The sequence below is a fragment of the Megalobrama amblycephala genome, linkage group LG13 (genome assembly GCF_018812025.1).
Source record: "Megalobrama amblycephala isolate DHTTF-2021 linkage group LG13, ASM1881202v1, whole genome shotgun sequence".
In the NCBI taxonomy this organism is placed as follows: Eukaryota; Metazoa; Chordata; class Actinopteri; order Cypriniformes; family Xenocyprididae; genus Megalobrama; species Megalobrama amblycephala.
Window position 1 is genome coordinate 30,196,338 of NC_063056.1, and position 61,513 is coordinate 30,257,850.

General features: G+C 36.7%; 1 protein-coding gene and 1 long non-coding RNA gene across 5 annotated transcripts; both read right to left on the bottom strand.

Annotated features, from left to right (window-relative positions):
• Positions 1-6,649: 6,649 nt before the first annotated feature.
• Positions 6,650-15,494, bottom strand: spaca6 (sperm acrosome associated 6). Its single transcript, XM_048153882.1, has 9 exons — positions 15,169-15,494; positions 13,274-13,360; positions 12,492-12,563; positions 12,169-12,192; positions 9,806-9,883; positions 9,165-9,265; positions 8,281-8,437; positions 8,004-8,184; positions 6,650-7,156 (listed from the first exon to the last, which is right to left on the bottom strand). Exons 1-9 carry the CDS (start codon positions 15,380-15,382, stop codon positions 7,057-7,059), a joined length of 1,014 nt encoding a protein of 337 aa, XP_048009839.1. The 5' UTR covers positions 15,383-15,494; the 3' UTR covers positions 6,650-7,056.
• Positions 15,495-17,680: 2,186 nt separating this feature from the next.
• On the bottom strand, positions 17,681-49,402 carry LOC125243980. 4 transcript variants are annotated; one of them, XR_007179198.1, is made up of 6 exons: positions 49,093-49,402; positions 48,304-48,611; positions 38,422-38,548; positions 36,215-36,428; positions 32,514-32,621; positions 17,681-19,431 (listed from the first exon to the last, which is right to left on the bottom strand). It is a non-coding gene; the product is annotated as an uncharacterized LOC125243980 (long non-coding RNA). The 4 variants fall into 4 exon arrangements; XR_007179199.1 differs by lacking the exon at positions 17,681-19,431 and adding an exon at positions 30,257-32,049; XR_007179197.1 differs by lacking the exon at positions 36,215-36,428.
• Between the last annotated feature and the right edge of the window lie 12,111 nt (positions 49,403-61,513).

The following is a 61,513-nucleotide window of genomic DNA, read 5'->3' on the forward strand; positions in this document are numbered from 1 at the left end:
CAGATAAAACATGTGAAAGCAAATAGTCTTGACTGAGTAGGCCTACATTTTGAACATCCAACGTCACTTTAACAAGAACTGTTTCTGGCAACAAAAAAAAAAGGTCCATTGTTTACTGTCATGGTGTAGTGACTCACAATACACAAAACATCACTGACAAAGAAGTCACTTTCAAACAAAGCAGCAATCCGAGGGTCAACGCTCCAAATTAGCATGGAAAAACTGGAACCCGATGTGAAATGTGCATGGGGAAATGTTTCGCCCTCACGCAAAATTCCCGTTTGCCAGATTTCTATTGAAATTACTGGATTTTACCACACAGAGCAAAGTTAACTGTAGTGATGCATGAAGCACAGTTCACAAATAAGTCACTTCCAAACAAAGCAGCTTTCTAAGGGGAAGCATGGCGAATTTGCATGATCAACTTGAAAATGAGGGAAATCTGCATGGGGAACTTTTTTGCCCTCTATATAGATATATAATATAAAATATACAGGTGCATCTCAATAAATTAAAATGTTGTGGTTAATTTATTTCAGTAATTCAACTCAAATTGTGGAACTCGTGTATTAAATAAATTCAGTGCACACAGACTGAAGTACTTTAAGTCTTTGGTTCTTTTAATTGTGGTGATTTTGGCTCACATTTAACAAAAACCCACCAATTCACTATCTCAACAAATTGGAATACTTAATAAGACCAATAAAAAAAAAAAAAAAAAAAAAAAAAAAAAAAAAAAAAATTTTTAGTGAACTTGTTGGCCTTCTGGAAAGTATGTTCATTTACTGTATATGTACTCAATACTTGGTAGGGGCTCCTTTTGCCTTAATTACTGCCTCAATTCAGCGTGGCATGGAGGCGATCAGTCTGTGGCACTGCTGAGGTGCAATGTAAGCCCAGGTTTCTTTGACAGTGGCCTTCAGCTCATCTGCATTATTTGGTCTCTTGTTTATCATTTTCCTCTTGACAATACCCCATAGATTCTCTATGGGGTTCAGGTCTGGTGAGTTTGCTGGCCAGTCAAGCACACCAAAACCATGGTCATTTAACCAACTTTTGGCAGTGTGGGCAGGAGCCAAATCCTGCTGGAAAATGAAATCAGCATCTTTAAAAAGCTGGTCAGGAGAAAGAAGCATGAAGTGCTTTAAAATTTCTTGGTAAACGGGTGCATTGACTTTGGTTTTCAAAAAACACAGGGGACCAACACCAGCAGATGACATTGCACCCCAAATCATCACAGACTACGGTAACTTAACACTGGACTTCAAGCAACTTGGGCAATGAGCTTCTCCACCCTTCCTCCAGACTTTAGGACCTTGGTTTCCAAATAAAATACAAAACTTGCTCTCATCTGAAAAGAGGACTTTGGACCACTGGGCAACAGTCCAGTTCTTCTTCTCCTTAGCACAGGTAAAGGCAGGAACACACCAAGCCGACGGTCGGCCGTCGGGCAGTTTTTCTTCGTCGGCCGACTAAGTTTTCTCAGTGTGTTCTGCACCGATGGCTGAAGTTGGTCCTCGTCGGCCTTTTTCGGCCGATTCAAAATGTTGAATCGGCGTTGGAGCTCGTCGGTCCGTCGGGCCATCTGATAATTCTGATTGGCTGTTCAGCTACTGCCGCCTGCCGTTTCGGAAAGGCATTTCATATCACGCAGGCGCAGAACTGACATGCTGCTTAGCCGTCGGCTGTTTAACGTTGGTTTGGTGTGGCAGGGCAACTTTGGACACAGACGCTGCCGACGTGAGCAAACCCCGCAGTCTGCTTTCGTCTCCACTAGTTCGTCGCCGTCAGCTTGGTGTGTTCTGGCCTTAAGATGCCTCTGACATTGTCTGTGGTTCAGGAGTGGCTTAACAAGAGGAATACGACAACTGTAGCCAAATTCCTTGACACATCTGTGTGTGGTGGCTCTTGATGCATTGACCCCAGCCTCAGTCCATTCCTTGTGAAGTTCACCCAAATTCTTGAATCGATTTTGCTTGACAAGCCTCTCAAGGCTGCGGTTCTCTCAGTTAGTTGTGCATCTTTTTCTTCCACACTTTTTCCTTCCACTCAACTTTCTGTTAACATGCTTGGATACAGCACTCTGTGAACAGCCAGCTTCTTTGGCAATGAATGTTTGTGCCTTACCCTCCTTGTGTCAGATCAGCAGTTTTCCCCATGATTGTGTAGCCTAGTGAACCAAACTGAGAGACCATTTTGAAGGCTCAGGAAACCTTTGCAGGTGTTTTAAGTTTATTAGGAGATTGGCATGTCACCATATTCTAATTTATTAAGATAGTGAATTGGTGGGTTTTTGTTAAATGTGAGCCAAAATCATCACAATTAAAAGAATCAAAGACTTAAAGTACTTCAGTCTGTGTGAATTGAATTTATTTAATACACGAGTTCCACAATTTGAGTTGAATTACTGAAATAAATGAACTTTTCCACGACATTCTAATTTATTGACATGCACCTGTAAATCTTCTGTTGGTCACACATCTTCACGTGATACAAATTCATAGTTCAGAGTTCACCAAACTTGAACGTAACAAAATGTGAAACTTTTTTGCTTTAGCTTCCTGTCTCCCGGATTCAAATGCATATAAATGGAAGTCAATGGAACAAAAAGTGTAGTGTGACAACCCCTTTACTATTGAAATGATTGGTAAATGTGCAACGATAAATGGGACCAAATATTTAGGCATTTAAAGCACATATTCTATGTGGAGTGACCAACTTGAACTTAAAGTTCTTCCGTTATTCCTTTTAAAAAAGTGAAATTCCAGTAATGGACCTGCCCTGTATCATTCTTACTCATTTCATCAAGAGGTCAGTTACTACTGACATCAACCAGCGAATTTCCAACCAGAGGTTTCTGTTTTGTTTAGTCATGTTTTATTTGGCCAGACATACAGATTGATAAAAAGTCGAAATGACCTAAACTATCGTGATTACGCTTGAGAAAAATGAAGAAACCTCTGTTACTGGCAGTCAAGCCATGGTAAAAATGATGCTTCACCCTCAACAAATGTTTGCAATTATATGGATTCCTGCCCACCCTGTTTCTTGCGTCAGAGGGTCTACAGACCCAGACCGCACATCTGGGAATGATTAAAAGAGGAAACAGAGGTCTCTGAGTAAGAGGTACTGTGTAGGCCTCATACAGCATGTTCATGCTCCTGTCATGTCTGTTTCACTTGTCACAGAGCACTTGATCACCACAACAAAGCTACATCACAACAGCAACCACATATGAATCAGTTTCATTGATAAAGTAAATGCCTGTAACGGCCACCCTTCACTGTACTCATATTCGTATACTACAACTATACAACAAATAATAATTGATAATGTGATCTTGTACTTAGGTTAAAAACTTAAAAGTTATAATACAAATAAAAATTACAAATAATTTACTCATCCTCGTATCATTCTAAACCTGAATTACTTTTTTTCTTTGACAAAGAAGATATTTTGCCAAATGTTTTTTGTCCATATGTGGGGTCCAATGTTTTGAAGCCGATTGGCTTTCATTGTATGGACAAAACAGCTGAAACATTTTTCAAAATATCTTATCTTTTTATTTCACAAAAGAAAGTAAGTCATACAGGTTTGGAACAACATAAGGGTGTGTAAGGCTATGTTCAGACTGTCTGTCTAAATCTGTTTATATCCGATTGAAATCCATTCAGATATAGTGTGAACGGCAAATCAGTTTCAAGCTACATTCATATGTGGTTTGAAATCCTATTCAAATCGCATTTCTGGAAATCCATTTCAGTCTGACTGATCTGATTGGATTTTGCTTGGTTTGTGTGATTTTCTCACGTAATGTAAACATCATACGTTGTTATAGGAAACATGCTGAAAGTTGCTACAGAAACAAGATTGTGTTGTTGCAAAGTACCAGACGAGCAGAAAATGACAATATAACGGAGACATGTTTTGAAACCGACCATACCAGCCTCCTATGTGTCTGTTGCTGCCTCATAACACAGTAGTCCAGCGTGCGGCGGCTGCACATTGTCATGTAGTAAATTAGACAACATATGTATTGCAAACCCTCCATGTTGTGATACACAATGTGGACAGTCAATAATTTTAGATTAGTTTCCAATCGGATACACAAATAATCAGATTTGGACTGACATTGTGAACATAGCCTAAATGATGACGATGATGAGTTTTGAATCCATTCTGTTTATCAGTTTACTAGATAACCTTAAAGGTGCCCTAGAATTAAAAATTGAATTTTTCTTGGCATAGTTAAATAACAAGAGTTCAGTACATGGAAATGACATACAGTGAGTCTCAAACACCGTTGTTTCCTCCTTCTTATATAAATCTCATTTGTTTAAAAGACCTCTGAAGAACAGGCGAATCTCAACATAACACCGACTGTTCCGCAACAGTCGGGATCATTAATATGTACGCCCCCAATATTTGCATATGCCAGCTCATGTTCAAGCATTAGACAAGGGCAGGACGTCTGGATCTGTGCACAGCTGAATCATTAGACTAGGTAAGCAAGCAAGGACAACGACGAAAAATGGCAGATGGAGCAATAATAACTGACATGATCCATGATGATATCATGATATTTTTAGTGATGTTTGTAAATTGTCTTTCTAAATGTTTCATTAGCATGTTGCTAATGTACTGTTAAATGTGGTTAAAGTTACCATCGTTTCTTACTGTATTCACAGAGACAAAACTGTCATTATTTTCATTTTTTAAACACTTGCAGTCTATATAATTCATAAACACAACTTCATTCTTTATAAATCTCTCCAACAGTGTGTAATGTTAGCTTTAGCCACGGAGCACAGCCTCAAACTCATTCAGAATCAAATGTAAACATCCAAATAAATACCATACTTACGCGATTAGACATGCTGCATGACGAACACTTTGTAAAGAACAATTTTGAGGGTTATATTAGCTGTGTGAACTTTGTTTATGCTGTTAAAGGCAAGCGCGAGCTCTGTGGGCGGGGAGCGTGAGCATTTAAAGGGGCCGCAGCCTAAATCGGCTCATATTTAATGATGCCCCAAAATAGGCAAAAATCTATGGGGTATTTTGAGCTTCACAGACACATTCAGGGGACACTTAAGACTTATATTACATCTTTTAAAAAGATGTTAAATAGATCCCCTTAATATGTAGTCTACAGTTTATAGTATATAATAATAGAGCCCTGAATGTAATAAAAACAATTTAAATGAAATGGAGGAAAATATTTGTCACGGTTTGAGTTCTCTTCATGTCTGTTTCTATGTTGGTTTTCTTGTTCTGTTAATTAGTTCTCTCCCCTGCCTGTTTGTATCCATGGGCACTGATTGCTTTAGTATTCTGTTCAGGTGTGTCTTGTCAATTATCTAGTTAGTTCCTCATTTCACTGTGTATTTAAGCCCTGTGTTTAGTTCAGTTGTTTGTTGTGTTTACCCGGTTGTTCTATTTGTGTTTCTTAGTCAAGAGTGTTTTATTTCTAGTAATTTTGTTAAACAGACCAGTGTGTGACAATATTTACATATAGGTATTATTTCTAAATACTGATGAAGTGACAGAGGATCAACAATTACTTGCATGTCTGGCCAGTCGAAACCCTTTTTACAAGGCATTCACATTCCTTTTGAAACTCCATTGTAATATCCTTTGATCAGAATTATGGGGTACATATATGCAAAATTAGCAAACCAAGATCATAAACTTCTTATGTGGTGTCCAGAGTTTATACTATCTTGTTACTTACTGCCAAATAATTGTTTAAATCCTATTTTTGTCCTATTATGGTCTTGATATTGCTGCCTGTAGTTGGCAGATTGTTTGTTTTCACAGGACTGGCAGTTTCTATAGATGAAATGTTTCCCCCCCTTCAATTGACATCCAATTACAAACACATTCTGCTGGACTCCAACAGTGTTAAAAAAAAAAAAAAAAAAAAAACACAACTGTCTCCACAGTTGTTTCATGATAATTGTCACCAAATATTCTGATTGTTTTTTTTTTTTTTAAACCTGGGAAAGAACCATTCTCATTAACATCTTTGAAGACATGACTAAGTTTCAAAGTCCCATCTGATATCTGATAATAGCATCACATTGATAGCAAGGATAGTTAGTTCTCTCTGGGAAACTCTTGAGAGTAATTTCAAATCGGACATGTTTACTTATTTAGAAATTTTTAGAACTTTGTATTGGTTATATATAATATATATATATATAATTATTTTAGTTTGTGATTGAGACTTAGCTGACAGTTGTTGCTGGTTTTGTAGTTTAAAGCTCATTTTAACAGCCAGTGAATAAAGAAGCTCTTTTTTTAAAACTGTACATAAAATCCTCAGACATAAAAATCCAGAGGCACAGGCAAGGATTGCATCTTTGAATTAAAATAAACTATTTTCCACTTTACGTTTAGACCATGTAGTCTTCTATTTTGGGTGTTTTCTCTGTCATGACCTCAGCATTGAGTTGGCGGACATCTTATCTCAGAGAAGATAAGTAGAGGTAAGGAGGTGCCAAAAGAGATGAGAAGCAGAAATATGACCAGTGAAAATTATGATAATCAACAAAAGTCATCCCTAAAAACCTGCTTATTTAAATGTATTTGTAATTTATGAAGAAGAAAAAAAATACATTAGGTCTTTAAATCTGAAGCACTGAGATAAAATCCAGACAATGTAATAAAATTTGCAGGTCTAAAATACACATTGTCTTAGCAAACATTATGGAAAATTGCAGTGCTGTACAATGAAGTATTCCCCTCGCCCAGTTTGGTCTTAATGGGTTGTTAGGACAACAGCAGCAAAACACTGAGTAAAGACTGTAAAAAGAGTAACGCCTTGAGTCACGTCTGGCTATATTTAGTAGCATAAAGAAGGCTTTATAACTTGAGTTAGTGGTACACCCTCACTCATACACTCAGATTCATTGCCTCTACTATGATCTCCCAGTCACTTACAAAAACTCACTTCGATATAAAAATATTTAAAGTGCGTTATTCTTAAATAATTTGGTCCTGATTCAAAAAAAAAAATTATTTTGCCTTAATAATTTATTGCTTTTCCCATGTTTAACAGTAAATAAAATATTTCTTTTTTTCTGTGGATTTTGTTTCTTGGACTGGATCAGAATCATTGATCCCAATCTGACTGGATAACCAGTACAGCACCCTATGGACAAGGAGAGATGAAATAAAACAATAAGTGAAAATTTTGAATTTCGAATGGAAACATGTCCAGGTCCCATTTCATAATGTGACCAAAATGATGAAAAAATATAAATAAATCATATTGAGAATAAGGAAAAACTAATTTTAGTAGTATTTTGTGCATGCATAAGTCTAATGTTAGGACCACTAAGATTTTTTGTATATTGACATAAATTTCATGTAATTCAATTTTAAACAATACAAATATTCTTTATGAATTTAATCTCACTTTAGCTAAACAATGTCTGCTGCTGACATTTGATGATCCAATTCAATCATACAATCAAGAAAAAATGACTTCACATAACCAATCATCACATTTGTGTTGTGTTATTTAGTTTTTCCTATTCTTCTGGGTTTATTTGACCTGTACCCTCTACTGCACAGGCATGAGTTTGCATTTCCTTCAGCCTGAGGTTTTATCATTTCACTTTTGGTGTAAAAGGGCCTTTACATTTGCCAAAAAAAAGAACTTTGGGGGAGTGGGGTTTTGTGTAACACATTGCTTTTAAAAGTAAAAGCCATTAATTGGTTTCTGAGAACTGTGAACATGCAAATGTGTTATAATATTTAAAATATTAAGTTAAAACTCATACTTCAAATAAACATTTTAGGGGTTCGACTAAAAAAAAGTTTGGGAATCCCTGTTATAAGACTGTTCTAATGTTTTACTTTTCAATAAAATAGAATATAAAATAAAATAAATAAATAAATAAAACAAAATTAAATTAAAATAAAAGAAATGAAATAAAATGGGAATTATAGGAATTCCAATGAATAATTACTGTGAAAATTAAGAAAATTATTACCCTAGCATGAGGAAGACAAGCAGAAACATTGCAGTCAGACAGGTGGTGAGAAGGGCAGGACTGGGCATCCACAAGGTAAATGGATCCTTAGGGGACAGTGGCGGGAACTGGCCTCCTGGGAGGAGAGCCTGTTCAAATACATCCTGTAGTTCTACATGGCCTAACTGTGCCAGAGGGACCACTGAGGTGGAAACCACAGACATTTGGTATAAAGGAAGTGAGATCAGTAATAGCAACAGCACAGGAATGTTATTCTTTTTCATATGTGCGTGGTCACCTGTGAGGTAGTAGTAGATACGGACAAGAGAGTCTTCCTGAGAGAATATTTCACACTGGTAGGTGCCTGAGTGCTCTGGCCGGGCAGAGGAGATGAAGTAAAGTGGATCCACTCCAACCGTGACCTCATCAAACCGATCCATCAACATCGTTCTCTCCTGTATTTCAATTTCAGCATTTGTAAGTACAAAAAAAGAATGGTAAGGAAATTTAGCAAGTGGGACTATATCAAAAATATAAAAATAAAAAATATATAAGGCTATATAGCCTCCTCTAATTTTGTTAAATTCTGCAGGAAACATACAGTAATTTTGTCTGCATTTGAATAAAAAAAATAAAAAAAACAAGACGAATGAATAAATGAATTTATGACATTCTGTAATTTTTCCTGCATAAAAAAATATTTTAAAGATTATTGCTACATTCCCCTTTAATTGGTAAATTCTACATACTATAAACAAACATACTATAATTTTGTCTGCATTTGAATAATTTTTTTTTTAAAAAATGAATGGATGGATGGATAGCCTATAATCTTGTCTGCATAAAAAAATAAAAACAAGATCAATTAATAAATGAATTTATGACATACACTGTAATTTTGTCTGCATAAAAAATATTGCTACTTTCCCCTCTAATTTTGGTAAATTCTACAGCAAACATACTACAATTTTGCCAGCATTTAAAAAAAAAAAAAAAAATTGATGGATGGATGGATATCCAGTCTGCAGGAAACATACTATAATTTTGTCGGAATAAAAAAAATAAAAACAAGGGGAATGAATGAATGAATAAATGAATGAAATAGTAATTATTTTTAGTTTTGCTCTTTGGTCATTTTAAACTTTGTCAGCCATTCATGATTTGAAGTGATTTCCTCCTCACCACTGCATATCTCCAGACAATCTCAGCATCTGTGGGCAGCAGGAAAGGGACCTTACACCACATCTGAGTCCTGTTGTTTTCCTGTACAGTGATTTGCTTCACTGTAAAAGCACACACATTACACACACAGAAATACATTGGACACAGATCTGTAACACTTCACCTTGCAATTGAATGCCTTTTGTCAACAGAAGGACAGAGGCAGCACAGTCTGCCCACCATTCACCTAATTATAATATTTAAACAGAGTCTCTGGAGAGAGCAGCCAAGGAAAAGATACGTTGAGCAGTAATTGTAGCTGTGCTGAGTGGAAATGAATACCACAGTGTGTGGGAGAGGGCCTGCCATCTTAGGTGACCCACAGGGCTATCTGTGCGAAATGATATTATGTGTGAAAGTGTGTCAGGGCCCAAGGTTTCGTTTAACAACTTTGCTGTACTCTTAAGTAGAGTTAAAAGCTATAGATGTCTGCGCTGTGTAAATGCCGTTACATAATTACAGAGGTGGTTCTGTCAGGTTGAGTTATAACATATCCATCATGTCAAGTGTGGAGAGAGTGGGTGGGTGTGGGGCTGCATAGAACTACATATCATAGTAGATTGAACAGAAAACTGCACACGTGAAGGAGCCTGTCAACTCACCAGGGCAATCCAGCGGGAACTCACAGGAGTCGTACTGACAGGTCATGCAGTTATAAACGGCACCTTGCGCCTGGAAACCTAAACAATACATTTTATCCCATTTATATTACAACCCGAATTCCGGAAATGTTGGGACATTTTTTAAATTTGTATAAAATGAAAATTAAAAGACTTTCAAATCACATGAGCCAATATTTTATTCACAACAGAACATAAATAGATAACATAACAAATGTTTAAACTGAGAAATTTTTACAATTTTATGCACAAAATGAGCATTTCAAATTTGATGCCTGCTACAGGTCTCAAAAGAGTTGGGTCAGGGCATGTTTACCATGGTGTAGCATCTACTCTTTTTTTCAAAACAGTGTGAAGACGTCTGGGCATCAAGTTTATGAGTTTTTGGAGTTTTGGTGTTGAAATTTGGTCCCATTCTTGCCTGATATAGGTTTCCAGCTGCTTAAGAGTTTGTGGTCGTCTTTGACGTATTTTTCTCTATAAGTGAAAGATCTGGACTGCAGGCAGGCCAATTCAGCACCCGGACTCTTCTATGACGAAGCCATGCTGATGTAATAGCTGTAGTATGTGGTTTTGCATTGTCCTGCTGAAATACACAAGGCCTTCCCTGAGATAGACATCATCTGGAGGGGAGCATATGTTGCTCTAAAACCTTTATATACCTTTCAGCATTCATAGTGCCTTCCAAAACATGCAAGCTGCCCATGCCGTATGCACTTATGCACCCCCATACCATTAGAGATGCTGGCTTTTGAACTGAACGCTGATGACATGCTGGAAGGTCTCAATCCTCTTCAGCCCGGAGGACACGGCGTCCGTGATTTCCAACAAGAATGTCAAATTTGGGCTCGTCTGACCATAGAACACTTTTCCACTTTGAAACAGTCCATTTTAAATTAACCTTGGCCCACAGGACACGACGGCACTTCTGGACCATGTTCACATTTGGCTTCCTTTTTGCATGATAGAGCTTTAGTTGGCATCTGCAGATGGCACAGCGGATTGTGTTTACCGACAGTGGTTTCTGGAAGTATTCCTGGGCCCATTTAGTAAAGTCACTGACACAATCATGCCGATGAGTGATGCGGTGTTGTCTGAGGGCCCGAAAGACCATGGGCATCCAATAAAGGTCTTTTGGCCTTGTCCCTTACGCACAGATTTCTCCAGTTTCTCTGAATCTTTTGATGATGTTATGCACTGTGGATGAGAAGATTTGCAAAGCATTTGCAATTTGACATTGAGGAGCATTGTTTTTAAAGTATTCCACAATCTTTTTACACACTCTTTCACAGCTCTGCACATCCTTACTTCTGAGAGACTCTGCCTCTCTAAGACATCCCTTTTGTAGCTAATCATGTTACAGACCTGATATCAATTGACTTATTTAGTTGCTAGATGTTCTCCCAGCTGAATCTTTTCAAAATTTCTTGCTTTTTCAGCCATCTGTTGCCCCCATGCCAACTTTTTTGAGACCTGTAGCAGGCATCAAATTTGAAATGAGCCGACTTAGTGGATAAAAGTGTAAATTTTCTCTGTGTAAACATTTGTTATGTTATGTATGTTCTATTGTGAAAAAAATATTGGCTCATGTGATTTGAAAGTCTTTTAGTTTTCATTTTATTTAAATTTAAAAAACGTCCCAAGATTTCCAGAATTCGGGTTGTATAATACTTTTTTAAAACTATTTGAAAATAAAAAAGCATGTATTTTTTGGAAAAGAAGTGTATGGAATAGCTTGAATATTATCTCAAATTAAAAGATCATCACACTGTTGTGATTTCTGATCAGTATTAACAGTAATAATGTCAGATTTTGTCAATTTAAACTATTTGTTATTATTATTATTATTAATAAAAAACATTTCAGTGAACGCCCTAGCTTAAAAACCCTCTTCTGAAGAATCAACAAAGAAATGATGGAACCCATACATTTCTACAAGAACTCTAAACACGGTCAGTGGTTCTTAAGGCCAGTTCACACCACACTGACAGACAGTGTCAACCTGGACAATCACCAGATTACAATACCTCAGACGTTCCATGACCTGACAAGCGACGCTTCAGCATATTCAATCTGTGAAAACACACTCGGATAGACACCAACAGGGGCAACACACTGATCCAACAAAACCCAACGAAGTGTCTGTTGGTGTGGTGGGAATTGGCCTTTACAGGAACACCATCATAAGGGAAATGAGTTTCTTTAGTACTCAGTGGGATATTTGGGGCACCTTAGATGCCTAAATATTCTCCTAAGGTTTCTGACAGTCTAGCAATCTGAGAGACCTCAAATTACATTACAAGCACTTTTTCCATCAGGAGGGTCATGACATAGAGGTAACTCACCACATGGGGGAAAACATCCAGAGGCTGCAAGAAATTATAAAAAAAAAAAAAAAAAAAAAAAAAAAAAACTTTAAGATACTGCAATATCCATGTGCAAGGAATGTATAGTAGTTTAATAGTTATTAATACTGAGATGGCTGGGATGATGGCTTAATACTGAGTTGTAAGGCTAGAGAAATTATGAAGAGAGAAATATGAGGAAATTGTGATAAAACTCATAGAAAAAAAGTGAGAGCAGTTTTGAAGATGAAGGCTCAGCTCCAGGTTTTCATGGTTTACCAAGCAAAAGAAATGATGTGATGAAGTGATAATGCGAGTCTCACCTCTGGGCAGCTTTGAGGCTACTGCAATGAAATTGTTTGCTGCTGCCTGTAACCTGAACTCATACACTGTATCTGAAAAAAAGGGAGGAGATGGGAGGACAGAACCATTTATCTCAATTCGGCTCAAAGTGTGCATGTCAGTGATTATGTATGTCTGTTCTATCAGGCTCTCTCCCTGACATTTCATGTCAGTCTCTGTCTGTCTTTTCCGCTTTACCCAGTTTGAAAGAAAGATGGGCTCTGTATTTAAAATGCTGCATCAACAACTTAATTATTGAACAATTAGAAATCACCTTAAGTAAGCACTTCTTTTTGAAACATTTCAAGAATCTGTATTTTCTCTGAAGCAGGCCGATGATATCAATTATTGTTGTATTAGGTAAAACTTGTAATCAAACCACTGGAACGGACAGGTTTACAGCTTTACCATATCCAGCTTGTCATAAATACACTGCGTTTCTGGGTGCGGAAAGTGTAAGCAATCACTTCACATTTGTACACATCAGTTTTCAGAATATGTTATGTAAGAAACTGAGTCTCTAGGCATGTGTATCCTTTGTAATCTAGGTATTGTTGGAGTTCACTGATAAGAATATCAACATTTAGCCTACTATTTCAAATTAATCACATCTGAAAGTAAATATTTAGCCTTCTCTGTTGTCTCCAGATAAATCCTTCTACAGGTTGTTGGTTATAGCCTTAATAAATTGTCACAGCCTGGTCCCAAACAGTTTATCACTTAGTTGCTGAATATATTTAAATAAATTAGATTAATCTGTTACCATTATTTGTCTGCTCATCAAATTCCTCCACTATAGGCATAATTTCAGCCATCAAGATATTCTTCAGCATCAAGTCATAGCCTCTTCCTGAGAAGGAAATACAAAACAATAGCTGAACACAACAACATAAAGTGTAAAAATGACTTTTGCATGTTTTCATCCATGTTTCAAATTTCATCCAATTTAATTAGGCTACTATTTAAGAAAACCTAGCTGAAATTCATAAAACAGAGTAAAAATGACAGAAATTAGTGACAAGTTAAATATGACACATTTCAATCTTACATAGTGAAGAAAACATTGTACAGTGTGGAAAACCGCTTCTTCCAAATGATGCACATCGATGACATTTTTATACTTTACATTTTATACAATGGAAAATAAAACAGATAAAACCAATCAATAACGCAAAACTACTGTAAGAAATATCACTGCACTGTAGCTTTGTTGCATAGCAACTTTGTGTTACGTCAGGAACTAGGCCTAAACCAGCAGAAGATAACATTCATGAATTTGCATACTAAAGAAAAATAATTTAATAAAACAACATTTAATAATATTTAGCTTGTTAACATTTTTATTATAACAATAAACTAAGTTGACCAGATTTCTGAAATGGAAACCGGGGACATTTCCTATCTGAGTGGTCAAAATATCACCGAAATCTCATTTGTTATTAACTATTAATAAAAAACGGGGACAATACATTTTGGAAGGTTTTTGTTTTTTAATTGTTCACTGTAAACCCTAATAAGTTGAGACTACTCAAATCATTTGAGGAAAGTGATTCCCTCAGTTCAATTGAGTAATGGGGTAATTGACAACTCAATTTAAATGAGTTGACCTAATGTGGTCTTTTCATTGAATTAACTTAAATGTTTAAGTACAGATAACTTGAAAGGTAAATATGGGTTCCCTATATCATTACATTAATAATAATTATGAATTAATTTTATTATTAGGATTTTTGGTCTGGTTTTAATACAATTCACCAAAAAACTATTACACTACTAACCAGGCCTAACTAAAAAAAGTATTACACTATTTTGAAAAATCACATTAGAAAATTAAAACAACATAAATATGAGATCAGATAAATAAAATGGCATTTAACAAATATTTTTAACATTTATTATTGAATTTAATATTTTCATTTTCATGAGCTGTACAGAAATTACAACTTTTTAAACGTTTAACTATTATTTTGCATTTTAGACTCATTTTAAACACTAAGTTGCAAGTGTATTATTATTTTATTATAATTGTTTTATTTATTCATATCTGAGTGTACCTTCACCTCGTGATACAGTTAAGACGTGTGTGGAAATTGCTGCTTTGTGACTGAGGACGTTTAAATTGTCCAAAACCATCTAGCACCCTGTTGAAGCCCTGTTATAAAACACAAAACCGTATTACTTTAATTTAACATGAATAGTTAGTATGTTATTACCTTAAAAGCTGAAACCAATAACGATGTTTCTTTTGATAATTGATGATAATGGCGCTCTGCTCAGGTTACGTTCTTCATGAAGTAGTGGCGCGCGCGCGACCAAGTGTAGCAGTGACAGTGTAGCTGCACGGCCCCCTCTGTTGGTGAATATAATTACTACACGATTGATCCGATAACCAACAGGCTGCTGTGTGTTGGTCAGGCTTTTTTGCAATGTATTTGCGGATTATTTTGAACGAGCTATAAAACGGGGACATTTCCGGGGACTGCTCCAGAGCACCAAAAACCGGGATTGTCTGGTCTGGTCACCCTATTGTAAACGCAAAACGACCCTCGAGGCCGTGCCGTCCTTTAGCTGTGACGACACCACAGCACAAATTCTCGTACGGTAGACATTGCTTAGTAGCATAATAATAATAATAGTATGTGATTTCTTAATTCTTACCTACTTTCCCTGCCTCCGTTACTCTCGATTCATTGTTGAATATCCGATCCAGTGTTTTGAAACAAGAGTCTACATTCCTTATATTGTATTCGGTAAGAATATGGCCCCAACACAAACGAAGACTGTCATTGACATCGATAAAGCACTGATAACAATTCAAAGCTGTGCTAATAAACGAGCTGAAAAACAACAGCTTCACAATCAACACAAACATTTCTGTTTTTACCGGAACTGTTAGTGTTATTCTTCAACTTTCTTGAGAAAATAATATGAAACTAAACATCTTGATAAAATTCAGTTGAATGATTACATCATCATGACGAAATAGTTATTACATTAGCCCAGCAATACAGATAATAAGATGGTGATTATTTGTGTTACAATTTAAATATAACTTATATAAAATTTTTTTTGCTCGTTCAAAGTCAAGTGTGACCACGGCTTTATAGTTTTCTTAAAGGGCTAGTTCACCCAAAAATTAAAATGATGTCATTTATTACTCATCCTCATGTTGTTCCACACCCATAAGACCTTCGTTCATCTTTGGAATACAAATGAAGATATTTTTGATAAAAACCGATGACTCAGTAAGGCCAGCATCGCTAGCAAGCAAAAACACTCCCTTTTTCAATGCCCAGAAAGCTACTAAGAACATATTTAAAACAGTTCATGTGACTACAGTGGTTCAACCTTAATATTATAAAGCAACGAGAATATTTTTTTGTGCACCAAAAATAACAAAACAGCAATTTTATTCAACAATATCTAGTGATTGGCGATTTCAAAACACTGCTTCATGAAGCCTCGAAGCTTTAGGAATCTTTTGTTTTGAATCAGTGGTTTGGAGCACGTATCAAACTGCCAAACTCACGTTAACTATTGAAGTTTCAAAACACTTATGACATAACGAAGCCTCGTTTACTGAAATCATGTGATTTTGGCGCTCTGAACCACTGATTCAAAACAAAAGATTCCTGAAGCTTCATGAAGCAGTGTTTTGAAATCATCAGGGAGTGTTATTGCTGGCGATGCAGGCCTCACTGAGCCATCATATTTTATCAAAAATATCTTAATTTGTGTTCCTAAGATGAACGAAGGTCTTACGGGTCTGGAACAATATGAAGGTGAGTAATAAATTACATAATTTTCATTTTTGAAACCCTTTAAAGAGTTAGTCCACCCAAAAATGAAAATTGTGTTTCACCTAAAAATTAAAATACATCATTTACTCACTACTACTTTCCAAACTTGTATGACTTTAATTTTGTCTTTGGAACATAAAAGAATATATTCTGAAGAATACTGCTGGGAATCCTATAGTCTACTTCCATTATATGAGAAAAATAAAATAAAAATACATCTATGGGAACCAAAACTAGCCAAATGATGGCAGAATTTTCATTTTTGGGTGAACTATCCCTTTAACATTGGTGAGGCTAGTTTGTCTTGATCATGCAGTGACTCCAGACAAAAGCAATATATGCATGTGATGTTCATGGTGGTCTTGTGTAGTGTTCCTCCATGTTACTAATTTACTCCATTGTCTTTTCAATCTTCCTGCTCCCATTATGCATCATTTTGCTGCAAAGTGAAGAGATTGGGAGTGTGTGTGTGAAAGAGAGCAGAGGAAGAGAGAGAAGGAAAATGAAAGGGAGAGGGTGATGCCTGTGTGCCTGTTGATGATGGTGGTGGGGTGCCGTGATATTGCAAATGATCCAAATTGACCGGAACAAAGAGAAAAGCAAAGGCATTCTGTGCATGTGATCAATCACTGATCTCTGAGCAGCAGAAAGAAAGGAAAAAGACAAAACATCAAATTACAATAATGCGACATTAGAAAAAGCATAATTGGCATTTAAAATAGATCAATATAAAGGTTGAAACATACACATATTAAACCAAAAAAACTAATATGGAAGGACTCCCAACATCAATGTGTGTGTGCCTGAGAAATAGAGAGGACTACCAATCAAGACCACAAGCTCATTGCATCCCATATCCCATACCCCTCCCCCCCATTCCATCACCCCAAAACACCCTCTCCTCCCTCCACCCCCTCTTCCCTGTCTTTTCCAAAGTGTCGCCATGGTAACGAGACAGGGTGCCTAATACATGAAGTTAATATATTTCCCGTAGCAGGAGCGACTTGGGTACTAATGCATTCATCTGTCTCTGCAAAGACAAGCCAATCAATAGTGAGCAGGAGCCCCACCGCAGGCCTGCCAGAGACGGCCTATAAGCAATGATCAGAAGACAGGTAGCATTGCACCACACTGTCCTGAGATGCTTATTTCTACAGCTGGCCTTCCAACAGGAGGCCAGAAAGTCACAGAGGGTGTGCTGAAAAATTAACATATCATGGAGTGCCCTTTTTTTCCTGGGTTCATTTGTCATTTGCGATTTCGAATGTGCGTCACATGTGGGACAGTGAAATTTTTTTACAATATGAAATGTTATATTATTTATTTATTGTCAGCCATGATTGCGTCTAACATGTTCCGATGATGCCTTGTGGGATGTTTCATTTCCATTCAATTCAGGTTTATTTGTATAATGCTTTTCACAATACATATAGCACATAGCAGCTTTACAGAAAATGCAAGTTTGTCAAAGTAATGTCCATATGACAGTAATATACAGCTATAATATAATACACATTATGTGGTCCGTTAATACCAAGCGGTCACAATAAACGTGTTAGAGCAGCATTTATATTTTGTGCTTGTAAGGATTACATTAGGATTATATCTGACAGTTTTTTATGCTGATCCAAAATCATCTGAAATCTCTGCAAATTTCTTTTGCATCAATTTAAAAGAGGACCGTTGATAAGTATTACAAATTATACCTGAAAAAAGGGGTTTGGACTGCATTGCGCTGCTCAGATTCAGTTACATTTTCACACTCACTTCATTCAAGCTGTCAATGTGGACAGAGAGCAGAAAACACACAATAATTGCATCAAAAAACTAAAAATTCTCCAGCGATACTTCGTGGGATGTTTTATTTCGCTTTCATTAATGAATTATTTTTTAAATAGCTCCACTGATAAGCATGAACAAATTACGCACACATAAAAGTAAGAAAACTCAACGATATTTAGAAACAAGGTACTATGAGAGCATCAGATGATGATGCATATTGACATATTTGCATCAACAACTCTGTACAGCATGTCCATAAATATATCTGTCTTATCTTGTATGTACCTTATGATAGTATGAGTGTTGATAATATTATGGGGTCACCACCCTTGGCTGTCTTCTCATTGGATCATTTCTTTGTGTAGAACATAAAGCCAGCCAATAGGGTGTGTCCCCAGTAGTCACTACCTCAACTGGAGCACAATCTAATAATTTACAGTAGAAGAACTCCAAATCTAAACATAAAACTGCTCTTTTTCAGCACGTTTAATCAGGTTCTGTAAATACAGTTCAAATTCATTTAAAGACACAATAAAAAGGCAAATGTTTTTCCTTTGTTTGACTTTTTGGGATGACGGCGCATGCAGCCCTGTTCCTGAGGACCTCACCTGTGACCTAGTTTGACCTCACAGGTTAAGGGTCTCAGGGACAAAGAGACATACTGTGAAAAAACAGGACCATGTTGCTGGAAGTAATGTGCTATTACATCATACTTTCGAACATGTTTTCTTTTTACTGATGTCTTCGAAACCTCAAACATTTAAAGCACCTGGAAAAAGGGCTCCGACTGCATTGCGCTGTCCAGATTTTCACCCTCACTCTATTCAGACAGTGAAGGCACACAGAGAGCAGTAAACACATAATGTTTGCACCAAACTGTGTTGTGTCAGTCATAATAAAACCATGGGGTGTTGTTGATGGGTACTTTTACTGCAATATGTTTCACCGCAGAGGCTGCAAGCAGTGGCATCATCCTCTGCACGAATCTACAAGGAGCTTTAGGAAAACCTCATCTGCCTGAGGAGCTTTTCCTTTGGAAAAATCAAAGGTTCATTCGCCGACTCCTGAGACAACGATAGAGGATTTCTTCGCAATATTACATAACAACCATTCGGAAAAACTATGATCAAATAAAATGAACTTAGAGTGTGAAGTAATTCTTAGTAAATTATTAAATAAAAAAGCCATAAATCATCAACAAAAACAGCCAGAACCATGTTAACACTTGAACGGCACCTTCAGCTGCCACCAGGTAACATGAGGACAGGGCTAAATGGGATAACGACAGCATGTGGAAGTAATCCAATTTCCCCCCAATGTCCAGGTGTTTGGTTGAAACCTGTTAAGATAAAAACAATACACATATGAATATATCCAATATAAACATTTTAGGAGGTTAAACAAGTGGATTCATGTTACACAGTGCACAAACTGCAAATGGGGACCCGAAGAAGGTAAAATGGTGCAATAGTGCCCCTTCTTGGCAGACAGCTGGTACAACTGACACAGTGACTGAGTGAGTAGAGACACCAAACTGTTCAAATTCGTCATCCTGAACATCACTAAATGAGGAAAGATTATGAATAATAAAAAAAAATCTTTTCAAAGAAAAAAATGTGCGAGTTGACAAACTGATAGACACTAGGCGGTTGCAGACATGCAATACTAGACTGTATGCAGATTAAAAAATACTATGATGATAAAATATTTCTCAAACATCACAGTGTCATGAATTATGAAAACGACTGCAGTAGTAGTTAGACCCACAGTTCTATTGTCTATTTAAAACATACCAAAAAACGCGCTTTTAATAATCTAAACAAGCGTACTTCAAAGCATCACTACATCTCTGCATTAGAGACATCTGTGCACAGGTGTGTCAATCACAAGTGCCACAATAAACTGTCTATGACAAATACAAGCCTCTGCTGTGCCAAAAAATGCATGATGATGTAGCAGAGGTGAATGGCAAAAATCCAAAAGGAGATATACTACCTTATCATGGCATCTGGACATGCAGACTTTGACAACGTCAACCTCTGTGGCGACAAAAAGTGCATGTCGACATATGAAGTCTGTCGAAAACTAAGCAAATATGGTGAAAAAAACAGCTCACGTGCAGCATGAAGGATGCGGAAATGTGTCTGACTCCGAAAAGTTAAACCTGATGAGACAAAGACAAAGTGAAAGAAAACGGAAAACGAGAAAACGTCCATCCTTTCCACTCTCTATAGGTCCAATCTAAGTGTCTGGTCATCTCTCCCTCTTTCTATGGATAGAGAAAAACAGTCAGACAGCCAGTCAGACACACAGACAATGAGCTCACAGGCAGGTAGAGCAAAGACAATCACACTGATCCCATAGGTAGCACACAACCTACCTCCCCTACAGCAATCCTATAGTCTACAGCACCACGAGCCCCTCAGACTGTGTCCTCCCTGTCAGACAGACACTCACGCACACACACACACATTTTCTGCCTTTGCCTTTGAGTCTTCCATCACTCTGTCTCTCTTCTCAGCATCTCAAGCACTCACATGCCTTGTCCCCAGTCTCAAACTCTCGCTTTTTTCCTCTCAATCCCTCCCTAGCCTACAACATCCCTATTCTCTCTCTCTCTCTCTCTCTCTCTCGCTTTCCCTCGCTCACGTTTTTTCAGGCATCGTGTCTCCGTTACTACCCCTGCCCCCCTTCTTTCGCAGTCTGTGCGCTCGTGTATGCGTGCGTCTGAGAGAGGAAATGTGTGTGAGAGACAGAGGGAGCAGGGAGGGGGCAAAGGGGAGAGGAGAAGAGAGTCGAGAGTAGGAAGGAATGGGAAACGAAGGGGGAGGGTCAGAATCTCAAACAGGGTGAGAAGCCACAGAGCATCAGGCTAGCAAAATGATAAAGCGCTGGAAAATATTACTCCCTGCATTTGCCGCAATCTTCTGTTAATCAATCTGTGGGTACGTCTCATCAGATTACGCTCAGTCTTCCTGACGTGCCGCACGGCTACATCAGTACAGCAAAACGGCTATAGCTACTTGTGCACTAATGTGCTCACACAGTACTACATATATTTTTCAGCACCCGAAGCATCGCATTTTGTGCATTTGAATCCATTTGCGGCAGGTTAAAATGGACATCATAAGGATAGTTCATGCAAAAATATATATAATTCTGTCCTGTATGACCTGTATGACTTCTGCGGAACACAAAAGAAGATACTTTGAAAAATGTATTTTGTTCATTTAGTGAAAGTCAATGGGGTCCAATGTTCTAGGGTCCAACAACATTGAACCCCACTGACTTTCAATGTATAGACAAAACAAAGTATGAAAATATTTGCATGTTTGCAAAGGAAAGTAAGTCAAACAGGTTTAGAATGACATGAGGGCAAGTAAAAAATGGTAAAAATGTGACATGCTATATGTATTAATGGTATCCTTTGAAAAATAATACTATAATCAGGTCATGTGTCACAGAAATACATTGTATGTGTCTAAAAAATGTATAAACTCGCATTTATAGACATACACACGCTTATGCATGTGAGCATGATAGCAAAATCATACCACATCAACAGTTATCTGGAAAAATCAAAAGTTAGAAACAATTTCATCTGCTTCAAACATTCATTTCTAAGACTAAATGCTGCATTGTCCTCACATGGCCTCTTTAGCCAGCCACACTCCAATCCCACAGCCTCAGTGGAGGTGTAGCATTTAAATATGATTTATGACATGCTGGTACAGTGAGTGGGGGTGGCTACTCGTTTTGCTTTGAGAGCGAACAGTAACAAAGACAAAGATAGGCGCAAATTGCAATGAGGAAGAGCTTAGAGGGAATAGCCCCTTTTCGTGCCATCGCAACCAGCGGGTATGAAAGCCCCTTGTTCTGGAGCCAAAATGTCTGCTGCAGACATCTTTATTAGTACAGTCTGAGATAAAGACGTTCAGACATTGATGCGCAGGAACATGAAAGGCCCACTAGTATGGATCGGCTGTACATTAGCTTTACAGCAGCTCATTCAAAGGGAATGCTTAATAACCTCCATTTCCACAACACAGAGGAATGGCAACAGCTGTTATTAGTGTTGCTGACTGCAGGCAGTCTAGGAGTTATTTGCAATAGCTTGTGTTTTATCTGGTTCTATTTTGTGTTCATTTCTATGCATCTCTTCTCTTCTCCTCATTTTCTCTAAATATCTCCTTTCGCCTTTATATTTTCTAATGTTTTTCCCTTACTTCTATTGTATTGTTATTGTATTTTTTATTTTTGTTTACTTTGGACTGCGGTCTCCGTGTACATGGACGCTGCAATGCTGTCCAGTGTACTGCATGCCTGCAATAAGGGAGCACAATGAGACAAAGCACTGAGGTTCTTGCTGGAGGAATGACGTCACCTTGCTCGGTGCAGGTCCCCCCATTTCAGGGCCCGGGTGGCCACACTTCTAAGTCACTCTCAACTGAACCGCTCATCACGTGGCAAGACATCCGCTTCCACGATTCACCAGACAAATGTCAGGAAAATTTCCACTCAGGTTTGAGTTGGAGAAGGATGACTGTGCTACAGAATAGGAAAGACTGGGGCTTGTTAGCACTCTAGGTAACATTATTTTTCAGGGTAGGTTTTATATATATATACACTAGCAAAGGTTTGTAGTCAGTAAGATTTTTAAATGTTTTTGAAAGAAGTCTCTTATGCTCACCAAGGCTGAATTTAATTGATAAAAATACAGTAGAAAATTTAGAAAATTTAATTTATTCCTGCATGGCAAAGCTGAAGTTTCAGCATCATTACTCCAGTTTTCAGAGTCACATGATCCTTCAGAAATCATTCTAATATGCTGATTTGGTGCAAGAAACATTTCTTAGGATTAGTTCACTTTCAAATGAAAATTAGCCCAAGCTTTACTCACCCTCAAGCCATCCTAGGTGTATATGACTTTCTTCTTTCTGATGAACACAATCAGAGAAATATTAATAAATATCCTGACGCATCCAAGCTTTATAATGGTGGTGAACAGGGGTCATGAGTATGAAGCTGAAGAAAGTGCATCCATCCACATCCATCCATCATAAACATACTCCACATGGCTCTGAAGGGATAATAAAGGCCCTCTGAAGTGAAGTGATGTGTTTGTGTAAAAAAAAAAAAAAAAAAAAATCATTTTTAACAAGTTATGAAGTAAAATATCTAGCTTCCACCAGACTGCCTCCCATATTCTACTTACGAAGAAAGTGTAAAACTCTTGCAATTCAAAAAGCTTATGCTATGTCCTACACCTTCCCTATTCAACTTACGGAAAAAGCTTAACTGACACGACGCCAGTTCCATTTAGCCGGTCTGGCGGAAGCTAGATATTTTACTTCATAACTTGTTAAATATGGATTTTTAGATTTTTTGGGGGTTTTTTTGTATCACTTCGCTTCAGATGGCCTTTATTAACCCCCCGGAGCCATGTGGAGTACATGTTTATTATGGATGGATGTGGATGGAAGCACTTTCTTCAGCTCATATTCGTTGGTCCCGTTCACTGCTAATTATAAAGCTCAGAAAACAGTTGTTAATATTTGTGGAAACTGAAATTTATTTCTCAGGATTCTTTAATGGATAGAAAGTTCAAAGAACAGCATTTATTTGAAATATAATACTTTTGCAGCATTATGTCTTTACTGTCACTTTTGATCAATTTAATGTGCTGAATAAAAGTATTTTTAGTATTTTAACTCAAAACCCAAACTTTTGAAAGGTAGTGCATATATAAAAAAAAAGTGATGAATATATAGAAATTAATATTAAATGCACCATTTAAAAACATCAGCAAATATTTTAATATTGTCTAAAAAATAATGAGAATAATAAATTGTATAAAAATAAAACATTTAAAATGTGAGCAGCTCCAATAAAAAATGTGGATGTTTTAAAAAAAAAAAAAAACATTGCGTTAAAACCACAGATCAACCTTTCAGTTAAAATCTACCTTAATTATTTAGTATGTATAGTGTGGTTAAATTGTGCATACTAAAGCTAATAAAATAAAATAAAATATAAAATTATAAAATAAATATTTAAGACTAACAAGTTTAAAACCAACATACAAAACCACTGCTGGAAAAACACAGTTACTGAGACACATCCATTGTGACAACTTGCCCTGGTTTCACCAATACAAATACACTCAGAACACACACAATTTTACATGCACATGCAAGCATTTGCAAGCACATACACACCACATTTATCATAAAATTCGGATTCTGTAGCAAAATGTGCCGTTTATTTGTGTGAATGCAGCTGATCTGAGCAGCAGTAATAGAGAAGCAGTGGAAGTGGGTGAAGGTTATGAAAATTAAAGCAGAATATGAGGGCAGAACTGGTCCAGTCTGTGTCGCAGGCGCACAGCAATGGAGAACAGACAACGAAACATATCATTTTAACACATACCATTATGGTGTGTGAACTGAACACTGAATCCTCAATATACAACAGAGAAATTATCGACATCTGACCACAGAACAACCTCTCAGCACACCTCCAGTAGGATATATGCTGATACATGCCCTTTTTCCCACCCTATAGAGGTGAAAGAGGAAAAAAGAGACAGAGTGAGGGAGAAAGAGAATAAAAAGAGAGAGAGAGAGAGACAGAGGGGGAGTAAAAGAGAGCTACAACGCAATGCGGATGCTGGCTGTCTGAGCCACCAGCCAGACACACAGGGGGAGATGGGGAGGAGGAGGAGGAGGATGGGGATGACTTGGATGGCGATGCAGAGATAGGAGGCACAAACAAATAAACACACAAACACACACAAACAAGCAGCAAAAGCTTTTTGCTTTGTTAACTGTTACTACTGTTTCTGAGTGAAAAAATGTTCACTCATAATTTCATATCAGTATTCTTCAGTTAGAAATTACTTGGTTAATTTAGAAGATATATTAGAGAAAATAAATCATTCATCTGATATAAAATATGTAATCTAGTAAGCATTTTAAAAAAAAAAAAAAAAAAAAAAAAAAAAGATTAAAAAAGCATGATCTGAAAGTCTTGGTTATCAGACATTTTATCTAATTGGATGCCAGTGGCAATAAATCAGTACTAAAATGTTCTCAGCATTTCTAATGCCAATACATACACAATGCTGCATACCATTGGTCTGACAAAAATTCATTTTCATGACTGCGTTGCTTATCAATCTTAATATGATACAGACTACGAAGGGCTGCTGCTTTGTGTCGTTTACATTCCTCAGCCACCACCAGACAAAGAATGACTTTGACTTCACAACATGTACACTACTTTAAAGTACCTCCTGCTGAAGTTTCCAATGTATAATAAAAAAGCTTCTGTCTTTGGTAGTGCATGCAGCAATAAAGACCCCATTTACACTAGTGCGTTTTAAAATGAATACGATAATGCATACTGATCATGCGCGTACACGTGTAAACAGTTGCCTCTTGCGCATGTAGGTAGCTGCAGTATTAAAAAAAATGCAGAGTTTAACTGCACAATTGCTGCTAAAAATGACAACAAACCCAGCAAATATTGCAGTTCATTCTCCATGTTACTGTTTACACGGTCGTCAAGGATACGCAGAGCAAACTTGGGCAGCCACGCCATCGTTTTCATTTCCGTTTTGGTCCGTTTATACTGAAGCGCAACCCCAGTGTTTTCAAGCTAAAATGGGGTCTGCAGCGTATTCGAAAGTCTCTGTTTTCGAAGTTCGAAAATGCGGGCGTAGTGTAAATGACAGGCGTAACCATAGCAAAACTTATGCATTTTAAAACAAAAATGCATTAGTGTAAACGGGGCCAAAGTACAGTCAGATTTGAACATCATGTGTTGCATGACATACAGTGGGGTCCAAGAGTTGGAGGCTAGTGAAAGTGCTTCTGTTTGGCATTTCATACAACTTTTTCATCATTACAAACTATAAAATCCGCACAACAGTTTGTGTGAAAAGTTGAAATGAAAAATTAACATTCCACAAGTTGATGATCATGTTCTCCTGCATGATTTGACAATGATCCAAAGACCATCTTGAGCTTCAACAGAAGAACATCTGACTTTCTGTAAAAAGAGTTCATCTCACAAATTTGCATATTTGATTAGTGACCTAAAAATAGTGCAGATTCTTTAATATTTATGAATCATTCTAGATCACATTGTTTTATTGTATTACATTTTCAATATCCTACAACTTAGTTTACTTGCAGATTTTAAATGAGAGTTTGAATATCTGATGCTCAATCTGGGACCCATAGCAGGTCTTTAACAAGTCACATATCCACTACATAAGCATGCTGTAACTGAATCTTTGCTCCTGGCTGTCCACATGAGCTCATCCCATGCTGCTTCTGCCGTCATAGTTGGGTTCTGATAGCTGTAAGCGTGCAGCCGCAGGGAAAGCTAGAAGGTTGTACAGTTATCTCCGGGCTGTTTATTATGCGAAACCATACAACCAACTACCTCACACCGCAACGCACATGCAGGGCCACATACTTCTCCGTGAAAAGCCCAGTAGAGAGATTGCCGAGGACCTTATTACTCCGTTGCCAGATAAACTGGTGCATCTTTTTCTATTACCATTTACCATTACCATTTTTTCCACTGTCATCTTTGATGTTTCAAATGCATTTATATGCATAACAAAGTTAATATATCCTCAAAATGTAGAAAATGGGTGTGCTGCCAGAGTACTATATGTATGACCAGTGGTGCTCATTGGAAACATGAGTCAACTATAAATAAAAAACAGTAAATTTAAAGATATTCAAGTGGTTAAAGTTAAAAAGACTAAGCAAATTAATCAGGCTTAAATCATTCAAAAAAGATTTTAAAGGTACACTAAGTAAAAAGCAAAACAATGCATTTTGTGGAAGAACATTGTTTTGGTTGTTCTTCAGCTCCGTGTGATTGTGTGGATGAATATGACCCTTCACAATAGATAATGCTTTACAATGAACTCTGTTAAAGAGCTAAATATGGCAAGTTATCTGTTCAATAAAATACCCTACTCACCTGCTGCTATCTCTGCATCGCTTTTACAACATTTTTAAATCCCTCAGTTCTCGCCATCTCTGAAAAGCCAAGCCAATGTTGATTCTTGTTTTATTACGAGCTCTGTCGTGTTCTCTTTTTGCCAACAGGCTCCATGTCAACCTTTCTCACTCATTGTGACAACTAACCTACTCCACTCCCACACAAAAAGTTGCCGGAGCAACATTTATAATAGCCTTAGCATACACTCTAAAAAATGCTGGGTTGTTTCAACCCAAATTTAGGTCAAATATGGACAAATCCAACTGTTGGGTTAAAGGGTTAGTTTGCCCAAAAATGAAATTTCTGTAATTAATTACTCACCCTCTTGTCGTTACAAACCCGTAAGACCTTTGTTCATCTTTGGAACACAAATTAAGATATTTTTGATGAAATCCAAGAGTTCCTGAACCACACATAGGCTGCAACATTATTGCATCTTTCAAGACACAGAAAGGTAGTAAAGACATCGTTAAAATAGTCCACGTGACTACAGTGGTTCAGTGACTACAGTGGTACAATGTGATGAAGCGAAGAGAATACTTTTTGTGCTCAAAAACAAAACAAAAATAACTTTATTTAGCAATTTCTTCTCTTCCCTGTCAGTCTCCTATGCTGTTCACATAGTAAACACAGTGCAGAGCTTCCGTGTTCTACGTCAGAACACCGTCTCAGTATTGGCTGACGCTTGCAGTGTTTACAACATCAATAGCATCGGAGACTGCCAGGGAAAAGAAGAAATTGTTGAATAAAGTAGTTATTTTTGCACACAAAAAGTATTCTCGTCGCTTCATAACATTAAGGTTGAACCACTGTAGTCACGTGGGCTATTTAAACAATGTCTTTACTACCTTTCTGAGCCTTGAAAGGTGCAATGACGTTGCTGGTTCAGAAACCAGAAACCTCTCGGATTTCATAAAAAATTTCTTAATTTGTGCTCCGAAGATGAACAAAGGTCTTACGGGTTTGGAACGACATGAAGGTGAGTAATTAGTGACAGAAAATTCATTTTTGGGTGAACTAACCCTTTACATTTTTAAATGTCCATATTTGACCCAAATTTAGGTTAAAACAATCCAGCATTTTTTAGAGTGTAGTGAATCAGGGTAAGACAAAAACACGTTTTGGAAGTAGGATTGATGATGTATTGACTCATTATTTAAATTTTGAACAAAAAAAGTTACTTAATGTACCTTTAGTTATTAAAATATGTTTTTTAAAAAATGATTTAATGATTTAAGCTTGACTTATTTAAAGGCTTTTTTTCAAAAACTATTTGAATTCCTAGGTCTTTCTCCTAATATGTTCGCTGTTGTATTAAAAACCACTATAAATGGCCACAGTTTACATCTAACCTAAAATTCTTTATTTAATAATAATGTTTAGGTACACAACACATACAAATACAAGGCAGACAACACAAACAACAAAAGCACCCTCAACAAACTCTCTTGCATCTTTAGCAAACAATATGAGCACAAAACCCTCATCCAAAGCACTTTACAATCATTATTGTGGCATTGTTGCCCTCTGCTGGTGATATTGCGCACTGAACAGACTCAGACCTGCCTCCTGCATTGTCTCTGCTCATTAGTGGCTTCACATATTATACACACAAAGCAAACACACACACACACATGCATCCACATGTACACATGCAGTCTGACCTCCTTGGTGAAACCACCCACTCTCTGCAACTACTAAAATATTTATGCTGCCCTGATAATATGTTTTCTTTTATCATCAACCCCTCATACACTTATTTCTCTCTCTCACACATGCACTGTTCAAGAAAAATACACTAATTAATTTTATTTAATGACAACAAAATGCTACAAAGTCACTAAAATACCCCATTAAAAACATAAAAGTGTGTGTGTGTATACATGTATATATGTGAAGAGTGCTGTGTAAATGACTGCTGTAAGCTTGTATTCCATCTGTCTAGACTGATTCTGCAGTCCTGGCAATATAGAGGCAGGAGTCTGTCTGCTAACAGAGAAGCTAGTGCTTATTCAGCAGGAAAGCTGTGGTGTAGCGCTCCTCTGAGACCTCTCATTTTCACACACAGACACCAAAGGCCTACGAGAGCCATAGGTTAAAGCTGTATCACTTTGCATGCCGACTACACACGTTTCACAGATGGCATTAATGCAAAGGAATGCAAATGTGTTTATCTACACTAGCATAAGCCGCTCTGTCTACAGCCTGGCTTCTTTGTGTTTGTTCTCTACATTTGTTTACAGTGGTGTGAATTCATCAAAGCGGTTTTAGCTTAATGAGTGTATAGGTTCCGCTAATGAGTTTATGACCTTCTGTGTAGTTACAGATATGGATGCTAGTCGAAAAAAATGGGTTTAGCTCAATTAATTTGCGCTTTCATAAGAAGCAAGAAATGATTTTATTTTAGGAAATAATTGTGTATGTGTGGGTCTCGCTCTGTGTTATATGTGAATGTGTTAGTTTGTGTGGTTTAAAGCTGAAATGTATAATTTCTGCACCACTAGTGTCACCAATCAAAATAGAAAGCATAATTGTTTTCAAATGGGCACCATTGATATACTATTATAGTTGTGTTAATATTTTGAATGACTGTATTTTTTTTTTTTTCAATTCAAGGTCCAGAAAAGTAGTAAAAACATTGTTAAAATAGTCAACAATGTTATGAAGTGATGAGAATACTTTTTGTGTGCAAAAAAAAAATTTCTTCTCTCCGCTTTCAGCGCTTCCAGGTTCTATGTCAGAACGCCGGCTCAGTATTGGCCGATGCTGTTCACGTGAGCAGCACGACGCATGCGTGTGAAGCTGACGCAGGAGCCGGCCAATACTGAGCCGGCGTTCTGATGTAGAACCTGGAAGTGCTGCAATGTAAACAGCGTAGGAGAATGACAAGGGAGAGAAGAAATATTTTTTTTGCACACAAAGTAATTTTGTTTTGTTTTTGTGCACAGAAAGTATTCTCGTCACTTCATAACATTAAGGTTGAACCACTGTAGTCACGCTGACTATTTTAACCATGTCTTTACTACCTTTCTGGACCTTGAATCTGGTACTTACGTTGCTTTCTATGGGGGTTCAAAAAAAACTCTCAGATTTCATCAAAAATATCTTAATTTGTGTTCCAAAGGTGTGAATAAAGGTCTTACAGGTTTGGAACGACATGAGGGTGAGTAATTAATGATTGTTTTAAAGGAAAGCAAAACATTTTAACCAAAATATTTCACAAAAAGAATTTTCTTAGGTTTCAAATTATAAAACACCATATATGTATGTATTTTCTGGTTGAGTAATATTAGTGGAACATGTTCATAGTTAATCCAGGGGGGAAAAAAAATGTTGTTAATCAGCTGTTAATCTGTGTTATATATTGATGTGAAAGCTGAAATGCGTAATTTCTGTGCTACTAGCAATAAACAGAAAGTCCCACCTCAGACTCACACCATTGTTTGAGCAAATTTTGCTTTGTCAAGCTAGTTGCTCTGCATATTAGGAGGGGTAGGAGGAAGTATTTTAAAGAAAGGACATTCACTCAAATATAAAAATTCTCTCATAATTTCTGTCATAACCCTTATGTCGTTCCAAACCTCTATGACTTTCTTTCTTCCATGAAACATAATGGAAGCCAAAATAAAACTCAGTTTGATTACCAACATTCTTCAAAATAACTTTTTTTCTGTGTGTTTTACAGAGAGAAGGTCAAACTAAACAAGCTCCACTAAAACAAAAACTCGCACAACCTGTCAGACAACCCCTACATGTACCTCTATAATTCTGTCTTTTTGCCCAGAATGGAAAAAGATGAGCGACACGTCAAAAACCTGTGACAATCCTGTGGCATGTTACCATGGCAATACTAGGGCCTCCTTTAGCATGTTGCCAGGTAGATTATTTGGTCATCTGTCCTTTTCGTCTCCACACTTTTGCCCTTTTTACTTTCCTTTCACACCACCATGAATGTCATCAAGTTTCCTCCTTATTTCCGTCCCTAGCCCATTGTCCCTCTTTCTGTCACGCTACTATTCTAAAACCCTGCCTTTCTTCAATTATCCAATCACTTTATTTCCCTTCCTCTGTTGACCTCTGCACTCTCGTTCTCTTTTAAAATCAAATCATGCAGAAATACAGCACTGATGTCACAGCGTCATCCTTTCAAGATACGTTCCTGCTTTAATAACACCCCCTCTTCCAGTCTGGATTTTTAAAAATCATATCTCTTCTGATTTCTGATTTCCATCCTTCTCTTCCTTCCTTCTCTACACTCTCACTCACCCTTTCCAAAACCCTTATGGACAATTTCAATATAAAACTGGATACAGTAAACCTGAACACATTTGTGTTCTCTGAAGTCTAACTGTGTGACTCAAGGAGTGGGTTGATATGCATATATGTGAACACATGTGTGCACCCTTGAACTTGATCAACTAAATGATAAACCATGATATGAACAGGGATGTTAAAGCTGGGAGTTTAATATCGATCTCTGTTGTTTTAAACCGATGTTTTCATACTCCTTCATGCACTGTTTGACTAATGTAAGCCAGCTATGGGTTCTTTCTCCACCATAAAGGCAAAATTAGATTTAGTTAAATCTACTTAGTCTTACAAAAACAACAAAAAAAAAATCCTGCATTTGGCACTAGCAGCACAGCTCCTCAAAAACTTTAAGAATAAATATAAAATTAAATACAATTCTCAAAAATCATATCACCTTTCCACACATTTTTTTCCTGGGCAAATTTCAGCAGTAATCCCTTTCTGCCTCTTTGCAAAACCTTCGCTACATTTCAAGGTGGCAAATAAAGTGGTTAAACGTGTTGCCATGGGAACACATTCCCTGGCAACCCTGGGCAGCCCGGCAACGTGCCAAGCGGTTGCTAGGGCAGAGTTGTCAATCACGTCAGAGGGGTTAGTGTGTATGCCAGGCATGTTGGTGGGACTGAGAAAACAGAGAGATACACACACAGCTCTGGTCAGCTGAAAAATATTGAAGGTCAGCTGGCATTGTAAGTGCAGAATGGAATGCCAATGATGTTCAGGAACAATCAGAAATATTCAGAGCAACTTGACGTCAAATGAAGCAGCTTCTCCCGTTAATGTAAGAAACGAGCGAGAAGCGAAACACGAATGTGAGGTAGTTCAAAAAATATTTCTATGATAAAAGCTGCCTCATAAGGAGACCTAGAAACCATGCCAGGAATTTGAAAGACATTAAGAAGATATGCAGAGAAGCATGCAACAGTCATTGAGATTTAGATACTAAACAATAACAAAACTTTTTGGAACTGCCACAAAGAGTTTAAAGTTTCGATTCAAAGGTGCGTTTCAGCTTGATTGTGTGAGCATTGTAGGTATAGATAACAAAGGGTAGAGAATGATGGTGGGAGAGAAAAGTGTGGTTACCTGATCACTGACCAGCTGGTCTCCTTTGAGTTGTATGTCGTATGAGGAGTGAACACCTGAAGTCCCAGAGGAGGACCAGAGCTGATCTCAGGTGATGCATCCCAGCTTCTGAAAAGACAAAAGAATGAGGGTTCAAAAGATATAACAATACACAAATTAATAGCATTGTACGTACAGTGGCCACAGAAACTATTTGGACACTTTTGGACACAAACTCAAAAATGTATGAATGTTGCAATAGATTTTAAAATAACAAACCAATTGGCATTAACCTTTTTCTCAGAACTACACAACCGTTCAAAAGCATGGGGTCAGTAAGATTTTTTTTTTTAAAGAAATTAATACTTTTATTCAGTAAGGAAGCATTAAATTGGTCAAAAGTGACAATAAAGACATTTATAATGTTACAAAAGACTTTTATTTCAAATAAATGCTGTTCTTTTGAACTTTCTATTCATCGAGGAATCCTGAAAAAATTTTTCATAACATTCATAACAATAAGAAATGTTGCTTGAACAGCAAATCAGCATATTATAATGATTTCTGAAGTATCATGTGATACTGAAGACTGCAGTAATGATGCTGAAAATTCACAATACACATTAAAATATATTAAAATCATAGAGCAAAACAAAAATCTTAAAATCTTTTTGTGGAATGATTTGCTTGAAAATAGTCTAATTTAAAGGTGCCCTAGATTATGTTTTTAAAAGATGTAATATAAGTCTAAGGTGTCCCCTGAATGTGTCTGTGAAGTTTCAGCTCAAAATACCCCATAGATTTTTTTTAATTAATTTTTTTAACTGCCTATTTTGGGGCATCATTATAAACGCGCCGATTTTATGCTGCGGCCCCTTTAAATCCCGTGCTCTCCGCCCACAGAGCTCGCGCTTGCCTTAAACAGTGCCTTAACAAAGTTTACACAGCTAATATAACCCTCAAAATGGATCTTTACAAAGTGTCCGTCCAATTTCGGGCGTCGGATTATGTGAGTATTGTATACTGTTATATTGTTTACTTCTGATTTTGAATGAGTTTGATAGTGCTCCGTGACTAACGGGTAATGCTACACTGTTGGAGAAATTTATAAAGAATGAAGTTGTGTTTATGCATTATACAGACTGCAAGTGTTTAAAAATGAAAATAACGACAGCTCTCTTGTCTCCGTGAATACAGTAATAACCGATGGTAACTTTAACCACATTTAACAGTACATTAGCAACATGCTAATAAAACATTTAGAAAGACAGTTTACAAATATCACTAAAAATATCATGTTATCATGGATCATGTCAGTTATTGTTGCTCTATCTGCCATTTTTCGCTATTGTTCTTGCTTACCTAGTCTGATGATTTGGCTGTGCACATCCAGACGTTAATACTGGCTGCCCTTGTCTAATGCCTTTTATAATGTTGGAAACGTGAGCTGGCATATGCAAATATTGGGGGTGTACACCCCGACTGTTACGTAACAGTCAGTGTTATGTTGAGATTCGCCTGTTCTTCGGAGGTCTTTTAAACAAATGAGATTTATATAAGAAGGAGGAAACAATGGAGTTTGAGACTCACTGTATGTCATTTCCATGTAACGTTACTGAACTCTTGTTATTTAACTATGCCAAGATAAATTCAATTTTTCATTCGAGGGCACCTTTAAAAACGATTCTAAAAACGATTGTTTTAAATTCAAAAGACATTCATCCATTTTTAAATGTGGTCTGTCCATCCAAATTTATTTTGGGACCACAGTAAATGTGAATGATTAATTAATAATTCTTATGCAACAAAATCAGCTTGAAGTTATTTTCTTCATTTTGCTTGTACGCATGTGTTCTCATTTTTCTTTTTTATCCAGACACCCAGGGTTTTCCCCTGACGCATCATCTTACCCAGATAATTGTGACATCAGGCCAAGAATGCACATAAGTGTTTAAATATAGACAAACTCCAGCCTCTGATCTCTGGTATGTATTCATATTTTATGTCTGTTTTGACAGGCTTCTGTGTTCATCTGCATGAGAAAAAAATGCACCTTTCTGCCTGGCAGTAATCTTATCTGCACACAGCGTATTAAACAGGTCACATACAGGTCAACGCTCACGACGGAAATAAAACTGAAATGAAAGGAGCCGTCAGAAATCAAAGTAAGTTCATTTTCATCACCCATTACCTACATTTATGCGGCTATCAGGGAGAAAAAACCAAACAAATTCTCGGTTCCAGGCCAATTTCATAGTCTGAAGCATAACGTATCTAACACCATTAAACAGAGCAACATAAATTCCCATGAGCTGTTATTCTGTTCCACATACTTTGTGTCCTAGGGTGAGAACAGAACCCACGCTAATCTTATCAGTCCTGACGAGGACTCACAGCGAGTCACAACAATTCTCAGAGGAGAGGAGGAAGCATGCTGCAGTTCTGGCTAGAGAGGATTAATTTCAAAGGCTTGTCAGGCCTTAGTTCAATAGAGTCAAGTGTGAATAGGACTTATATTATGCTTGATAGTCCTTTTACTATCCATGATTGCCAAAGTGGTCCTTCTATATGCATATTTATATGATTATGTTAATAGGTTTGGTGGTATCTTTAGAGATCAGACGGCAGATCGCAGTAACACTCTGTCACAATTAACCACTGAGACAAGATGGTCTGTAATCACTTTTTCTGCCTTTTGATTGGTAGAATATTATTCTGTTTTTCTCAATTATCTTTATATAAATCTTTACCAAAACTGAAATCTCCTAAAAAAATACAATTGACTTCTAAAACCAGAAATATTATCCATCCATCAACGCTTTACTCATCTGCCACAATAATTCAGTGTCTTTGAATTATCTTCATTTGCAGGCTTTACTTTACAAATACTGATATGCAGTTAAAAACTATGAATAATTCAGCATATAAAATGTTTATATTCTTATTCTTAAAATAGACTACCATTTTCAATACTTTAATTTGGAAAAAGATCCATTTAATTGATCAAATGTGACAGTTAAGACATTTATAATATTACAAAAGATTTATATTTCCAATAACAAATGCTGTTCTTTTGAACTTTCAATTCATCAAAATATTTTTGGTAAAAAACGTATCAATACATCCACAAAAATATTAAGCAGCACAACTGTTTTTAACATTGATAAGAAATGTTTCTTGAGCAGCAAATCAGCATATTAGAATGATTTCTGAAGGAACACTGAAGACTGGAGTAATGATGCTGAAAATTCAGCTTTGCCATCACAGGAATTAATTGCATTTTAAAATACATTAAAATAGGAAACAAATCAAAAATTTTACATTTTTTAATGGTAACACATATTTTTAAAATGTTTTTTATTCAATTAAATGAATTCTATTTTTTATCCAATTACATTGTAATCAATTAACATCATTAAAATAAAATAAAGTGCTATAATTTTCTCTAAAAGACCATCTTTAAGCAACCATTCTGATAATCAAATTGTCCGATTACCATCTTTCCACTAAGCATTCGTCTGAAAATCTGCTGGTAGCTGCTCTTATCACGAGCACAAGCCCCATATACACAAGGGACCTCATAGATCCTTTCATTTTTTTCCAGGGCAGAACTGTGCCCCGGATACATTCATCTGTGCCTTTTGTTTGTCTGTGTGCGCCTGTGCCTCCCCATAACGGTGCCGGTACCCCTGCATACAACGGATGTATAGAACCTTTTGTACCTCATTTTTAGAGAGGAAATGTCGCTCCATCTTTCCCCCCTAGGTTGGCCCCTCATGGGTAATGCCTGATTGACCAAAGCACCTCTTAAAGGGGTCAAAGGGCAGACAAAACAGTCTGGTGTCATGGCAACCTGACTCTCAGCAACCAGAATGATAGGGTAGGCAGGGAGGGCTTTGAACAGGCTGTCCGTCAAATTATTCTCAAATCCCTCTGCTGGTTTTCAGATAGGAACACATAGGCAAACAGAAACACACAAATGCCAAAATGTTATGATTGACAAGCATTTTTTAAGCATTAAGAGTAAAGAGAATGAATACTTTAAATAAACAAAATAAATAAATATAGTATTTACATATAATATTTAAAAATCATAAATGGCAAATATGATATCATATGCATTATACATAAAGTATATTCGTCACAATGCACAGATTTCCTAAAATAATAATATCTGCTCATTTCACTTTCTGTAAAACTGTCCAATTTTTAGTATGTTTGATTGTAATGGCATTTTTCCAGCATCAAAATATTGTGCATGTGGCTCCTTTAACTAAGGCAACCAATTTCATCATTTAATTAATTTTTTTTTTTCTCTCACACTCAACACTGCATGATATACAGCTTTCCCATTTCCTGAATGTTAATGTCTTATGCTTGAATATTGACTTTTATTATCTAATTTATGCTTCTCTGCTGGTGTACAGCAATATGTAATTTTGTATCACGCTGCCAAATAATGTGACCTCATAACACATGACTAACAGTATGCGAGATGTTGTCAATTAATTCAGGGGAAAAAGCAGGAAAAATGAAAAACAGGCTAAAGCTGCTGCAGAGTACATTTCCATTGACTAACGCTTACCCTAAACCTATTTATGCATGTCTATGGCAAGCAAGTGATCCCTCCCTAGATGGATTTGGGCACAGTACCGGGTGAGTTCACAGTTCTTTGTGTTCAGTGGATAAATGGAAGGCAAATGCATTCAGATCAATACTATGCCATGAGAGGGGCCCATGAGTGTGTGAGAGAGGAGGGGGAATTGTTGGAATTGGACAATGGAGCCACTGATTAATCATTCCTGTGCTGTTATTGACTTTCTGTTAAAGGGGTGAGTCAGAACCGAATTTATGTGAATGTGTGTGTGTTTACTTTGCTTTACTTTGGGTACAAATTTGTCTGCAGTTTGCTAAATCTGATAAAACCTTTAAGGATGCCCTCAGAAAAATTCTGCATACACATAGTAAATAACATACAGTATACTGTACTTGTTTATATATTCGTACTCTATGTTATTTTTCAGGATTCTTTGATGAAATTGAAAAAAAGAACAGCACTTATTTGAAATTTTTTGTAATATTATAAATGTCTTTACTGTGAATTTGATCAATTTAATGCGTCCTTGCTTAATAAAAGTACACTCTCAAAAATGCTGGGTTAAAAACAACCCAAGTTGGGTTGAAAATGGACAAACCCAGCAATTGGGTTGTTTTAACCCAGCGGTAGGGTTAAATGTTTGCCCAACCTGCTGGGTAGTTTTATTTAACTCAACTATTGTTTAAAAATTACTGTATTGCTTAATTAAAATTAACCCAAAGTATGTTGGAAATGAACATTTATTAATGTTCAATGAATAATTATTAAACAATAAACATTTATTAAATTGCTTATTAATAAATTTATATTAATAAACTATTAAACTATTAGATTTATATTAATAAAATATTAAAGCTTATTAATAAACATTCACCTTTTGTCTATTATTGTTGCCTCTAATTGCATCTGGTTTTTAATTTCCCAACTATTTTGGGTTCATTTTAAGCTAGCCATATAGCAATTTTTAAACAATAGTTGGTTTAAATAAAACTACCCAGCAGGTTGGGCAAACATATAACCCAACCGCTGGGTTAAAACAACCCAATCGCTGGGTTTGTCCATTTTCAACCCAACTTGGGTTATTTTTAACCCAGCATTTTTTAGAGTGTAATAACTAAAAAAACTTTTGTCACAAACTTTTGAATGGTAGTGTATATATTTAGTTCTAAGGTTAAAAAAATGACAAAAATAAATATACAAGTAAAATATTAAAAAAATTCCCAAATAATGTTATTTTTATGTTCACACAGGATGAAGAGTTTGACTGTGTGTTAACAGCACATGATAATGGGCATCCCATGGGGGGTTAAATACAGACACATATCAACCTACCAGACACAACACAGGAGGTCGTCGGTCAAGAGTTGGGGGGAAGGGACGTGTCACATTTCCCTGGCTTTGACATCTGACCTTCCGGCTGTGACCTTGTACATTGTCTAAGAGGGCAGACGGAGCACAGCTGAGCACAAAAAAGAAAAGAAAAAACACCTTGATATCTACAAAATATTTCAGTCAGGATTCAGGCCCTATCATAGCACAGAAATTGTGCTCATTAAAGTATTCAGGGACAGGCAATAGAGTGGTTTAGATAATACCTATCTGACCGTTACCATTTTGTTTATTTAAACGGGAATCATCCAAGTTAATGCAGTAAATTATGGAGTGCAGCAAGGATCTATTTTAGGCCCTCTGCTATTTTCAATATCCATGCTGCCTCTTGGTAATATCATTAGAAAACATGGAATTAGTTTCGACTGTTATGCCGATGATACCAAGTTATATATTTCATCATGACCAGATGAAATCTTTTAATTATCCAAGGTGACAGAGTGTGTTAAAGATATAAAATATTGGATGACCAGTAATTTTCTTCTATTAAATTTGGATAAGACTGAGGAATTACTAACTGAACCAAAAACCTGTACACAGAATCTCTTAGAATACAATTTACATTTAGACAGCAAATTGTCTTTCGATATTCATATTTCAAAATGTTACAAAAACAGCCTTCTTCCACCTCAGAAACATTGCTAAGCTACGAAACAAGTTATCTGATTCTGATGCAGAAAAGCAAGTTCATGTATTCGTGACCTCTAGATTACTGTAATGGATTACAAGGTGGTTGCCCTGCACCCTCAATAAATAAACTACACAAGTTATTCCAAAATGCAGCTGCTAGAGTTCTTACCAGGTCAAGAAAATATGATCATATAACTCCAATTTTACCTTCTCTAAACTAGTTACCTGTTATTTCTATATCGATTAAAAAGTATCACTACTGACCTATAAGGCCTAAAATGATTCAGCTCCTATGTATTTAACCAATCTTCTATTGCCCTACAATCCATCACGCTTTTTAAGGTCACATAACTTTTGGTAGTACCTAAGATAACTAAGTCAACTTAAGGAAGGAGAGCATTTTTGCATTTAGCTCCTAAACTCTGGAATACCCTTGCTGATGATGTTCGGGGCTCAGACACACTCTCCCAGTTTAAATCTAGATTAAGGACACATATCTATAGCCAAGCATTTACATAATGCACCTAATAATGTACTGTACTCCCCATTTGTATCAGATGAAATGCACAATCTTTTGGTTGAAATGTTATGTACAACAGCTATGCAAAATTTTTTCCATTTGCTTTTCTGTCTCTACCCCAGGATGCCTAGAGATTATGCCGGCTCCAGTTTGGATCCAGCCTCTTATGAAGATTTCAGATGACCGAACACCTGTGAAGAGATGACAGCAACCCCTTCAAGGACTTCAGATGATGGCAATTCTGAATCAACAAATTTTCTATATATTGTAATCATTATGATCACAAATTGTAATAATTTATTCAATGAGGTCATTGTTTCTAAACTAATATGTAATATGAATACATGATATTAGCTAATTGCATGATTTGTATTATCGTGGATCTGTGAATTTTTGACATATGGACCGTCACCTCTGATAACAGAGTACTCTAAATTGTAATGTAGAAACATGCATTTTTCGGTAAAGCTGCTTTAAAACGATATGCATTGTGAAAAGCGCTATACAAATGAAGGTGAATTTAACTGAACAAATCACCTCCCTCGCCAGAGGGTGATTCTGTATGATCACTCGTGCATCCAGATAATCTGTGACTCCTTCATTTCTTAGCTAATGCTTTTGTTCTCTGTTCTCGATAAACATCTATCATGTCAACTTTAACCGGTTAACTTTGCATAACCATTCAAATCCACTGGCAGAAAATCAGGTCAGGCTGAAATCTACAGCTTGGTGAAAAGCCAACAAATTCACAGAGTGACTCTTTTTCCAGTATTCAAGTCATTAATGCACACAAATTGAGAGCATTTGAGAAGCTTTCATCATATTAATTAGGAAATACTACTGCTGAAGTGCTATCAAAAATAATTTAAGACCCAAACACGCTCTCACTGTGACCAAACCAAACAGTGAAACTGAATACATCATACTATAGCGCAAATCTACTCATTTTATATCATTTTTACTCTACCATGTTTTCTATTAAACTTCACCTTGAACTTGAACAATGCACAAGTGTTTGCGCTTGATCTGTTTCCTGACCTTTCTTTGCTCTAAGCAAACATCTTGAGGAGGGGAACCATGGTTACGGCTTTCATCTTAAAGTGTAGTTCCTCTACACTGCATGTACCCAAAAGCCAAAGCTGCTTTTTAACCAACCATATCATCACTTTCATTGCCACAGGACCTGTCAAAAATACAGTCATTTTCCTTTTCTATTCCTGCATAAAAAGGCAAATGCAAACACTCCCATTACTGTCCCTCAAAGGTTTTTCAAAAGATTTTTTGAAAAGAAATACATATTTTATTCAGCAAGGACACTTTAAATTGCTCAAAAAGGAGCAGTAAATACTTTTACATTAAAAAATATATATATTTAAAAAAATGCTGTTCATTTGGACTTTCTATTCATCAAAGAATCCTGACAAAAATGCATCAAGGTTTCAAAATTGTCTCTCCTGAGCACCAAATCATCATGATTTCTGTAGGATCATGTGACATCCTTCAGAATGTAAGTGTGAGTGATTGTGAATGTGAGATGTGAGTACTTATACTGAAAATTCAGCTTTGTCATCGCTAGAAAAAAAAGCATTTTAAAATATGTTAAAATAGAAATATATACGATAGATATTAATAATAATATTCCAAAATATTATTGTTTTACTGTATTTTTTTATTCATCAATCCCAAAAATTTGAACAGTAGTGTGAAACTAGATAAAAAAAGTTTGTCGAGACAAACTTTAAGTTGGCTTGAAAAAGCCGGTCCAGAGAGTTTGAAGCAGTTTTAAAAGTTTTCAGTTTGAAAGTTTCAGTTTTAGTTTAGTAATTTTGATAGAGTACTAGGGTGCTCTGTGTGGTTGCTAAGGTGTTGCTATGCAGTTGTTAGGGTACTCGGGATGGTTGCTAAGGTATTCTGGGTGGTTGCTAGGGTGTTGCTATGTGGTTGCTAAGGTACTCAGGGTGGTCGCTATGGTGTTGCTATGTGGTTGCTAGGGTACTTGGGGTGGTCGCTATGGTGTTGCTATGCGGTTGCTAGGGTACTCGGGGTGGTCGCAAAGGTGTTGCTATGCGGTTGCTAGGGTACTCGGGGTGGTTGATAGGGTGTTGCTAGATTTAGTTTGATAGATATAGTTTGATAGATTTAGATAGATAGATTTAGTTTGATAGAGTTAGTTTGATAGATAGATAGATAGATAGATAGATAGATAGATAGATAGATAGATAGATAGATAGATAGATAGATAGATAGATAGATAGATAGATCAGTAGAGTTAGAGTGGATTAGAAATAGTACATAGAATGGCACTTGAGTCTGATTGAGTTTTTGAGTCTAATGGGCTTCCGTAGTTTAAATTTGAATTTTGACAGTTGGAGTTTGAACAGTCTTGGCTCATTTGAACATTCCGTCAATGAAAGTCAATGGGATTTTTTCCGAGCTTTAACAGTCTTTTTTAGGAAAACCGTAAGTCCAATCAGTTAGAAAAGATATAGCACACTAAGTCAGAACAGTCTGAAGATCTGACCCGAGTTTGGAGTATGTAGAGTTAAAGCTCTAGGAGGAGTTAGTCTCAGAAGAAAATAGCATAACAGTAAGTTGGCTTTTTCAAGCCAACTTAATAAGAAAAATACTTTGAGACACTCTTATTTTATTTATTTCAAATCTTTTAAAAATTAAAGCAAAACATTCATGTAGTCGATTTGCTGTGAACAGCAAAAAAAAATGTTTAATAACCCCAAGACGAAAGACACAAATGATTACAATCTAACTTAACCACTATGAAAGCCTAATAAAACTTGGTTTTTACAAGAATGTCTTGGACTAAAGGTCTAAGCTGTAAGGTCAAAGTTCTCTAAAAAGGAAATAGCATAAATCCACAAAATAAATATTACAAAATAAATGTCATTGTAATACTTTAATGAATTTTAAAACCATTTAGGCAACTGCTAAGATTGTCTTCTCATGTAATGAAGCTCAAAGCTTGAGTCCTAGATTTTAATATTGCAACAATAAATGCAAGAATAATGATGTAGTTGATAAGCCAAATCTAATTATAACCATTTATCATTAATTCAGATGTGAAAATAATAAAAAAAAATTTCTTTTTCTTTTCAATCAGGAAAATAACAAAAATATCTTTCGAATCCTTTGAGACTCTGCTTCCCTTTTCCCTGATTCCCAGAAGTGCATAAAGACAGATATTGAGCTTTGGGGACAGAGTGTGACATAAATACAATTTTCTGGAAGCACACACCAACAAATAAGAGCAGGATAACAGCATGGACAGTGTAGGATTAGAGGATAAGATAGCAGAGACAGGCAGGAGATAGGGATGCAGATATGAACAAGGAGCAGACACAGATGGGAGAGAGAAAGGCAAGAAAGAGAAAGGTATCTCCACAAGAAAGACAGGGATATACAACACAAATAAAAGAGCACGGAGGACACAGGAACAAAAGGTACAATTGAAAAGTGGGTCCACCCTGAAGCTGCAGGCCATATGTTCAACTGAATTTCTAAAGTTAAAACCAAATATTGCCCTGCTTTCGCTGGTGAATGTGTACATGATACCCCAGTTTACATATCTGCACGCTTGTGAATCAGTGCTATTGGCTACCTGTGAGGGTTAATGAGTGCACATGTTGTGCGTGACATATGTTGCTGCCACCTGGGTTATGTTTCCCTATATTTCACTTCAATTTATGAATATATAGTGGATAAAGAAATCAAAAAAAGAATAGTTCACCTCAAAAAAGCCAGCCATAAAGTTTTGAAATGACATGAGGATGAGTGAGTCAATTTTTAATTTTGGGGTGCTAGATAGCACATGATACACTACCATTCAAAAGTTTGGGGTCGATAAGATTTTTTATATCTTAGAAACAAGTCTCTTACAAAGGCTGCATGTATTTGATCAAAAATACAGTAAAACATTAATATTATGAAATATTATTACAATTTTAAATAACGATATAACTAATAACTCTTTTCTATTTGAATATATTTTAAAATGTAATTTATTCCTGTGACGCAAAGCTGAATTTTCAGAATCATTACTGCATCTTCAGTGTCACATGATCCTTCAGAAATTATTCTAATATGCTGATTTGATGTTTAAGAAATTTTTTTTTATTATTATCAGTGTTGAAAAAAGTTGTGCCGCTTAATATTTTTATGGAAACCAGGATACATTTTTTCAGCATTCTTTGACGAATACAAAGTTTAAAGAGCAGCGTTTATAAATGTATTTACGGACACTTTTGGTCAATTTAAAGCATCCTTGCTGAATAAAAGAATATATTTCTTTTAAAAAATCTTTCTGACCTTAAACGGTAATGAAGGTATTACCTCTTTACTTTATCAGAGGTGAGCGAAATGGGCAGCATCTGGCAATAAGAAAGATCTTCAACATAAATCCTACACAAACACACGCACCAGACGGCAAGAGTGAACAGTGCACGTGGCTACATTTATATAACACAAACACACACATACAGCCTTTCCTCATTTTCACCCAACCCCCTACACCTCAGTCATCTTAGCAGGAGAGAGGGGAAACAAAGAAAGAATGAGAGGATGCGTAACAATTTCATGTCGGAAAAGTGAAGGTTGAAAAATGAAAATGAGACCTAGCTGAAGGAAAAGAAGGGAAGTGGAGAAGGTGAGAAAACAAGAGAGAATATTGCCAGTGAGGGAGTTTGCTGAGGCAAGCAGCAGCAGCACTGTGACCTACTAATGCAGAACTGAGGAATTCTCATTGCTGACCCGAAACACATTCCTCTGGACTGCAGATATTAACCCCCACGTGACCACTGTACGCACCCACACATATGATCGCTTTGCACACACTAGCAAACCTCACGTGCAATTATACAGCCAAGACATAATATAACTGTCACTTGGTCATGCATACTAACACTTCTATGTCACCTTGTGTAAACCAGCATAGCGCACACACACTGAACACACAATAGCAATGGTACCATTTCTTCTCCAGCAATTCGTAAGTCAGCACTCCAGGTAAACACCAGTACTACAGCAGTCAGGCAACTGTTAATTAGCCCCATACTGTCAGCACATTTTACTATGCAGGTGCGGAATATCACCTAAAAAAAACCTCACCTCTACTACAGCTCCACAGGAAATACTGCCTCTGAATTAAAATAAATATTATTCTTAAAGGAATAGTTCTCTAAAATTAAAATTTCTTTCATCATTTACCTTATGTCATTCTAAACTTGTATGACTTCTTTCTTCTGTGTAACACAAAATAGGATATCTTGAAAAATTCTAATTTTATTTCAGTATTCTAATTTTATTTCAGTATTATATTTTAATTTTATTTAATTTGTAGTTTTAATTGACTTTCATTGTGTGAGCAAAAATAGCTAAAACGTTCTTCAAGAAAGAAAGTCATAGATTGGAATGACGTCAGTGTTACTTTAGCATTATTTCTATTCTGTATAGCATTCAATAATAAATTAGCTTTTCAGTTTTTCAATCTTCATTGTAATTGCAGTTTGAGTTTTAGTCATTTTGATATGTGCTTTTGTCATTTTTATTAAATTCTAATTTTATTTCAGTATTATATTTTAATTTTATTTAATTTGTAGTTTTAATACATTTTAGTACTTCAACTGAAATTGATTTCTAAGTTTTTCATATAATACTCATCTTATATTTATTTTATTAGAAACTATTTACCGAAAATAATTATTAATAGTTTTAGTTTCACTTTTACTTAACAATAAGACTGAACGATATGCTGGGTGAGACAATGATAACAGAATTTTTATTTTTATGGTAACCTATCCAATAAAATTTAGGATTACATTTGACGAAATGAAGTAAATGAAACACTAAACTGAAAAAATATACTGCATTAGGTTTGCAGTTGATCAACATCTCAGGAATCAAATGAATTAGGCACTCAATAAGAGCAGTAGTATTGAATACTTTTTTCCATGCAAGAATACAAGCTGTTTAAAGAAGATAGAAATGTTTGCTTGCCAGACTCTCTTTAATACATCTGAACTTTAGACTGGATCATTTTTCAGAAATGTACCCAAAAATCTTAAGATACATTTTTGCTGAACTTACTGCACATGAGCTTTCCAACAAATGTCTTAATTCAGCCTAATTTGGATGGTGAAGTGGGCTGAGATTTGATGAAAGAGCTATTTAGACATGCATCACTAAGGTTACCTAAAATGTGTACACAATATAACCACTCCAATTTAGGCCAAATTAAAGTGTTCACGGACACATTTGATACCAAGAAGAATAAGGCAAATTGTCATTTCTGTTCCATTTTAGTATACACGATATCTTTATACAGAACCCATAGGAAAAGATTTACTTCAAAATCACAAATGCATATAGCAATATATCAGTCATGAACAAATTATCAGTGGAGGTCCACTATGTCTGTGTTTTTTTTTTGTATTCACAGCAAAATTAATTTTCCATATTCTATTCCACAGCGAGAAATTGTAAGAGAGGAGGCAGCGCTGATGTCAAACCTATTGATTTCCTGAGCACTTCAGTAAGGGAGGGCTTAAGCAATCTGAGACACTTGAACATATGGAGAGTCAATGGCCATTATACTGTTTTGTACTGGTAGTAGTATTCAAGACTGGAGGCTCAAGGTGATTTATTTGATGTACTGAAACTGATGTGGTAGTGTATAAATGCACTTGTGGGCCAATGCAGAATGTCATTGCAGCTGAGAGCCAGAATTCAAGGAAATCAAGGAAATCAGAGATGGAATAGAGATTATGAAACACAAAAAATAATAAAGAAATAAAATATGCTACAGTATACTGTTATTTAAACAACCAAAGAAATAATAAATAAATAAAAAGCATATTTAGTGTGTCAGCCAGTGCTGCTTTCTCATAATAACTCTTAATAAGCTTGTTGAATGCATTTTATATATAATACACAAACATAAATGCAACTGGAACAGCCATTCCTTTGAGGTTTGCTTAACTCAGACCATGAAAACTTGAGTGAATCAGGGATGGTCAAATATAATCCATATTCTATATGAATCTATAACCTAAAACAGACAGTCGACCAAATACGCCCAAAACTCAATTTTCCCCCTTTCTGGTGCCTAGCTAACTCTCTGTGTGGTGTTGTACATAACTGTCAGACATTAGACCAGTGGGTTTCAACATTTTTTACTCAACAGTTTTCAAAGGCCAGTTGTTTTTCAGTTGTTCGTGATTTACTGGAAAGGATTAAAGATAAAGAATTGAGCTTAGCATAAAAAGAAAAAATGCATATTCAATATAAAATTGCCCATGACGTTACAAGATTTTACTCGTTTACATTTTTCCAGGTCAAGAAATCACACTTTTAAAACAAAGCTTCCTGCTGAGGCCCCCTATGGCCCCCGAACCCCTAGTTGAGAACTACTCCGTTGGATTTATCCGTTCAGAATTTTTTTTTTTTACATGCTCCCATTTCTTGCATGAATTTCTGGCATGGACTGAGGAATAAAATGTAAATAGACCCTTTTCAAGCATCTTTCCCATTATTTTCTACATCAACGCTCCTTTAGCACTAAACCCAATTGTCATCTGTGATTTCAAAACTTTTACACAGTAAAAGGAATGCACATTTGCGATTAAATTAGTAAAAAGTTCATGAAAATCTCATAGTACTAGTACACCATTTTAAAGAACATAAAACAAAAAAAATGACTGGACAGGGAGCTAAAAATAAGTGTGCCAAAACACAAAAGCTCTTAAATTCATCTTCATAGATCTATGTTGAAAGCAAACATCATTTTAGTGCTGTTTTTGACTGCTTAACTGCCATTATGCTTTTATATGTTGGCGGGTTAGCAGGAACCATGAGGTTAAAGGCAGTAGAGGATAATCACCGTGGAGACAGGTATGCAGTCAGATATGAGATATAAAACACATTGGAGAGACAGAGGATGGGAGAGCACGCTGTTACCAAATCATAAGAGAAGAAAAAAAATCATTTTTTGAAGGAGGATATACAAAGAAAGACAGAAACTGTTCATTGTTGTATTAAAACAAGCGTTACAACGGTAAACCTTTTCAGAAGGGAGCAGACGGAGGAAGACAGACAGCGGGGATGAGGGGTGATGGGAGGAGCGTGGTACGGAGAGAGAAGAGGGGACACCCCAATAAAGGGACTACGCTACATTTCAAACCGATTCAGATGAAACAAAAGTGCCACAAGCCGAGGAGGCCAGGATTGACTTTGTATAAAGATCGCACTCTCTACAAGTGCATCAGTGCAGAACTAATTTAACTGATGCAAACCGTGAGTACTAAACCTTTTATGCGATCAACTTGACCGGGCCTCATTTTAACATTTTGGAGGAGTCATGAATATTAGTCTATGATGTTAACAACAAAGTCTCGAACAGAAATGCATGACCAATATGTGTCGCACAAGAAAACAGAGCAAACATGACGGCTGCAGGGATGAAAATGTGATGGAAGAGGAAGGAAAAGTACTTAAAGTCACCAAATGCATGGTTAATTTTGCACATAAAGAAGCAGAAAGCGCAGTTATAAGCTAACAAAACACCCGGGAAAGAGATTGGAACAAATTAGCATGAAAACCAGACTAAGACAGATGAAAAATTAATGCAAGAAATGGTCAAAAGAAAAGCAAAGTGAAAAGCAAAATACCAGCAAGTGTTGGAAAAGAACGGTGGCTTCCTTTCCCCCGATTTTGCCCACTTCCAGGTCAGCCATCCCTCGTTTCTCCTCTTACGGGTTCCTCTCCTACTTTACTCTTCTCCCTCTCGTATTTCACGTTTCTGCCAGTCCACTCTCCTCAGTCCTGCTCTCTTCTTTTACCCCCTCCTTTCTTCTCTCTCTCTCTCTCTCTCTCTCTGCCTTTTCATCATTCCTCCTCACAGACACCACTCTCTTCCGCTTCCTTCCTTTCTTTACGGATAAGTGTAGAGAAGAGGGAAGGGGGAGGGAAACCTGCACTGTAAAGAGAGCAAGACTCGTGTGTTACAAGTAAAAAAAAAAAAAAGGCCTCTCAATGAGAAACAGGCTATCCCAGTGTGTGAGACACAGCTGAGAGAGATAGCGAGCCGCATTAAGCCGGTTTCTCCAACCATTGGGAGAAACGCAAATACTAGAGTCTCTTAAAGCGGTGCGTTAAAAGACGACCTGATGAGAGACGAGCTAAGCAACAGAAGAAAAGTGGTGTTTAATAGTATGTGCATGTGTAGGAGAGAGTGAAGGCTAGAAATACAGGACAGATCGAGATGAAGCGAGAGAGAAAGGGGGGTGGCTTCAGACAGAATATCTTAGTGGGAGGGAAAGAGGAGGAGAATAGAGGTGAAGAGAAAGCAAAGGGGTGGATTTTTCTCCGTCTTCTCTTGTTCACTTTTTCTCTCATTCGGAATCAATGTACTGTAAAGGATACAGCAGCATACAGATGACTCCTCTTGGCTAAGTTACCTCACTTTTTTTTTCTCGGCTCTTCCATTTGGTCAGGAACATGTAATCTTGCACTTGAACTTGAAACTCTCTCCCTGGTCTGCAAGCTCCAACCCCATCCTGGCCTCTCCCTGCCTGAGAACCTCCTGCAGGAGAAACACAGTGAACTGAGTCTGGGGGACAAGAAAGGGAAATTGAACATTGATATGCAGAGCAGCGAGGTGCAGGACAGCAGGAACGATATCCTGACATATTACCCCATATTACGTGATAACATGACATGCTTTTAGTTCAAAATAACTTTAAAATTATAGTTATACACTGTGTGCAGAATTATTAGGCAAGCTGATTTTCTGATCATATTTTTTTTCCAAGCACATTTTACCAATTCCAATCCACATCAATCTTAATAACTACTATTAATATTGTTTTTAATCATTTATAAGTGATATATAATTGTTCATGAAGGCTGGAAATGAAAAATGCCTTATATTCAGGTGTGCAGAATTATTAGGCAGGTTTGCTTTTACAGGCAAAATGAGCCAAAAAAAGAGATTTAACTCAGACTGAAAAGTCAAAAATTATTAAATACTCACGAGAAGGACGCAATACTAATGCAATACTAGAATTTGCAAAGTGAAAGCATGACCAAGGGAAAGCAAAATGCTCATGGGGTCAGCGGGGTCATACAAAATCAGGTGGAAAAGAAAAGACACATGTTAACTGCAAAAGATTGAAGAATTAAGGTGAAGAATTAAGTGTGAAACCATCAGGAACCCTTTAGTCTCCAGCGCCACCATTTTCCAGAACTGCAACCTACCTGGAGTCTCCAGAAGTGCAAGGTGTCAGGATCTCAGAGACTTAGGTTAGCTAAAGAATCCTAAAAAATGACCCGCTCTTAATAATAAGCACAAGCTGAAATGTTGTGAAATACATGAAGACTGGGTTTTTATAGGCTTTATAGACAGACAGCTTGAGAGTGACTCCTGAAGGACCAGCACCACATCCTCTTGTACCACTGTTTGAAGAATTTATCTTCCAAAATCTGGCAGTAAGGTGTGGGAGTTTACTTTTAGTCCCTCTCTTATCCTGAAATGTCCGTCTTGCAGAGATGGACTAAAAATGATCTTCCAAAACTTACTGCCAGATTCTGGAAGATAAATTCTTCAAACAGTGGTAAAAGAGGATGTGGTGCTGGTCCTTCAGGAGTCACTCTCAATCTGTCTGTCTATAAGGCCTATAAAAACCCAGTCTTCATGTATTTTATAACACTTCAGCTTGTGATTCTTATTAAGAGCGGGTCATTTTTTAGGATTCTTTAGCTAACCTAACTAAGTCTCTGAGACACCTTGCACTTCTGGAGACTCCAGGTAGGTTGCAGTTCTGGAAAATGGTGGCGCTGGAGACTAAAAGGTTCCTGATGGTTTCACACTTAACTCTTCACCTTAATTCTTAACTCTTTTGCAGTTAACATGTGTCTTTTCTTTTCCACCTGTTTTTGTATGACCCCGCTGACCCAATGAGCATTTTCCTGTCCATTGGTCATGCTTTAACTTTGCAATTTCTAGTATTGCATTAGTATTGCGTCCTTCTCATGAGTATTTAATCATTTTTGACTTTTCAGTCTAAGTTAAATCTCTTTTTTGGCTCATTTTGCCTGTAAAAGCAAACCTGCCTAATAATTCTGCACACCTGAATATAAGGCATTTTTCATTTCCAGCCTTCATGAACAATTATATATCACTTATAAATGATTAAAAACATTATTAATAGTAGTTATTAAGATTGATGTGGATTGAAATTGGTAAAATGTGTTTGGAAAAAAAATATGATCAGAAAGTTAGCTTGCCTAATAATTCTGCACACAGTGTATTATAGTCTATGTGCCTACATAAAGTAAGAGAAACATTTAACGTACTGGAGTAAAAAGTGTGACATACCTGCCCCAATCTTCAACATATTATATTATAGCTATCCTCTTTGTTTTGTGCCCCTTCAGATTTAAGAAACACATTCTCGTGTGTAATAAGAGTGGTTTACAGTGGTATGGCATACCAAAACGAATTGAACAGAACATGGTGTTTTGCGGTTTTTAAAAAACGTTTTAACGCAACGTCTTGAAAGCGCTGCATGTCTGCGACAGTGGCTCAAAACGGAAAAAAAAACAGATGTACATCGCAAATCAACAATTTAAACATATCAAATCATTTGAGAATTCTGTCGTCATCAGCTTGATGGTTGTTGTAAATATATAAACAAGATGTAAATGGGGTTTCTTACCATAAAATAACCAAGTAAACTCAACTGAATTACCCTGTGTAGTAAAAAACTGACTAAACCACCAAATCATGTCAAAGTAACTCGATTGAATCTCTTACTTACCTCTCAGTCAGAACTTATTTGACAACATTCAAAAGTATGCAGTAGGGATACCGATACCGATAACAGTATCAGTATCGGTATCGGCCGATACCAAGCTCATGTACTTGTACTCTTAAAGCCGCCTTTCCACTGCACACGACATTCGCATCTGATTGTCGCATTTCGGCCCCCTAGCGGCAGTCGCACAGAACTTTCAAATTGGTAGTGAAGCAACCGTTACCCTCGATCGGCTTATTCACCATGGTAAACTGAAGGATTTTAATGAATGTAACGTTAATGCATGTATGAATATATCCATACAAAGCAAATGACCCTCAATACATCTAAAATAAAAACATAGTAGATTTTATAGAGCTAATCAACGTAAAAATTGATTTAATAATCATAAAATATCTTTTTTTTTAACATAATTATTAATAACCACCATTTTACAGATAATAATAATAATAGTGTTAAAGTGTTGGTAATTCTAACTTCACGCTTATAGTTTTTATTAGAATACATCATATCCGGTCGGCCGGTCACATACGGTCTAGCGGCAGAAGTTCAAATATTTCAACGCATCCGAAGCTCAAATCGGATCCGAAATTTCCGCATTCGCATATGATCGGAACTCCACGCAGATATTTTATGATTATTAAATCAATTTTTACGTTGATTAGCTCTATAAAATCTATGTTTTTATTTTAGATGTATTGAGGGTCATTTGCTTTGTATGGATATATTCATACATGCATTAACGTTACATTCATTAAAATCCTTCAGTTTGACATGGTGAATAAGCCGATCGAGGGTAGCGGTTGCTTCACTACCAATTTCAAAGTTCCTTGCGACTGCCGCTAGGGGGCGAAATGCGACAATCGGATGCGAATGTCGTGTGCAGTGGAAAGGCGGCTTTACTGTGTGTTCACACCGCCGGCGGCGAGAGTGTCAAAGTGACAGGATGTCATTCATCTTCAATGAGAGCCGGTGGCGAGCTCGGCGAGAGCAGCGCGTCTAAGGCGGGCGTACACAGTGCGATTTTTGCTGTCGTACGAGTTCGCAAGCGTTTTTATTCAATCGTGTGGAAATCGTGTATGCTCGTATGGTCGCGGCTCGTACCATGTGCGAGGAATTACGAGCACTTCCCGACCTCCCGATTATTTTTAAACATGTCAAAAAAGTTCGGGAGCTATCAGAGGCTTCACTATGCTGATTAAACAGCTTTTGTGGGCAAACAGCTAATCATTTAATTAATGGACAGCCTGTTTGCTAATCTTCAGAATGTTTTACACTAAACAATACTTTCGTTGGGAACTATATGTATATTTTAGCTTGATAAAAAATTATTTTTTTAAGAGAAGGCAGACTAGGGAATGTTGCAACTGACGTCACTGCCATTACATGATAGGCTGAGAGGTGCCGCACGTGATTAAGTTAGCTGTTACGCTTTCTCCAATGGTAAGAGATACAGACCCTCTTATCTCCGGTGAAGCGACGCGTCAGAACCAAGCGGCAACCTACCCCTTTCTCTCGTGAAGCCAATACGGAAGTAACTTAAACTGCGATTCATCGACTGGCCGCTAGGGACAGGCTCCAAAAGAGAGCAGAATCTCATAGAGTCCCATGTTAAATTTAAGTTTATAGCAGAAAAAAACATGTTTACAAGTTGGTTCAAATTGTGGTTTTGGTCTATACTGCTATTTTTGGTAGATAGATAGCTCCTTTGCTTGCTAACATGGTCACGTCGAGCTAGGCGGGCGTGGTTTCAGCAACCAGTCATATCAGCTCAAACCACCTCCCCGCCTCTTTGCCCATTTTCAGTTATCCGGGAGTGACGTGCGGTGACGCGCAGCTAAGATGGCCGCGGCCTCATTTTCGCTTCAAAACTGCTGTTCAGAACACTATGGGTGACGTCACGGACGCTACGTCCATATTTTTTTACAGTCTATGGTCGGAACCCACAATTCAGTTTTTCAATTCAAAAGAAATGGGCTTCTCTCTGATGATGTAATCCGAATTAAATGTGCATTCTCTAGGCACATCCACTGCGAAGATGATGAGAGTCAGCAATGTCAACTTCATATTTGCAGCCGACACTTATTTAGAAAACATTAGATTATTAAAAAACAATTAAAATGTCTTCTTGCTGTTTTTTTTGTTTTTTTTTTGGTCAAATTCATAATCGTTTCTTTTGCCGATTCTTTATGACAAGCTTTATGCGTGCGCTTGAGTGCTATATAAATGATAATTATAGTTTATTCTCTCCAGTATTTAAAGCAGAACTAAGTAACTTTTTTTACATTCATAAATAGTTTCTAAGTCCTTACGATGGTTAATTGACTTGTGGTGGTGTGTTTGAGGCGTGCACTAACCCCCTCTGGCACGTCTACGCCAGAAAAAAAAGCACTTGCAAGTTGTTTTTTTACAGTCTATGGTTGAGCTGCATCGACCCGACACAATCTCGCCTCATGTTCACGTTCACGCGAGAGTGACAAAATGCTTTACGGTAATTCAAAAACAATGTATATATTGTGACTTTATAAGACAAGTTCGAAAATTACCCACCTCCATCGAGTGTACTGTATTTGCAAATTACCCACCTCCTCTTTCTTGTACTGTATTTGCAAAACTATTGCGCTGGTGAGCGTTGGAGTCGTTGTAGTCCAGAGCTGCGCTTGGAGTATTTATGACAGTGTGATTCACTGAAGGAAACTGTAGGGGGAGCTTCGCAAATCTTACTGAGTTCCGCTTTAAGAAATTGAATGTGAATAATCAACTAATCAATGTGATTAGTCAACTAATGGCTTGAACAACTATAGGCGATGAGAGAGAAAAAAACTTATTTCACATAGGCCTATTTTCTATCCAGCATGTCACAAAGGGTATTCTGATTTGAGCTCGCGCTCTGCTCGCATGCTCTCTCTCTCTCTCTCTCACACACACACACACACACTGAACTTTGTGCGATTGCTTTGGAAATCGTGTCGTATATCACCTCGTCTGTACGATTTTCAGATAAACTCACTCGGGACGTGTGCGTGGACATACGATCTTCCGACCATCAGAATTCGCACCGTGTACGCCCGCCTTTACTCGTAAAAATACCCCCGGTGATGCCTCATGTGACGTAACTGACAGAATTTTCATGCACAGAGACACCGGCGGTAGCAGCAGAAACAATGTCAGCTTCAGGGGTGTGAAAATTAATTATGACAACCCACACATTGCGAACTGCATGCTTTCAATCATTCGTTATCGATTAGTGAAGGCGGCATAGGCGGAATCGCGCTGACTGACACAGATCTGAAGGGTGCTCTCTCTCTTTCTTCCGCGCGATCAGATCTCCTCGCGCCTGAATGGTCAAATGCACACATAGTTGTCAAAATGTCCATGGTATGGAGTATCTCACGTAAATACAGTCGTTTATGGCTTAAGTGGATGTAAACATTTGGGTGAAAACAGGATATGCGTCAGTATGGATTCGGTCTTAAAGGGACCGTAGCTTATATTTGTCATAAATGTTAAAGGTGCTAAAGAGGATCTTTTCGTCGACTGAGAAACCAAAGACTGTTTGTGATTTTTTGAAATGAGTACATGCGTAAGAACAACCCCCCTCCTTCACAGCTCATTTCGAGGGAACGTCTCCCAAAACTCGTGCACGAGTTTTGGAACACGAGTGTTTACCACCGGCATTCGCTGTGTCGTGTTAGTGGATTCATTATGTCGGACTCACGGCAGGTAACTCATAATCTGCAGTTGTTACTCCTGTCTCCTGACAAAAACATTGCATGCGGCGCCTGTAGAGTGTGGAAAGTTACTGGAGCACGCAGCCGCGCACGTCTCGCACAAGGAACGTCATGGCAGTGATTGACAAGCCAGAGGGCCAATCGTTTACGCAATTGGCTGATGTTTTTAAGGCCCTACCTCGTGCACAGATGATGTATATTAATATTATTTCTTTCAGTGCACCTAATAGTCTTTTATCAGTTAGTAAAGACAGTTTCAAGTAATATTGCAAAAATGTATAAAACAAAACATCCTCTTTAGCACCTTTAATAAAACAACAAAAGATGTTAAATAAATTTATACATGGTAAATAATGACCACTGTAGGCTATCTAAAAAACAAATTTATTTAATATGTATCTCTATAGTATTTGTTGTATTGTTTGTAATTTGTAAATTTCTTTCTATATAACAACAATTATTGTGCCCTTTGAATGTTATTGGACACTGTGAAATTTTTGTTCTTTAAGTTTGTGACAAGCACATACAAATTATTACTTTTTCATTAGAGTAATAATAAAGAAGCTGTCCTACATTCATTAGTGCTTGGAAAATAACATTGAATCTGATTGGTTGATGAACATTCTAAGGTCAAAAGATGTACATTTATTTTCAGGGGAAGGCAAGGCTAAAGTAGTTCCAGTCAGGTCTTTTCACCGCATTACAGTTCCATATCACTTCGCCAAATGATTTCAGTAATTTCAAAGGTCCTTACAGCCAACAGCAAAAGAACCAAAACTCACAACGACACTGAACAAGCAAATAAATATAAACAATAGGATAAAAATGGCAAATTATTTGCTTACTTTTGCCACAAAATTACGTTTTATTATGTTTTAATTAACTGCATTATTAATAACTGCATTATTCCACTGTCAATGTCTGAAGCTTCTGTCACTAGCTCTAAAATGACGTTTTGGAATTAGCAATGGAGGCTCGGGATTAGATGCGTAAGAAATTAGTCTTACACAAGAACATTTTAAAGTTGAGTAAAAATGAAAAATTCTGTCATTAATTACTCACCCTCATGTCGCTCCATGCCCATAAGACGACCTTGGTTCATCTTTGGAACACAAAGGATTAGTCCACTTTCAAATAAAACTTTCCTGATAATTTACTCACCCCCATGTCATCCAAGATGTTCATGTCTTTCTTTCTTCAGTCGAAAAGAAATTAAGGTTTTTGATGAAAACATTCCAGGATTATTCTCCTTAGTGGACTTCAATGGTCTCGAAATGGTTGAAGGTCAAAATTAGTTTCAGTGCAGCTTCAAAGGTCTTTAAACGATACCAGACGAGGAATAAGGGTCTTATCTAGTGAAACGATCAGTCATTTTCTAAAAAATACAAATGTATATGCTTTATAAACATAAATGATCGCCTTTCAAGTGCTTCTACCATTCCGCTTTCTATGTTCTTCAAAAAGCTTATGCTGTATGTCCTACGCCTTCCCTATTCGGAAGGCGTAGAAGAATACGGAAAGCGGAATGGCGAAACCACTTGCAAGGCAATCATTTGTGTTTATAAAGCATATACAGTTGTATATTTTTTTTTTAAGAAAATGACCTATCAATTCGCTAGATAAGACCCTTATTCCTCGTCTGATATCGTTTAAAGCCCATTGAAGCTGCACTGAAACTAATTTTGACCTTCAACCGTTTGGAGACCATTGAAGTCCACTATAAGGAGAATAATCCTGGAATGTTTTAATCAAAAACCTTAATTTCTTTTCGACTGAAGAAAGAAAGACATTAACATCTTGTATGACATGGGGGTGAGTAAATTATCAGGAACTTTCATTCAGAAGTGAACTAATCCTTTAAGATATGTTTGATGAAATCCAGAGGTATATGACTCGTCCATAATAAATTCGTTGAATACATTTTTTTTTTTTTGTGCACAAAAAGTATTCACGTCGCTTCATAAAATTAAGTTTGAACCACAGCAGTCATGTCGACTGTTTTAACGCAGACTGTTTTAGTACCTTTCTAGACCTTGAAAGTGTTGATTATATTGCTGTCTATGGATGAGTCATATACCTCTGGATTTCATCAAAAATATTTTTATTTGTGTTCCGAAGATGAACAAAGGTCTTATGGGTGTGGATGGAACGACATGAGGGTGAGTAATTAATGACAGAAATTTCATTTTTGGGTGAACTAACCCTTTAAGGACAAAACTAAAAACCTGACAAATGTCTTGAAATACATAATCTGAACAATGTTTCAACAAATGTAAGTGGACTGCACACAAATTAACATTCAATAATGGTGTTACATTATCTATTTTTAATTAAGTAAATTGAACAAGACTCAAAATAATTTTGAGAGAATTCTGCTTTTTTCCACAATAAAATGCATGGTGATCAGTGGCTGCCATGTCAGTTGGTGAATGAAGCCCCTTGCTTGCAAATACAGAATGTAAAGACCAACAGAGCTTTGCGCTGACATTGAGCAACCATTCAAAAGTATTCAAAATCACAAGTCTCACCTCTTTTGATTGCCCTAACCCAGAGTAACAAGGACAGATCACACCACACATTATCTCCACACAACCAATGAGGCAAATCTTTGAGCACACTGCAAACATAAACAACTATCGATCTGCTTCACAATTGGTGAGAGCTGAGGTGGGATGGAAGGGGGAGAAAAGATAGGGTAGATAACAGAGGTCAAAGAGAAGTGTGCTGCAATCTCTTTCACCTTCATTATAGAAAGCAAACTGGCCCTTCATACATAACATCATTACCAGAGTGGGAGAACAATCCCATTAGGAACACTTCACTCCTAATGCAGACAAACTGTTCTTTTGCTCAAGGACAATCATTACCTGGGGGTGTGAGGGGGATACAGAGGGAGTGTGTGTGGCTGTGTAGAGGTAACTGTGCATGAGAGGATGGTATGCTTATACTGGTGCTGATCTTGAAAGGCCATCGCTATCGATTGCATTAAGCTTGCTGGGAGCCCGGGAAATCGATACATTTTTAAAGGCGAAGCAACTAACAGACAGCATTTGTGTTTGTGGGCTTCAGTGATACAAAATGGATTCTAAAGTGGTTATTTTTAAGAGATAAAAATACACATAATCAAATAAATTATTAAAATGCTAAATTTTAAAATATTATTATTAAAATATTACAGTACATCCAGCTCTAATTATATTGCAAAAAAAGATTGTATAATACATTTACAAATATTTATTTTAATTGTTGTCTGTAATTTAGTTTTTTTATACTTTACATATATATATATATATATATATATATATATATATATATATATATATATATATAAATCCCCTGCCTTCAGATATTATGTGCCAGTGTAGAAATCATATATTGTTGCAAAGCTCAGGCTGGGCAATAAAGAATAGCCTTGATCATTTCCTGTGGCTACGAACAAAGCAAAGATTTCTAATATGAGGTAATACGATCTATTTTGCCTTGGAAGCAATAAGTGAAAGAAATAACCTTCAAGCTACTTTTCGACCTCTGTTATTGTTGTGGATAATTATGGAGTGACTTTTGTGTGTTTTGTGAGCAAAATTTATTATAATTTAATTAAATAATAAAAGATTGCAAATAAAAAGTCTTCTTAAAGAAACAGTTCATCCAAAAAATAAAAATTCTGTCATCATTTACTCACCCTCAAGTTGTTCTAAACCTGCATAAAGTTCCTTCTTCTGTTGAACATATAAGGTATGTCATATGGTATAACATATGAATTTATTTCTTGTGCTGAACACAAAAGAAGATAATTTGAAGAATATGGGTAACAAACAGTTGCTGGTCCCCATTGACTTCCATAGTATAGAAAAAAATACTATGGAAGTCAATGGGGACAAGAAACTGTTTGGTTACCTACATTCTTCAAAATATCATCTTTTGTGTTCAGCACAAGAAATTCATACAGGTTTAGAACAACTTGAGGGTGAGTAAATGATTTTCATTTTTGGGTGAACTATAATAACTTTAAGACTGTTTTTAATTACAGTAATAAAGTAATAGATAACAAAACTCTTTGAATTGCAAATATCATATTCTCTTTCCTTTATGCACTTCCCATGCTTGTCATTATGTGCATTTTGCTCTCTGTTCTGGTGTCGTTTTTTGCGTGTCTAAAATCTTTGTTTGTGAGTAAATTGTGTAATTTCTATGGCACTATAGTCAAACTGGCACAAATTCTAACCAAAAAACTATATCATTATTTGCTAAAATGGCAAAAAAAATTATGTCCCCGCTTTTGCAATTGGTCAATGAACCAGTTAACCCCGCCCCAAACTCACGCCATTGGTTTAGCCACTGTTGCTAGGCTGGTTAGGCTCACAAAAAAACAATATATTTTGATAAGACACAAATTTGGGGAAATTTGGCTAAAATGTCACATTCGAGATGTAGTTCATATTGAACAAAAAGAAAAGAAAAAAAAAGAACCAAATGCAAACCAAGTATACATGTCATAACACTAAACTCAAGGGCTAATCGAGGTACCAGGTCAAAGGAATGCATCACACTCTTAATTCAAGTGGGATGCCAAATCACCCATGGCTCTTTGACCAAATTAATTGCATGTTCAAACGCATCCAGGAAAAATCCAATCAGTCCACCAGCTGAGGACCGGAATTACCCACTGACAAGGAATCTGGAGCCAAGAATGTGTACAGGTAGGAAAAGACAATGGAAGGAGGAGAAAATGAGGAGAAATCACACTGTTTTCCCATTTTGTTCTTGAATTCCTGTTACAGCACGGAGGCAGAATTATTATTCCCCTGACTGCACTGCCAGTAAAAAACTTATTGAATATTGGTAATGACAATCTGATCCTCTTTCTCTTTTTAAATCTGTGTCCACCTCCCTTTCTTTTAGCTATCATTTCCTCATCATTTAGCATCTGGGACATGCTGTAGGATCTGACTGTGTAAAGGTGACTGACTGTGACTGGGAAGGAATGATGTCAATTATACCATTTATCTCATGCTGTTTTCTAGGCTGTTCTCTAGAATTTATACCTACCATCAGGACGTTTTCCATTTTCAATATAAGCAAGCTGATCTAACATGCAGCCCGATGAACACGCTCTTACATCAGATCCTTAATACCCAGAGGGCAACGGAGGAGAAAGCAGCAGAAATGACAGAAAAAAGAAGGGATCAATTCTGCCATCTGCTGCACATCAGGAGAAGTTCACACTCTGTCAACAGTTATCAGTCTTGAAGTCATGTAATTCTACTCCAAACGGCTATTGCTTTTTATATAGTGCCGGTTCAATATAATGGTTATATAATACTATGGTTCAGTGTTATTGGAAGAGACTCTTTCCTTACATGCCTTCAAAAGACTTTCTCACTTTCTTTTTATGAACTAATTTTATGAACTTGATTATTTAGTAGTTTCATCATAATTTATTAATCACTTTATTTATTTATAATTGTATATTTTTCTGGCCTATGTTTATTTTGTTTTTGTGTTTGGCAATGTATACCGTCCTGGGACCCAGGAATAGACTTTTGTCCTCTGTAGTGGACATTATATTTTAGTGATTTTCTCTGACATCATACATGTAAGTCTGGATGTCCTGTAAAGAGCACATTCGGGGCTTTTGCAGAGGTTGCAGAGCACTCTAATGGAAATATGATAATATTTTGTAATTATTATTTAAATCAGATTAATTTTCAATTTTTTTGTTAGGGTTAGGGTTATTTTCAAAATATAGCTTTCTGTTATGAAACAGGACATAGATTTTATACATGTCCACTGTAGAGGACACCAGGATTTAAATCTTGTTTATCAAGCATTTTAGGAGACACAACAAGTGAATAGGGAAAGAAATTATATATCAATATTCCTATTAATTATTAGATATTATTATGAAAATGTTGCCAATTATTACTCCCATTATTACACTTCTTTTTTCATTACATGTTGCTCCAAGAACACATTAATATGATTCAACATATTAGATACAGTGTATAGATACATTATATTGAATGGGAAAATCCATGTATGACTATTTAACCACATATTGCGTAAAGTAAAATGTTATGTCGATTCATTCCGTTCTATCTTTCATAAAATAGCTGAGAATCATCTTTATACAAAGTTTGGTTAAAAAAATCCTGAAGCCTAAAAATTGATTGGTGATTTAAAAAAAAAGAAGAAAAAAAAAGACATTTCATGTCATTTTATTTCTTAAACAACTTCGTCCAGGTGTCCAGAGGACATAGCATAACATATGAATAAAATATAATTTTTCAAAAAAAAAAAAAATTCCCCCCATTTGTTTCTTATGCTCTAAA

Coding starts and splice junctions, on each gene's coding strand:
- spaca6 (XM_048153882.1), bottom strand. CDS start 15,382: ATGTTTGTGTTGATTGTGAAGCTGTTGTTTTTCAGCTCGTTTATTAGC. Junction 9,884..12,168: donor TGGATGTTTTCCCCCATGTG/GTGAGTTACCTC, acceptor TGTATTGTTTAG/GTTTCCAGGCGCAAGGTGCC. Junction 9,266..9,805: donor GTTCCCGCTGGATTGCCCTG/GTGAGTTGACAG, acceptor GTGCTTTTACAG/TGAAGCAAATCACTGTACAG.